Consider the following 72089-nt stretch of genomic DNA (forward strand, 5'->3'; position numbering starts at 1 on the left):
CCCTTTCAGCAACTCTTGCCACCATTTTAGTAAGGCCCTCCATGGAGAATCACCATGTTTTAACCCTCCTAAGCAAGGAAATTTGATTTTAGCTGGACCATTGATTAGCACGAAGGACCCAAGGGTGGAATTGCATTCCTTCATCCAATTTTGTCATTTTTCTTTGTCATAACTCCAAGCCTTTTCTTGGTCCACCTTATAAATAATGCCAAACTTGCTTGATCATTTCATTGGCTATAAGAGTACCATCCTTAATACGTAATGTTGTGAATAAATCAATGTTGTAAAAACCGACTTAGAGGCCGAGTCTTTTTTGCCGACCTCGTGGTTCACTAGTTCAATTGTCTGATCAAAATGGATTATATATATATAATGTATAATTATTTTATACATATAATATATGTATGTATATGTATTAATTTATGTTTAATATATTTTTATTTCAGTTTTAAATTTTTTATTTATAAAAAAGATATTCAATTTGACATTTGAGAGATTTGAGACAAAGAATGGGATTGTTTTTAGCAAAAATAGTGGGGAAAGGCACTTTGGCCATTTGGGATGCATATATCTTGAAAAATTAATTACCCCAAATCAATATAAAGGTCATCTTAATAAAAAAATCAAGTACAAATTTATGACCTGCAACGTTTAGTTCTGCAACCCATGACTCAATGATCAGGGTCGAATGAGTCAATCGATCAACCACCTAGGTTAGATGGGGTTTAACCAAACCTTGGTGATGTTGGGTGACCCAGCCCAGCCCATTTGAGGCTGGGAGGCCCAGCCCACGAGCACTAGAACGGGGAACGAGATCCGCTACAACAGAGGTTACTCTGCCCCCTTTGTGTGGAGACAACCGCGGAGTGCCCACGCGTCCCCTGAGGCCTCTCTCACTGCTCTCGTACGGCTCCCAACTCATGCGCTCATCTCCACCTACCTTCAGGCAGTTCAAGTATAAATAGGGGTGCCCCCCTCCAGGTAAGGGGAATCGAATATAATCGGCATCTGGGCTTAGAACTTATTTCAAGAGTTACATTCTAACTCCCCTCTGTGGACCCCAAACTAACTTGACCGTCGGAGACTGCCTCGGGTTCTCACCCGGGGCCTCTGACGTGTTCTACCTTGTAGTACCTCAACCACCTGCCTTCGGCTTATACAGTATTCGGAGCCCTCTCTGTCTCGGCCTGTACACCTCAACTTCAGCAAAATTACTTTGTTGTCCTCAGCCATCCCGAGCATCAACAATTGGCACCGTCTGTGGGAACACGTCGTTGGGACGCTCCCTATAAGAACTTTAACAAGCTAACAAGCCGCCAAGCTCCAACCAATCAACATGGTACGAAGAACAAGAAACACGCAAAATCTCATCACCAGTGAACAGTCCAGGTCGTGCTCGACTGCCTAGAATACTTGACGCAGTGAGTCGAGCAGAGATACCCCCAAGCAGGAGGCTGCCCCCAGGGTGGCCACCCCGCCGGGGAGTCCACACAGCCGGGCCGGCATGGGTCCACCAACCAATCGGTTCCCTGCCTTGGCCACGCACAGCGAACCTTGCCCTCAGACTCTAGTAGCAATCGCCTAACTGACCCGCTCTCCCAAACCACCAGACCTCCCAGCCGAAGGGAGGAGGAGTCGGAACGATCGGAGAACAACCGTCAGCCCTCTAAGCAGCATCACTGATGCCGAAGGGCCAATCTGAGAGACGAAGACGGAAGACGCGATCGCCCCAGCACCCATTCCAGGGTCGAGGGCCAGCATCGGGCCTCTTCCCCTCACGTCTCGGACCTCTGGGACATCCTGAATGACCGTCGTGCTAAGTGCGAGGCACATGGTCTCAACTCTGAGCACTCCGGAGTCCGCATCGAGCACCACCATGTTCGTCAAGTCAGGGATGGCGCGCAGGCCATGCCCGACCCCATGTTTGCCAAGCTCGGTGCTGTCAAAGCCTAGCTCCGAAAGGTTAAGGAAGGCCGAACTAACACCTCAGCTAGGCAAAGCAACTGCCCAGGGAGAATAGATGCCTTCTCCCCTGATATCGTCGCCAAACTTCTGCTCCCGAACTTCAAGGCTCCCGCCTTGGAGATGTGCGACGGGAATACAGGCCCAGATGACCACTTGGAGAGCTTCAGGGAACTCATGATCCTGTACGAATACTCCGACGCCTTGACATGCTAGACTTTCCAGGCGACCTTTAAGGGAGTCGCTCGGCGGTGGTTCTCTAGCCTCCCTCCTTGATCCATCACCTCATGGGAGCAGTTTTTCAGCATGTTCCTTGCCCGCTTCATCAGCAGTCGGCGCCCCCAAAAAAGCGTTGTCTTGTTGATGACTGTCAAATAGATGCGAGGAGAGAGCCTGCGGTCACACATCGACTACTTCAAGAATGAAGAACTCGAAGTCCGTGACCTCAACCCCCTGGTCTCCATGCATGCTGCTATCAACAGGCTCCTCCCCAACTCGGCCCTCAAGTGCTCTGTTGCCAAAAGTTATTCAAAGACGAAGCTGAAATTCCTAGAAAGGGCTCAGAAATACATTACCGTCGAAGAGGCTTTGGCTATGGATGCCCATGAGAGATCCACAGAGCACCAGGATGGAGCCCCTGAGAAGAAGAGGAAGAATGGAGACCAGGGCCGCAACAACAGCAACAACAACAGGAAGAAATTTATGGAGACCAGGCGACCTACAACTAGTACACGCCACTCAACTCCACCCGCACACAGATTCTGATGCAGATAGGGCAGGAGAAATTTATGAAGTGGCCTGAGAAATTGAAGAAGAACCCTCGCAGGGGGAACCCCAAAAAATACTACAAGTTCCACCGAGGGACCGACCACGACATCGAGGACTGTTATGATCTCAAAAATGAGATAGACACCCTCATTTATTGGGGCCACCTCAAGCATTACGTCGGAGGCGAGGATGACGCCTCATCCTCTCATTAGCAGCAGCACCACCACCAACAAGCAGCAGGCGTCATTGACATCATAGTGAGAGGCACGGCCTCAAGCAGAGCCTCGGCCTCAACTCGCAAAGCCTATGCCAGGTAGTTGAACATCCAGGGGCCGGCCCCCAAGAAGTAGAAGCAAGAACCCCTCTCCTTCACGGATGAGGACTTGAAGGGGGTAGTAGTCCCCCATGACGATGCATTGGTGATCTCAGCCACCATTGCAAACTTCGTAGTCAAAAGGATCCTTGTTGACAGTGGCTCCTCAGCTGACATCCTTTTCTACGAAGCTTTCGAAAAGATGAAGATAGCTCCAGCGCGCCTCCAATCGGTAGATGCCCCACTAGTCGGCTTCTCTAGCAGCATTGTCAAGCCAGAGGGCAAGATTCCCTACCAGTCATAGTAGGGGTGGAGCCCTAGCAGGTGACAAGGATGACAGAGTTCCTGGTTGTGAGGATTGGCTCACCCTACAATGCCATCATGGGGAGACCAACCCTTCATGCAATCCGGGCAGCCATCTCCTCCTACCACCTCGCATTGAAGTTCCCCACCGAACACGGCATCGGAGTTGTTCATGGGGACCAACATGCCACCCGCTAGTGCTATGTGGCAACACTGAAGGGCAAGAATAAAGAAGCTCTGCCACTAGAAGGACTCGACATCAGGGAGGAGCCAGTAAGTCGAGGCCAGCCGACTGAGGACCTCGTCACGGTCCCCTAGATGAGGACGAGCCCGACAAAATAGTCGCGCCGGTCCAACCTTCCCCCCAAGAGCCTATCCGAGTTGGTAAGTTTCCTTAGACATAATGCCAACGTCTTTGCTTGATCCGCCATTGACATGCCCGGAATTGACCCATCGGTCATTATACACAGGCTGAGCGTGGACCCGAGCTCTAGGACAGTTGGGCAGAACAAGAAGAACTTTGCACCAGAACGGTGGAAGGCCATGGAGGAGGAAGCTGAAAATCTACTCGACGTCGGCTTTATCCGAGAGGTACACTACCCTGACTGTTTGTCAAACGTTGTTATGGTAAAGAAAGCTAATGGTAAATGGCGGATCTGCATTGATTTCACAGACCTTAACCGAGCCTGCCCCAAGGACATTTTTCCTTTGCCAAGGATAGACCACCTCGTTGACGCCATTGTAGGGTACGAACTACTCAGCTTCATGGATGCCTTCTTTGGATATAATCAGATAAAGATGCATCTAGATGATGAAAAGAAAACCTCATTCATCACCAAACATGGCACATACTGCTACCGTGTGATGCCCTTTGGCCTCAAGAATGTGGGGGCCACCTACCAGTGCCTTTTTAACAAGGTGTTTAAAGAACAGATGGGGAGGAACGTCAAAGCCTATGTGGATGACATGGTAGTGAAGAGCCTGAAATCTGAGACCCACGTCTCGGATCTAGCCAAAACCTTCGACACCTTGCGGAAGTATCACATGAAACTCAATCCCAGCAAATCTGCCTTCGGCGTCACATCAGGCAAGTTCTTAGGTTTCGTAGTCACTCAGAGGGGCATTGAGGCCAATCCTAAGAAAATACAGGCCATACTAGACATGGCACCCCCGCGGACGGTGAAGGAGATCTAAAAACTCCTCGGCCGAATAGCGGTCCCCAATCGCTTTATGTCAAAATCAGTTGACCGCTACCTACCCTTCTTCAGTTTCATCAAGAAGTTGAAAGAGTTTCAATGGACGAAGGAGTGCCAATGCGCCTTTGACGAGCTCAAGGTGTACCTCACTTCACCTCCCCTCCTCACTCGGTCGGTCGAAGGGGAAACCCTATACCTGTACCTCTTGGCCGGGGATGAAGCAGTTAGTTCAGCCCTCGTCAAGGAAGATGGCGTGCAGAAGTCAGTGTACTATGCTAGCAAGGTCCTCTGCGACGCCGAGACTAGGTACCCTGAGATAGAAAAGTTGGATTTCGCCCTCGTGATTTTGGCAAGGAAACTTCGGCCGTATTTCCAGGCCCACGTTGTACTGGTCCTAACGAACTAGCCCCTCAAGGCCGTCCTTGTCAAACCTGAGACCTCGGGATGCCTGACGAAGTGGGTCATCGAGCTGTTTGAGTTTGACATTCAGTACCAGACGAGGCCCGCAAACAAAGCACAAGCCCTGACAGATTTCATAGTAGAATGCACCTTTAGTTGAGCCCTTCGCCAGTCCCCAGAGAATGTTGAGGGGGATAATGTGGATGACGAGGCTCAACTTCGATGGAAGCTCTTTGTTGACGGTTCCTCCAATGCTAAAGGAAGCGGAGCGGGCCTCATCCTTCTCACCCTAGATGATGTTTCCCTGGAGTACGCGCTAAGGTTCGACTTCCTAGCATCAAATAACGAAGCCGAGTACGAGGCCCTCCTCGCTGGTCTACACCTTGATAGGGACCTCAACTCCTCACACGTCAAAGCCTTTAGCGACTCTCAGTTGGTGGTGAATCAAATGAACGACGAGTACGAAGCCAGGGAACAAAGTATGTCCAAGTACCTCGCCAAAGTTCAAAATCTAGCCCGTCACTTTCAACGCTTCTCCTTGTAGTGGGTCCCGTGAGCTGAAAACACACGAGCCGACGCCCTTTCCAAACTGGCAAGTACCTCAAGCGGATTCCCTGGCCATATCGTGCACGTCGAGAAGATACTTCAGCCCTCCATTGAAGAGGTCCAAGTACTCCCCATAGGGATCGAACCTTCATGGATGGATCCCATCGTCAACTTCCTATCCACTGGATGGTTACCCGAAGACAGAAATGAGGCAAAATGACTCAGATGACAGATAACCCACTATAACCTGGTGGAGGGAAAGCTCTACCGAAGATCCTTCACCTTGCCTTACCTTCGATGCCTTCGCCCGAAAGAGGTCAACTATGTGCTACTAGAAATTCACAAAGGCATCTGTGGTAACCACCTCGATGGGAGAGCCCTAACCCAAAAAGCCCTAAGGTAGGCTACTTCTGGCTACCCTCAACAAGGACGCAGCTAGATTGGTGCAGAAGTGTGATCCATGCTAGAGGCACGCCAACTTTTGCCACAGACCGGCCACCACTCTCTCGGCCCTCAGTAGCCCATGGCCCTTTGCTAAATAGGGCATGGACCTCCTTGGCCCCTTTACTCTGGAAGTACCTCGTTGTTGCAGTGGACTACTTCACCAAGTGGGTGAAAGCCGAGCCATCCAAAATTTCTTTTGGGAAAACATCATTTGCCGCTTCGGCCTACCCTACATGTTGGTCACCGACAACGGGTAGCAATTTGATGACGCTAAGTTCCGTGAGTGGTGTGTCTCCTTCGACATTAGGCAACAGTACACCTCGGTAGGCTATCATCAAACTAACGGCCTAGCCGAGGTCACTAATAGGACAATACTAGACAGACTAAAAACTAGATTGGACCGCGTTAAAAGCTTGTGTGCTGAAGAGCTGAACAATGTACTATGGGCTTACCGAACTATACCTCAGACAGCTATGGGAGAAACCCCCTTTAGCTTAACCTACGACATTGAAGCAGTAATCCTAGCAGAAATCATCCAGCCAACACTCCGAGTCGAGGTATACAATGAAGACGATGATGATGAAGCCCTCAGAGCAAACTTGGACCTCCTGGAAGAAGCTCGAAAGAAAGCACAGATAAGGATAGCCGCTTACCAGCAGCGAGTGGACTATTACTACAGCTACAGGGTAAAAGAAAGACACTATAAAGAGTGAGACATTGTCCTTAGAAAAGTCATGGTCCCCGAACCTGGAGTAGGGAAGTTGGGCCCCAACTGGGAAGGCCCCTATAGAATTAAGCAAGTCGTTAGACCCGAGACTTTTTGCCTGGAACACCTGAATGAAAGACCTATACCTCAGACATGGAATTCGAAGAACCTCCAGATGTACTACAAATGATTGTAAAATCTCTTCAAAATTATGAAATGAATGAAGCAAAGTTCCTCTTCGGTTCAATGCTCAGCGCGTGTACCTACTAAGTTCTTATAACTCTTCGGCCTCGCGACTGGTAGGGACGCATGGCCTCCTCTGAGTGTTATACCCCCTCGCTAGACCGACGCCAAGACTTAACGAATAAGTAGCGAACACCCTATCTATGACTTAACGCGTCACAATACACCAGGACGGCCGATGGCTCCATGTGCCCCGACGCCCCACCTTGGCGGCGATTAGCCTCCTGAACTTTCACACTTAGTGCTACCAGCAAAGGAAGCCAGCCTCCTCGGAGCGTTGCACTCGACCTCGTCAAAACAAGTATGCGGGGATATGGGAGCTAAGCGAATCTCAGCTCTTCCGAGGCCCCATTGGGCCAGACGAGCCTCAACCCTGTATCGGCCACCCCCCCCCCCAACATGACAGGTCACTTCGGCCTCGCCAAAGCTAATGCACAGGGTTACGAGAGCCAGGCGAGCCTCAGCATGGCCTAGGCCCCGTGGAGCTAGACGGGCCTCTGCTCTGTCTCGGTCGTCCCTCAACACGACATGCCTTTTCGGCCTCACCGAATTTAACACTCAAAAGAATGGGAGGCAGGCGAGACTCAACTCAGCCTCGGTCCCCACTCATGTTGACAGGTCATCTTGCTATTTACCCAAGCATAAGCAAAGGGGGAGAGGGCCAGACGATCCCTACGCTCTGCTTCGGCCTCCCTCCATCACAGGCCTCTTTGGCCTTGCCTAAGTGAACACTTAAAAAAGGCGTCAGGCCAGGCAAGCCTCGAACTAACCACAGAAGCTTCGCCTCGGCTATCTCTTTGCCAGGCCTCTTATGCATAAACTAAACTAAAGAGAACTACGCTTGTCTCACGCTATTTCTTTTCTTTTGGAGGGGCAAGGACCCTTCGTCAGCAAAAGCTAAGTGTGAAAAATACAAGAAAAAATAACACAGCAAAGCACAAGTGCAACAGTTGAAGAAAAAAAATCAAAAAATGTCACTGATTTTCATTATGCACAAAAATTCCTTTGGCTTTACAAATCTGTTCCATGACCCCTCAAGCTGAATACATGTACATTGTCAAAAAGAAGAAAAAGAAAGAAGAAGAAATAGAAAAAATCCCAGCTTAGCCCTTGCCTCCTACAGGAGGGGGAAGAGCAGAATTGGTAGCCTCCTCGGGAGAATTAAGGATCACCTTCAAAGATTCAACGTCAAAGTCAGGTAGATCCATTGCGAGCGCCTTCTTAGTATCCTTGATCCCGTCCAAGTAAGCCCCGGAGGCAAGATCGACCAGCTCCTCGACCTATTTTTATGCCTCCTGGCCCCTCTTCTCAGCCTCAATGGCCTTCTGTTCGGCCTCCGCAGCATGCTTCGCTGCTCCCTCAGCCCTCTTCACCGCCTTGGCCACCCTCTTTTTCACCTCGACCGCATTTCCCTCGGCCCAGGTGAGGAGTCGCTCTGCCTCGGAGAGAAGGCTTGCGATGTGAGCCCTCTCCATTTGCTCCTTGGAGAGGTTCTCCTGCGCCTCCTTCAGCTGCGTCTGAGCCTCCATACGGAACTTTTGTTCGTTGATGAGGATCTGCCGGAATTTGTGGTACTTCTCCTCAGCAGCGGCGACAGCTTGTTGGAGCTTCCCCTTCTCCTCCTCTAACTTGTCCATCTGGGCCAAGGTTAGCTTCAGCCGGTCCCGGAGACCAACATAGTGAATTACAACAAAGAAACAGATAGATAGTGCGCGCTCCACAGAAAAACAAGAAGGCACGGAGAAGAAGGAAGAAGCGTTACCTCGGCCAGGCTTTCCAGGCCCTGAGTGTAGACCCTCTTGGGCACGCTCTCCAGCATCTAAAAGCGGTCCCTCGGGAGGAGGGCCCCACTCACCAGGGCCTAACCAACCCCCTCCTCCCGGATGGAGTCCCCCTCGAGAATGTTCCACTGGGGACGAAAGATTTGGTTGGACCGCTTAGCGAGCTCATCTAAGGGTGTGGGGACAGAAAATGGCCCCATTTGCTCTCTCTGGGATCCCCTCAAGGCATCCCCCATCGAGCCCCCAAAACGGGTCACCTTTTGTGGGGGCTGACCCCTTGCGGCATCCTCGGGCGACCTCTTCTGCCCCGTCTCTGTCTCTTGGGTAGGCTTTTGCGACCCAATGGTCGGCTTCGGTGGCACAAGCTGTTCCCGCCTCAGTAGGCTTCTTCCCCTTGGCAGGGACTTGTGAAGTTGCTCCCTTCACAGGAGCTGCTGGAGTAGTCCCTTTTACCAGGGACCTGATGAGAGGAGCCCCCCTTTGCAGGGGTAGAGTCCTTCTCCTTCTGCCCGTCATAAGGCCTTTGAGGCGTTTTAGCCCGCTCCTTCTGCATGGCGTGAGCACGATACAGAACAGCCTTGTGGGCATCCATCGACACCTTTGCAAACAAAGTAAAGCCATCAGTAATGCAGCAAAAAAAAAAGGGAAGAACAAGGGGGAAAATGACGTGTTAAGGGACCGTAGGGCCTCTCCTATCGAGGGGAGCAGGGCTGAGCCCCGAAAAAATTAGTGGGACCTCCTCCTCCACCAAGGGCTAGGCTCGGACTATCCCTAGGTCAAGCAACTGCTCAAGATCATCGTTCTCCTCACTCGTGAGCACGGGGACACTTTTCTCCGCAGCCTGGCTACCCTCTCCCCACCCCAACTTGAAGGACTAACCCTCAGGACATGACAGAAAAAAGAATTTTCCCTTCCAATTATGCATGGAAGAAGGGTTGTCTGTCGGCTTGGTCTTACGGGGTTAGAGGTAGTACGTGCCATTCTCGGAAGAATGCCTCATTGGCACAAACAATGCTCGGAAGAGCCTTGGCGTCAGTTCCACCCCCTGGAACCGAGCCACCACCAGCATGGCCTCTATGGCCCTAACGACATTGGACACCAGCTGGCTAAGAGTAATCCCATACGCCCTCAACAGTTCGGAAATCAGCGGATGAAGGGGAAACTGGAGACCAAACTGGAGAAAAATGTTGGTAGACGCAGTTCTCCCCCTCCTTAGGAGTCCACGGCCGTTCGCCTACTTCGGGCACCCTCATACCATAGGACGAGAGAATGAAGTACTGCCTTGCTAGAGCTTTGACCCGGTCCCCATCCAGAGAGTTCTTGAAACCCAGGCGGAGGACATTAGTCTCAGCTACTACCTAGGCAACCCTCGTCCCGGGAACATGGTCTAGGGTTCCCTCCCCCTCGGCTGGGCATGACCCTTCAGCCTCCCTCGGTGTCACAGAAGCAACACTCTCACAGGGAGGGTCCTCGCCTCGATGGCTGCCTTCGGCACCTACCGAAGGGGGGCAAGAGTAGGACTCAAGGGGGAAGGGGAGAAGGAGTATGGGGAGAGCTCCCATCTGACTCATGTAGAAGATCATAGCACTCAGGACCATAATCTAAGAAAGACATTGCTTAAAGTTACCTAAGAAATGTAGAGGAAGAAAGAGTGAGAGTAAAGTGTTGAAGGTTGGAGAGTCTGGAAGTTGAGTTCACTCGAAAGCAAAGGCGCTTAGAGGCAAACAACAAGAATGTTGCCGCTAGGGGCCCTATTTAAAGGGGAACAAACGACCCAGATTTCTCGAGATCCAATGGCTGAGAAGCCACCGCCTCCGCAGCCCAATCACGGCGCACCGCGTGACGCTCACCCTCGGAAGGCGAAACGACGCGCTAGCGATGGCATAGGTCGTCCCTGATCCAATAGACACAAAACTTTTCCGCAGCTGCGATCTAGCCGCATTGCACCCCCGAGTGCCTGTCCTTGGAAGGTGAAACAACGCCCGCCCTCGGAAGGCGAAACGATACTCCGGGTGAACCGACGTGTCCGTCCGCTATGAACCACCGGCTTATGCAACTCGATCGTGTGAATGCATGCATCGGTCTGATTAGAAAGCTGACCCGTGCATGGATCCTTGGACCTTACAGGCCCTCAGCTTGAGCAGCCTTCGGCTTCGCAGGTCCTCTGCTTAGACAGCCTTCGGCTTCACAGGTCCTTGGCCAAAATGGCGGCACTAGAGCGTCTACACTAAGCACACCCCTGGGTCACTTGACCGTTGGAGACTCTGCCTTGGGTTCTCACCCGAGGCCTCTGACGTGTTCTGCCTTGCAGTACCTCGGCCACTTACCTTCGGCTTATACAGTATTCGGAGCCCTCTCTGTCTCGACTTGTGTACCTCGGCTTTGACAACAAGCTCCCTGAACCCTTGAAGCCTTCGAGTGACCCTTTGGAGTCTAGGGGCGAAACTACTTTGTTGTCCTTGGCTATCCCGAGCATCAACACTTGGGTTTTAGGAAATCAAATCTAGAATCATGGCTGAATCAATTTTGATAGATTGAAAACATTGGAACAAACACAACTTTGTGCTCCAACACAATTAAATCCATAGCCTTCCTCAATTTAAAATATCTTTTTTTTTTTTGCAATAATTTTGTAGAAACTAACAATAAGACAAGAGTATGGAATCCAAATTTAACAGCTCAGTAGTTAGAATGCATTGGTGCATGCAGTTGGATCACATAGTCAAATGAGATTTTTCATCTCCAAGGCTACAAAATAAGGAGAAGGGTAGTTTTGGGATTTAAAATTGTTTAATAATTACGTGACAGTCACATCAGATTTTTCTTAATGAAAGGGCAAAATTAGGGATGCAAACAGATCGGATTTGAATCCTATTGATAAGTCAGATCTTTGGATATGATCCAATCTGACTTGTTTTCTTTAAAAATTAATAAATTATTAAAAGAAAACTAAAATATACTAATTTAAATAAAGTAAAAACAAAAAATATAAATATTTTTTAATTATTTTTATTATACATATACATGTTTTTATAAAAATGTATATACATGTTTTTATAAAAATGTATATACATGTTTTTATAAATAAAATAAAAACAAAATTTATAAAAATATAATATAAAAAATATATTTTTGATTGAATCATAATATTTGATCCAAACATCCGAACAAAGGTTATCCGAATTCAACCAAATAAGATCGGGGTCGGATGATGATCCGATCCATTTGCACCCGCAAAATTGTTGGAATAAAAAAAATTCAGCGGGCTTGTCACTACGCAAAGTACAGGGTGGAGGGTGGATGGTAGTATGTAATTTACCCATTCTTGTGATTTCCGTATGCTGGTTCGACCCTTCTGCATATTTTTGCTTCGTCCTCTGTTTTACCGCTAAAATATTTTCATAGCCTTCTCAGTTCTCTTCGAAATCCCGGTTCTTCTTCGATGTTGATGTTAAATAGATAATCATGAAGCTTTAATTGTTGAAGAAAAGAGGCTTCGTTCCGTTTTTGGCACAACGAAGAAGAAGTTACAGACCAGAATACTGAGAAGAAGAAGGGGCTATGGAAACATGGAACATGACGGGAGGAAGAAAAATTCTGGGTCTCCACATGAATTCGGAAACCCGGGATTGTCGACTTTCTAATATCTGAGAATCTGCCTTACTATTGTTTCTAAAGTTAGAGCTATTATTGGGTTGATTTCTGGAACCGGTTCTACATAACATAATCCAATCCAAACACTCGTGAATCATGCAAACTATCCGAACGGCCTTTTAGGGTTTTATTCTTTTATCAGTCTCTCTAACTCTCTCAGTAGCCGAAAAAGAAAAGCGGAATTGCAGAGTTCTTACTTCGTAGGTATCTCTTTTCGTTCTTTATATTTGATTGGGTCTTGTTCGATGAGTTGTATTTATTTCTGCTGGGATTGGTCTCTCAGTTCTCTATCTCTTGTCTAGGCTTTTTTCTTATTTGGATTTTTGTTGGTATGGATTATTGTATGTGGGTGTAATTGTTCGGATATTCTGCCTATGTTTTTCTTTGATTGTTTTGTTGAAGTGATGAACTTGTTTGTGGGTATTATGCATGCTGAGTTCTTCTGGTTAAATAGATGAATGGGAAACGAGAAACAGAAAAGGAGTAAGCAATATTATGGAGTTTTTGAGGGATCAAAGCCATTTCCGCTTGAAGTGGGACTTACCCTCTTGTCTTGGTTTTTTCTGGTCGGTCTTATTCAATCTTGGTACTTCTTTACATTCTTATTATCAAGTAGTCAAGCTGGTTTAGCCGATTTGTCATTTTGGGTCATAGTCTGAGCAATGAGCATTATGTTGGGGCTTTCCAATGTAGTCAATTCAGTTAGGCAAGGGCTAGTTGTTTGGGCCTCCCTAAGTGATTTCGCAACCAGTCAATGATGCAATCTCATATGTAGAAGATTACAAGCATGCGATAAGTATAAAACATTTAGTATATAATCATTGTTTTGCAAGCATAAAGGGGAAGGTTGGATATGCTGAGATAGACAGTGATGGCATTTTTTTTAGAGATAAAGTAGTTGTGTGTGTACCTTGGTACTGATAAAAAAAGAGTTACAAGATTTCCACTATTTCCCTTTATTTTCAGGCTCTGATTTTATTTTAAATATCTTCAATCAACTACACGTTTGAAATAATTGTTGTAATAATAACGACATATCTAATACTATTTTAAAAGTTAAGAGATAAACAGAAAAAAAGGTTTATGATAACTTTGTGGTGAACTGACTGCTTTTTATTTATTTAATAAGTGGTGTATGTATTTGTATTACTATTGTAGCAGCTGAACCCCCCACTCCACCCTTCTCCCCCCAATCATGTATAGAGGAGTATTGAGATGTTGAAATCCTGAAACTTTTTATCCATCCTCATCCAGCTAATCAGGTGCCTTTTAATTCTATTGACAACAGCATTGGAGGTAGATGTCTTCAATTCAAAAATCTGTTGATTGCCCTCTTTCCATACCGCCCAGCAAAGGGCCTGTAGCAATGAACTCCATAGGACTTTTTTTTTTTTTTCTTTTGGGCTGAATCCTGGTGCCCACCAATTTGACAGTGCCAAACTCAGATCCCACGTTACTACCCACTTTCTAATAAAGAGCTAGAAGAAGCAGGATCATACTTGGGTAGTAAAGGCACAATGGATGAAGATATGGTTGACTGACTCTTCAGATGCTCCACACAGGTTTATTCTTACTCTTTCATTTTTCTTGTATCTTTAATTGTACTAGTTGGACTCTAGAACTTGGACCTCGACCCCCACGGGCTCTTTTTCCTGTGCTTTCTTCTTCAAAGTCTTATGTCAGTCCACCAGTCCTGCAGTCTCCCTTTCCCGGTTAATGAGGTTTGGTGCAGACCAATTCCTCCTAGGGTTGGTAGTTTTTGTTGGGAAACCTATTTGGAAAGATTCAATACTGGTGATTTGCTTCAAAAGAAGAGACCCAATACATGCTTGTCACCTCATTGGTGTGTTCTCTGCAAATCGGATGGGGAAATTGGTTTTCACTTACTGGTGTCGTGCCAATTTGCAAAGTCAATTTGGGAATGGGATTTTTCTCTTTTTGGGCAGGTGGAACCCTCCATCAGATTTGTAGAGCCTATTTTCCCCTTCTTTTTTCAGGTGGCGCATGAAAAGGGGAAGGACTATGTGGAGAGGACTGAGGGCTGCAGTATGCTGGTCTTTATGGGAAGAAAGAAATCTTAGAATCTTCTCGGAAGAAGAGAGAGGGGCTGAAGAATTGAGGGCTGTGATCCATGTCAGGGCTGTACAGTGGCTGAAATCTTTAGAGCTATTCACAGACTACACAGTGGATGACATGTTGAGGAAGTGGGGTGAGATTTTAAACTGCATGAAGTCCAAATCAGTTGTGAAGGTGTCTTGGACCCCCCCACCTGCTGGATTCCTAAAATTGAACTTTGAAAGGAGCTGTAGGGGGAATCCTGGACAATCAGGGATTGGGGGTGTTTTTAAGGATGAGAACGGGGGTCATTTCTGCCATGTTTTCAGGTCCAATTGGAGTGGGGGATTCTCTTGGAGCTGAGATCTTGGCAGTTATGGAAGGAGTTCAGAAAGCTAAGGAGATGGGTGTCAGAAAACTCATAATTGAAGGGGACTCGGAGGTGGTGATAGGGAGGCTGAGGAAAGACAACTGTGGATTATGGAAATACAGCAATGAGAGGAGAAAATTCAAGTGGCTGGTGCGGGAAATGGAAATCAGGATGAGTTGGGTTAAAAGAACAACTAACTCTATAGTTGATGGGCTAGCTAAACAGGGGATAGAAAGGGATGTAATGTTTTGGGCTAAGTTGTAACTAAATTGCTTCTTCTTTTGCTCTTCTTTCTTTGATGACTTAAGTTGTTTTTGGAAGATAAGAGTGTTTGTCTTCCTTGCTGTAACTATTCTTGTGATATTTTAATAAAATTCCTGAAGTTGTTATTGATCAAAAAAAAATTATTTAGGTTGGTATGATTTGCATATTAGAAATGGATTTAGATGACATGTAAGGCTTCCATCAACCTTAAAAGACATGGGGAATGCTGAGACTGATGATACTGAGGTAAAGAAACCAAAGTCATCTGCAGCACAGGTCTGCATGAGTTAACACACTTTATTTGTTAAAAAAATTATGTGGTTGAGTTTTCTCATATTGTTGTTGTTTACTACCATGATACCATCATTATAATTATTGTTGTTTTTTTTGTTCTTCAGGAGCAGCCCCCTGCTAGCAGCCCTGCCACAGTTTTTCCTGATTGGACTTCATTTCAGGTGCCAAGTATCCTAACCTTTCTTGTATCGCCATTTACTGATTTACTCTTTAGTTTTCTACTTTATCTTTTTTTTTTTTTTTCTAGTTTGAATTTCCCTCAATATTCTATACTTGCCTGTAGGCTTATTATAATTCTGCTGGAGCCTCTCCAGTACCCCCGCCTGGGTTCTTTCATTCTCCTGTTGCATCCAGTCCTCAAGCTCATCCATACATGTGGGGGCAGGTATCTTGTATGTACTTATACTTTGTTTTGATAATGGAACTTGGTTCTGCATAGAAATGATGGCACACAGTCATGGGCTTTCAGTTTGATCGAACCTTGACTTTGTGTTGGAGTCATTTTGGATGTCCCGGGTTGGATATATTATGCTTTGATTCTGGAGCACTTGTAACATTTCTTCTGCCTGCAGCACATAATCCCTCCATATGGCACACCACCACCACCATATGTTACCATGTATACGCATGGAGTCTATGCCCATCCTTCTATCCCTCTGGTACTTCTTTTGCTGCTTTTTTAATTTTAAATTTTTTTAGGAATTATTTCTTCTAATGGCATTTCTATTAGGCTTGTCTACCATCTAATCTTTTCCCCCGTTCTTGGTCATCTCTTTTCCATACCCTAATCTGTTTTACATTCCTTGCAGGGATCCCATCCATATAGCCCCTATACAGTGCCCTCTTCAAATGGAATGGCTGAAGCTTCTGTGAGTACTGCCACCTTTTCTGGATAGTGTGAGGCATACCATCAATGCCCAGTTGTCCGTTGTTGTAATGCTTGTAAAATTCTCAATGAAGATTTTGAATTATTCATTTGATAAATTTCATGAGTACTGAAGACCATTGTTTTAAAATGCGGATGCTGACACGAAGTTTTCCACTATCCTTAGTTGTGAGGTGTAAATCAGGATGCAAGAGGCATAAGCTTCCATGGATATATTTTTAATTAATAAATAGCTAAAAATAATAACAAATAAACAGAAAAATAATTATAGGAAGCCTCCCCCCAATAAAAAAGGAAAGTTAGGCTCTGTTTGAGAAGAGTGCAAATACAAGTATGTTAAGTGCAAATTTAAATGCTGTCATTTTTATGAACCTTGCATTATTGGTATTTGCACTCTTCCCAAATGGTGGTGCCTTAGGCTCAGTTTGGAAGGAGTACAAATGCAAATATGTACAGTACAGATACATACAAAATAATACAAAATACAAGGTTTTGCACTCTACATATTTGTATTTGTACTCCTTCCAAATGGAGCCTTACTGGAAAAATTTGTAGTTGTAATTTCTAATAAGTGTTAGGTTGAAGGGTTTTATGTATTGATGGTTCGGCTGATAAGTGTTCTTATTAGCCTGTATTTGTGTTTAAGTTGTTATGTACTGGGCCTGCGTTAATGGGCCTAAGTTTATTTGGTGTTTTAAGTAGTCTGGGTGTCCCATCACTAATCAGGGGCATTCTAGACATTTCCTGTAACATTGTATTGTAATCTAATATAAATGATAGTACTGTCGACTGGGTTAAGCAGTTCGACATTCTCAACACCTCTTGGTCTCCTCCTCTCTTCTACTACTTCGGCTACAACATTTCAGCTTACATGGTATCATAGCATTAAGCAATTTCCTGGTTACAGCCGATGCCATCTCCTCTCTCTTGTTGTCTTTCTTTCTTTTTTTTTTTTTTATCTTGGTTGCTGCGGTGAAACCCTAGGGTTGCAGGAGAACAATACAAGGTTCGAACCTAGGGTTTCCCTTAGTTGTAGGGCGCAAGGGAAGTAAGACCCAGAAGTTGATGTCCTACTAGACTGTTTCTAGTAGTGAGTAGCCATTCGGCTGCTAAGAGAGGTTTGTATAGGACAAACCTAGATTGAGGGCTGATTTCAGCAGTCCTAGTATTGGTCGTAGGGGGGGAACACTCTCTACAGTTGCAGTAATCGAAGCCCAAGAGAAGTCTGCATAGTGTAGTGGTGGAGAGCTCTCATCTTCAGGTCGGTTACCAACTCACAAAACACCTTATTTGCTGCTGTAACTGAACTACTTCAGAACTGTGACAGTCTCGGCAAGTCTGAACTAGTGTTGTGAGCTGTCAGAACCTTCTTCAATACTGCAACTAGTCTTTTTTCAGCATTGTGAACACTTCGGCTAGTCTGAAACAGTGCTATCTACATAGAGTCTGCAGCCAGATGTCTTCAATATCCGGAGAGGTCTCTTCTAGGGATATCAGACCTGGTGGGAGGTCTTCAAATCTGGAAAACCCGAATCTGCACAACTTGCAGATTACAAGTGTGCTGCTGGATGAATACAACTTCAGGGAGTGGTCCGTTTCTGCAATGCTTTTTATTACTTCCCGTGATCTCACAGGCTACTTAGATGGGAGTAAGAAGGAACTTGAAGTTGGCAATGCGGAGTATGCAGTGTGGCGCAAGGAGAATGCCACAGTTATGTCCTGGCTGCTTGCCTCTATGACTCTACGAGTTGCCAGGACTGTTCAACACTTTCCCATAGCAGCCAAGATTTGGGAAAAAGTGTCTAAAACCTATGGACAGAAGAAAAATAATGTTAGAATCTACTGATTGAATCAAGACATTGCTGCCTTAAGGCAAGGGGATATGACAGTTGCAACATATTTTGCAACTTTGGAAGGACTTTGGGAAGAACTTGACCATCACTTGATTTTGGACTAGGAAAATGCCAGGGACAAGGAGAGACATGATAAGCAGATTGAAGAGAGCAAAGCCTTTAAGTTCTTGGCTGGCCTGGACCCAGTGTATGAGGGCATAAGGTTACAAATTCTAGGAAGAGATGAATTGCCTGAGTTACATCATGTTTATTATCTGGTAAGGAATGAAGAAGTCAGGAGAAAGGAGATGCAAGTTGACTCTCAGATTCAACCAGCTGAACAATTTGGTGAACACTCAGCCCTGATTTCCACTAAGGGAAACAAACATCTAGACAAGAAGCATCTTAAGTGCACTCATTGTGGAGGTGAAAGACATGTAAAAGAAGAGTGTTGGGTCCTGTATCCTCACCTGAAGCCAACTGCATTGAAAAAAGACAAGAAGCAACAAAAGGGTCAAGTGGCAAGTGGGAACCTTGTCACTAGTAACAATGGTGATAGCTCACAGAGTACATCAACAGTGGCTTCTTCTTCCATGGGGCAGGTTGCTAATTCCTTCGGAACCGGTACCTTGGGCTTCATTGCTGATGAGGTAGAGGTCTTTAGCCGGGCTTTAGCCCGTTTAAGGAATAACTCTTTTGCTTCCACCTCTCTTGCCAGATCAGGTATAGTCTCTGCCTTTAGTGCAACTAGTCTTATTGACTCTCCTACTTGGGTTATTGATTCCGGTGCAACTGACCACATGACACATATGTCCTCCTTATTCTCTTCATATCACTTGTTGTCTAGTCAGGATAAGATGAGAGTTGCTGACGGGTCTTTCTCCACCATCTCTGCATGTTCCTAGTCTTACCTCAAATCTTTTGCCTGTTTCAAAACTTACCAAAAATTTGAATTGCAGCATAACCTTTTTTCCCACTCATTGTGTCTTTCAGGACAGATTGACGAGGAGAACGATTGGGAGCGGTCATGAGTGTGGAGGCTTCTACTATTTTGATGTAGACATTGGTTCAGCCTTACAAGCATCTACTGCTAGTGGTCTGGAGAGTGTGGAGTCAATAGCTAGGTTGCATCTGTGGCATGCTAGGTTAGGTCATTTACCTTTCTCTTCATTAGAAATGTTGTTTCCCGAATTGTTTAAGGGCATTTCAAGTAAGAGTTTAGTCTGTGAAGTATGTCAAATGTCAAAACAATGTAGAACTGTTTATCCAATTTCCAGTAATGAAATTCGAGCTCCTTTTGATTTGGTTCATTTTGACGTTTGGGGCCCTTCGCCTATTGTTTCTATTGATGACTTTCGTTACTTTATCAGTTTTATTGACCACTACTCTCGATGCACATGGATCTACCTGTTAAAAGGAAGAGATGAAGTTCCACGGATAACTGGCATTTTGCAAGATGATTGAAACACAATTTGATAAGCGGATTAAGCAATTCCGATCAGATAATGCTGACATGTTACATCAATCATGGAAGATGCTGACATGTTACATCAATCATCCTGTGCTAATACCCCTCAACAGAATGGGGTTGCTGAGCGCAAGAATAGACATCTGTTGGAGACAGCTCGAGCCTTACTATTCTAGCACAAGGTTCCCAAGCAATACTGGTCTCAAGCTGTACTTACTGCATCATATCTGATAAATTGGATGCCATCTAAAGTGTTGGGTATGAAAACCCCTTTCTCTGTTCTATGTCCTACTCTTCCTGACTTTCCTCTTCCTCCACGGGTCTTTGGCTGTATATGTTTTATACATGTGAATGATCCAAAGAAGACCAAGTTGGATCCTAGGGCTACGAAAGGAATATTTTTGGGGTATTCTCCTACACAAAAGGGTTACAAGTGTTATGATCCTGCCTCCAAGAGAAAGTATGTCACCAGAGATGTGGTCTTTTTTGAGTCTCAACCCTATTTTCAGTCTTCTCAAAATCCTCTTCAAGGGGAGACTAGTGGGATGGAAGAGGATTCTCATTCTCCCTCATTTTTTGTTCCCCTGTCTGCCTCGAGCCTTCCATCCTCTTCTTCTACTCCTAGTTGTGGCATCCCGGGTCAACCTAGTGAGGCTCCCACTGTGCCGGTTACCTCTCCTGATATTGCAGATATCCCTGAAGGCTCCAGTAGGGAACAAAAAGAGATACGAATCACTTACAACAGAAGGAAAAAGGGCCCTCAAACTTATGACAGCAAACAGTTGGACTCGGATCAATCTGTCTCTGCAATCCAAGGTAATTCCAACACACATACTTCTGATTTGGATCTTCCTATTGCTCTCCGTAAGCCTATCCGTTCTTGCACCACTCGACATCCCATTGCTGATTTTGTTTCTTACTCACATTTATGTCCAGCCTATCACTCCTTTGTGTCTGTTCTTTCCTCTGTACATGTTCCTTCTAGGTACTCAGAGGCCATGTCTGATCCAAGGTGGAAAGAAGCTATGAATGAAGAGATGAAAGCCCTAATGAAAGCGAGAACTTGGGAATTAGTGGATCTGCCAGAGGGGAAGAGCACTGTCGGGTGCAAGTGGGTGTTTACTGTAAAGCATAGGGAGGACGGGTCCATTGAGAGGTACAAGGCCAGGCTTGTGGCAAAGGGGTTTACTCAAAAAGAAGGGATTGACTACAAAGAAACCTTTGCCCCAGTAGCAAAGCTCAACACAATTCGAGTTCTATTGTCATTGGTAGCAAATTTTTCATGGGAACTTCATCAGTTGGATGTGAAAAATGCCTTCCTAAATGGTGACCTTCATGAAGAGGTATTTATGGAACCTCCACCAGGCTATAACTTTGATAGAAAGGTGTGCAAACTAAGGAAAGCATTATATGGTTTAAAGCAGTCCCCTGTGCATGGTTTGAGAGGCTTTGTGGGGCCATGAAGAAAGTGGGGTACACTCAGAGTGGTGCAGACCATACCTTGTTCATAAGGAGACAGGATAGCAAACTTACAGCTCTCATTGTTTATGTGGATGATATGGTGATTACCGGGAATGACTTGGAAGAGGTCAAAAGACTGAAGGAGTTTTTAGCTTCTAAATTTGAGATCAAAGACTTGGGCCATTTGAGATATTTTCTTGGGATTGAAGTTGCTAGGTCAAGAGAAGGGATCTACATATGTCAGTGGAAGTATGTTCTTGACCTCCTAGAGGAGACAGGCATGATAGGGTGTAGACTAGCAGATATACTCCAATAGAACAAAATCATGGCCTACAGGAATCAGTAGGGGAGGACTACTGTGATAGAGAGAGATACCAAAAATTGGTAGGGAAGCTGATATATTTATCTCTCATTCGATCAGATATTGCTTATGCTGTGCATGTTGTCAGTCAGTTCATGCACTCTCCAAAGATCCCTCATATGAAAGCAGTTGAAAGGATTTTCAGGTACTTGAAGACTTGCCCAGGAAAGGGAATTCTGTTCAGAAAAAACAATAAAATTGAAATTGAAGCTTATAATAATGCAGATTGGGCCGGTTCTATTGGGGACAAAAAATCAACTTCAAGATATTGTACATTTGTGGGAGGGAACCTGGTTACATGGCGCAGTAAGAAGCAGAATGTAGTTGCTAGATCAAGTGCCGAAGCTGAATATCGAGCTATGGCTCACGGGGTTGTTGAACTCCTATGGCTCAGGACTCTTCTTAATGAGCTTGGCATTAAAGCTGAGGGCCCTCTCAGACTGTATTGTGACAACAAGGCTGCCATCAACATTGCAAATAACCCTGTGCAACATGACAGGACAAAACATATTGAGATCGATCGACATTTTGTTAGAGAGAGAATAGTCTCGGGAGAACTCTGCATTCCTTAGAACTCTGCATTCCTTATACTCCATCTGAGATGCAAATTGCAGATGTACTGACTAAAGGGTTGGCTGCAGCAAAATTCGTGGACCTTCTTGGCAAGCTAAACATGATTGACATCCATGCTTAGCTTGAGGGGGAGTGTTAGGTTGAAGGGTTTTATGTATTGATGGTTCGACTGATAAGTGTTCTTATTAGCCTGTATTTGTGTTTAAGTTGTTATGTACTGGGCCTGTGTTAATGGGCCTAAGTTTATTTGGTGTTTTAAGTAGTCTGGGTGTCCCATCACTAATCAGGGGCATTCTAGACATTTCTTGTAACATTGTATTGTAATCTAATATAAATGATAGTACTATCGACTGGGTTAAGCAGTTCGACATTCTCAGCACCTCTTGGTCTCCTCCTCTCTTTTACTACTTCAGCTACAACATTTCAGCTTACAATAAGAACCCACAATGGACTTCCAAAGTCTGAAACCTGACCCTACATCTGATCTGCTTGTTTCAGGTTTGAATGATCTGTTTACATAATCGGATTGGGTTCAAATTTTATAACCTCGTCTAATTAATAATAGGATTGTATGTGCATTTAATCCCTTTAACCAACATTTTATCTGATTAATATCTAAGCCTAATTAAATTTTATAATATATATGTATAAAATTTATACGAATTAATTCAATTTTTCTTATTTATATAAATTTAAAAAGAGATGAACTTTTTAAATATTTTATTTTTTTCCTTTATTTTAAGCGGCCATTGCTTGGTATAATGGTAAAATGTTGGGCTGGCAAGCATGAGAATGTGGGTTCAAGTCTGACTGTGGCTATTTTGTGCAAAAAAAAAATGTCAAAGGTTATAACCATTTATGATCTACCCCTCCCAGGGACCTAAATAGTTGGGACCAACATTTGTAAAGGCTGTTTAGTTTTTATGTTATTTTAAAGAAATATGAAGGACTTGTTTTAAATCCGAATCTGATCTAAGATCCCTAGATAATCGAATTGGATTCAGATGTTGCTGGATCCAATCCGAGTCTGACCTGATTACAGCTCTAACCATCAAATTCAAATAAAAAAAATGATATTAGGCATGATACCGTTCGTAAAGCTTAGGCCATGTTTGGTTGCAGTGCAAATTTTGTCTGGGTGCAAAATTTATACCAGGTAAAGTTTTGCTTTTGTTTGTTTGTAATTATGATTTACATTCCTACCTGATACAATATTTGTACCTTTTGTCTCTTTTATATTCACTAGCAATGCAAATTTCACATCCCAAAAAATGATGCAAAATTTGTACCACCTTCCTCCTACCTCAATTCTTTCTCATATAAAGTGGTGACTACATCATATTGCATCCTACCTTACTCCTAGACAGATAATCCTCCACCTACCTCCACTCTCTTTCATTTAAAGTGGAGGTCACTTCATTTTTCTTCCTATTTTACTTCTTGCAACGAACAAGAGTCAAATCTGAAGCAAAAGTAAACCGGAATTTACACTTAGCCCTTTTCCATCCCATACATTTAAACCGGTGCAAATGAAATTTGTACTGCAACCAAATGCAGCTTTAATGTCAAATTTTCAAATTCAAATAGACAAATGGTTTATGGGCCTGTGCAAGCGATTGAGTTAAAAAAAGGAAAAACAAATAATAAAATGGAAAATAATCAAGGTAGACTGAGATCATTTGAAGTTGCAGGGACTGTTGATGAAGAGGTTGATGAGCTGTTTTCCAGTCAGATTGCAAGACGAATGCAATCTTAGGAGTTAGAAAGGATCTTTGTGATTTTTCAGGAGTTGCAGGTGATTGAGAAGATTCCTAATGCAGTTAGATGTTTTCTAAATGGAAAAACCCATCGTTCTGTTGAGGTATCAGAGGTTTTGCCAGGTTGAAGGGGGGAGTTTATTTGGTGTTGCCCCTAGTAAGAAGGTGAAGGAAACAAACAAACAAAAAAGGTTTGCAAAAGGAACAAAGAAATTCCTAATCAAGGCTCTGAAGCAGAAGAGTATTTGAGCAAATTATGAAAGGTGTCAAATTGGTGTTTAGTGTTCTTTTTTGCTATTTGTTTGTCTTGTTGGTTGTTGGAGGTGTGGCAGTGGGTTTGTGGCGTTCTTATTTATGTTAGCTTGTTTCTTTCTCTTGTTGGAGGTTGGATGTGTGTTTCCATTTTTGTTTGGGTTGCTGTATTTGATGTTCTTAGTTATGGATGGTGAAAGGTTGTTTTCTTTCTTCTCTTAGGTGATTTCTGGTCACCTTTCTTGTACTCTCTTTTTTTTTCTTAATAAATTTTATTTTACTACCAAAGACAAGGAGGGTTTTAACTCCTTTTTACAATGCTAATATATAATGAGGAGCATGTTAATATTTGCCCACTGGCCCCCCTCCCCAATATTTATAATCTTTTTAGTATTAAAAAGTTGTTTAAAAGGGAAAACAAGTGAAGCGTATGCTTACTGTATAAAGTACAAAGTTGGCATATTGCCTCTTTGCATCTCTGTACTAGAGGTGTATGTGGTTCTGCACCTCTATATTATGCCTCAAGGCATTTTCCTAGTGCCTTCACCCCTCCAGCGCCTTTTAAAAACTGGTCAAGACTGGCTGATAAAATTTTCTCAAAATCTTTATATCAGATCCCTTTAAGAAAAGTTGCTACTTGATTTCCATTTTGTGATCTTGAAATGATCTAGAAATAAAAGAATTAAATCATATTTCAGGTTCCTGGAGCTAATGGTAAGCAAGGTGAACAAAAGAGCAAGATTCCTGTAAGGAGATCCAAGGGAAGTTCAGCAAACTTGGATATGCTTGCAGGCAAGGATAATGAGACAGGGAAAGCATCTGGTGCATCTGCTAATGGTGGCTTGTCACATAGGTAACGGAGCTCCAAGTTCTGCAAGTATTCTGGAATGTTTGAAATATGCTGTAATAATATTTATTATTTCTGTACTGATTATATGCAGTTGTAGTGGGAATGATGGCTCATGTGAAGGAAGTGATGTCAATTCTCAAGATGTAGGTGTTGTGAAATCTGTTATTTTTTTCCCTGCATATATTAGTTATATCTATTGGATACATATGTAGTTTTGTACATGCTCTTCCAAGAAAATTTAGCATGATTTCCAACTCTCCATGCATGTTTGGTATAATAAATTGGGACAGAAAGAGAATTATGGGCAAGTTATTCTATATTGTATGTTTCCCCTTTCCTCATTTTTTTTTTAAATTTAAATTTCTAACATGATTTTAGTACATGATACTAATAAAACAAGATTTAATACTGTTTTCATTCAAGACTTGATTGAACAGTGAAAGAAGAAGAAGAAGAGAAGAGAAGAGAAAGGGAAGAGAGGAGAAGATAAAACAGATTTTATAATGCCAAAAAAATTCTGGGCTGGGGCACCCCAATCTCTATTTATACTAGTCTGATAAAAATAAAAGCGTTACAATTACAGGCTTGTCCTTGGTGGTCCACACTATTAAAAGAATATAAAAACTTAAGAAAAGAACATTCTAACAGCACTGTTACTCTTTTAACAGGCTGACAACACTCCCCCTCAAGCATAGTTGTCAAGGCGACAAGGCGCTTTGTGAGGCTCGCCTCGCCTCGCCCAATCGCCAAGCAGTTTTGTACTATCTATTGTAAAATACTTTTTTATTCTTTATTTTTTGACACTATAATTATAAAATAGGCACTATTAAACTAAAATATTCATTTTGTTTTTTTATATACTAATTTGTTTTTATTATTTTCTTATTTGTTAGGACTTAATCAATACAAACATTGCTAAATGCTGTATTGAACCCTCAAAGACTTAATCAATACAAACCAAATGCTGTATTGAACATTGCTACTACTACTACTATAACAAAAATAAGGGTTCAGCCCCTATATTTTTTGAATTTTCTTTTCCTTTTTTTTTTCTTTCTTCTCATGAATATGTTGATTTTCTATACTTTAACATGAACTCTATACTTTTCTTATGAAAATTATGAATAATTATTAAGTGTGGCTATGGTACCTAGGGAACTACCCTAGGATCTATGTTTTCTATATAAAAAATCCATCGCCTAGACTCTGGGCGACAAGGCGCCCCCCTGATGCCCAGCCTCACCTTGGAGCCTTGAAAACTATGCCCTCAAGTTGGGCTATACATGTCAATCATGCCCAACTTGTCACAGAGTTCATTGTGCTGCAAACAAGGATGGCCTTTTGTGAGAACATCGGTCAGTTGCTCTTTAGAGTTAACATTAGGTATGCAGATTTCACCCTTGTCAAGCTTTTCTCTTATGAAATGCTTATCTACCTACCTCAATGTGCTTTGTCATATTGTGAAGTACAAGATTAGTTGCAATGTTTGTGGCTACTTTGTTATCACAATAGAGAGGCATGGGACTGTCAACATTAAGCCCAAGCTCTCCTAGCATATTCTTCTAGCACCTTGGCCACCCCATGTGCCATATCTCTATACTCAAGCTTCAGTACTTGACCTTGTAACCACACTTTGTTTTTTATTTCGCCATTTCACCAAGTTTCCACCCACAAAAGTATAATACCCAATTGTGGGTTTTTTTGTCATCCATAGCACCTACCCAATCGGCATCTGTATAAGCTTTCACTTTCAAATGATTGTGTTTGCTGAATAGCAAACCGGTTCCTGGATATTTCTTTAAATACCTAAGAATCCTCTTAGCAGCCTCCAAGTGTGGTCCCTTAGGTGAATACATGAACTGGCTCGGAACCCCAACAACATAAGCAATGTGTAGGTGTGTCATAGATTGATAAAACAATCTTCCCACTAATTTTTGAAACAGTTTTACATCTTTAAGAGGTTCACTATCACAATCACCTAGCAGTTTGGCATCGAAGCACTTTTTCAAGTGAATTGTTTTTTCTGATGTGGCACCAATGCCACATCAGAAAAAAGCGGAACACTTAAACAGGATTATTCTTTGCCTGTTTATTTGAAAAGCACTGTAGCAATGTTTTATCCTTGCGGAAGTGTCATTTTGACGTTTCTTGAATCGCTTCCCAATTCAATATTGGCCTATCCGACATGGCTATAGCTGTCATTTAGTGTGTCAAGTTACCATGCTAGACAAAGAACAATATGGTGTATCCAGTATTTTAAAAGGCATGCCTAGTCACAGAGGCGAGGTGCTTTCCAGACTGGATGCCTCGCCCAGGCTAAGGCGCACAACCATTAGACAGGTGCTCGCCTTTGCACCTAGGTGTGTGCCTCAGGCCAGGCGATAGGTGGCGCAGACAAGCGCCTGGATGATGTCTTTAACCAATTTCGAAAATACATTAAAATATAAAAAACACAAAATAGGAAACATGGGAGAAAAGGAAGCTGAATTGATAGGGGTCTTTGCCAAAACAGCCAAAGGAAGCCTATATATATATATATATTTCTTCTTCTTCATACAGAAACTTGCACAAAAACAGGGGCGGAACTCCATTCTTCTTCTTCTTCATTCTTTTTTTTTTTTTCCACAGTTTTTAGTTGAAAAACAGAGATCTGCCCTTCTTCTTTTTTCTACAAAGACTTGCAGACTTGCAGTCTTGCTTCTTGCATAAAAACAGGGGCTTTGCCTCATTTTTTTTTTCAATTTTTCTCATTAAACTGGGGATCTGCAATCTGCCCCATTTTTTATCAGTTATTTTCAATAAAAACAGGGGCTTTGCCCCATTGTTTTTCGGTTTTTCTCATCAAAACTGCCCATTCTTCTTCTTCTTACAAAGACTTGCAGAGTTGCAGTCTTGCTTCTTGCACAAAAACAGGGGCTATGCCTAGGGGTGTCAACGGTATTCGAAAATCCGATTTCGAATTCGATATTCGACATAATCAAATCGAATTCGGATAATTCGAATATATAATTGATCGAATTTGGATATCTTATTCATACCGAATAGTTAATCGGATTCGAACTCGGATATGACCTGATTCGATTTGATAAATATCCAAATTTGACCGATTATTTAATTCTTATATATAATATATAAAATATTTTATATAATTTATATATACAATAATTAAGTTATATAAATAATTTATATATTTATATACTTTTTATCAATAAATATTTATTTTATATATTTATTAATTATCTAAAACAATTAATTAATCGAATTGAATATTCGAATATTTAATCGGATTCAAATTCGGATATTGCCTGATCTGATTTGAATTTGATCCATTTACACCCCTAGCTATGCCCCATTTTTTTTCCAGTTTTTCTCATTAGAACAGTTCAGTTTGTCTCAGTAAAACTGTCCATTCTTCTTCTTCAGTAACTTTTTTTTATTGTAAACAGTAGCGTAGAATATTTATTTATTTGTGTTATTATCAAGTAGAATAGTTTATTTATTTTCGAAGTCTGATAGGTTCACAAATATGAGTATTGATAGTTGCAAATTGCAACTTGTTATTTGCCAATAGGAAATTTTACCAACCAAGAAGAATAAAGAGATGGGAGACAAGTCCGACAATACTCAAGAAAGCAATAGGAAAGACCCGCACTGGAAATATTGTTATTTGCAAGATCCAAAGAATACAAATTTTGTCACTTGTAAATTTTGTGGCAAAGTGACATATGAAAGTCTGTCCTAAATGCCTGAAAGAGGTGAAAGAAGAGATATTAGTGTACATGCAGAGAAAAAAATCAATGAAAGAGGACATGGTTGGAGGGATTTTGAAAATACAATTGAAGATGAAGATGAGATGGGGGACAAGGTGGAAGTGCTTGGTGGTGATCACATTCCTAGTGTTGGTGGGAATGTAAATTTTGCTTCAGGTTCAAGAAGTTCTAAACAGCCCCCCATGAGAAGGCAAAAGGGGCCTTTGGATAAATTCTTTCCTACTCCAAGCTCAGAAGAAATTGTGAATTTGAGAAGAGAACAAAAAAAGATGAAGTAAACCACTATTAATGATGCGCATAATAAAGAAGGGAGAGAGCAAGTATGCATACACATAGCTAAATGGTTTTATCAAGCTGGTATTCCCTTGAATACTGTATGCTTGAAAGGTTTTGAAGCAATGGTAGAGGCAATAGGGCAATTTGGTTTAGGATTAAAAATCCCAAGTTACTATGAGTTGCGAGTTCCTTTCTTGAAGGAGGTTGATTATACGAAAACATTGCTTCAACACCATAAGGAGTCTTGGGAAAAATGGGGCTGCTCTCTTATGTCTTATGAGTGAATGGATAGAAAGGATAGGACCCTTATAAATTTTTTGGTCCATAGCCGTGCTGGGACAATGTTTATAGAGAGCATTGATGCTTCAATGCCTTAATTCCTCTTTCTTAATTTCCTTCTTCTACCTATTGCCATCTCTGCCTTCTACTCATTCATCGCCGTTACTCCCTTCTTCCACTTATTGCCATTATTGTTTTAAGAATACTTCCTTCCAGTCGTTGCTGTCGCTTGCATATATGGTTGTTAGATTGGAAAATAACATGCACATTGTGTGCATGTGTTGCATGGGATAATTATAATAACAAAAATGCAGCACAAAAACTCCATGGCACCAAATACATTTTTAGGTGCTTGGTTTTTTTCCTGCTGATGTTTAATGCAACGGAACCAAATACAGTTTTACACGAGATGGTTGAAGAATGATTTTTGACCATTATCTTTTTTTTTTTAGCAACGCATAACTAGTGAAACGCTTCGCTGCCAAAACCTACCTAGTTATGATTAACATCTATAGGTTATTAGCTGGCATTGCACCTAGTTTGCCTGTGTCTTATAAAAGATCCAAGACGTATTTTCTTTGAGAAATTAAGATATTTCTTTGTGAGCAGGCAACTTCAATCTGAAGGAAATACTTTAGGGGTCCTTTCACTTCAAAATGGGAAGTTAAGAACTCCTTCAACTTTTGTATCTTAGATCCCTAGTTCCCTATAATGATGATGTCATCCACATACACTATCAACATTACAATTTTGCCCCTGACATCTCTTGACAAAGAGAGTGTGATCAGATTGGCATTGTTTGAACCCTACTTGCTGAATTGTCATGTGAAATCCACTAAGCCATTTTCTCGGAGATTGTTTTAAGCCATAGAGAGACTGAACCATATACACTGGGTTCCTTTGGCATAGAAACCTTGTGGCTGAACCATATATACCTCTTCTAGATCACCATTCAAGAAGGCATCTTTTACATCAAGTTGGTGCAATTCCTAGTCAAGATTTGCAACCAATAATAGAAGAGCCCGAATTGAATTCATCTTTTACATTGGAGCAAATGTCTCATCATAATCAACACCATAGACTTGAGTGTACGTACCCCATTTGCTACCAGTCTTGCTTTGTACCTTTCTACTGTGCTATCCGCCTTGTGTTCACTATGAACACCTATTTACACCCCATTGTGTCTTTTGCTTTTGGAAGATCCACCAACTCCCAAGTATGATTCTTATGGAGGGCATCAATTTCCTCCTTCATAGCATTTGTCCATTTAGGGTAGGTCAAAGCCTTTGCCACACTTTTGGGTATGGGAATATTGTCAACGATAGGTAGGAAGGCACAATAAGAGGGAAAAATATGGTCATAGGAAGGATAATGGGTAATGGGGTGTTTGGTAATGCATGACTTGACCCCTTTTCTTTGGACAATAGGAATGCCAAGATCATTGACAATTGAAATGGGAGTAGGGGAATGAACAGGAACAAGGGTACCTAGCTCTGTTGGACTTTCTCGGGAGTATGATGGTGTCGGTTGTTTGGTATCTGGTACCTCCACATCTTTAGAGCATGCTGATCTCTACAGCACTCATGCAGTAAGACATGCAAAAGAAGCAAGATCCAGAATAAAAGACATACATGACAAGCCTGCTTCTCCTCCTCCATATTACTATCCCCCTAAGGAAAAGTAGGGTAGAATGGTTCAGACTCAAAAAGAAAACATATATAGAGACAAAGTACTTATGACCGATGGGATCAAAGCACCGGTAACCCTTTTGAGAAGAGGGGTACTTAAGGAAGATACACGGAATAGATCGAGGGTCCAACTTACCATGGGAAGGAGACAAATCATGAACAAAGGCATGACAAACAAACACCCTCATAGGAATGGGAAATAAAGGGGACTGAAGGAATAATAACTAATGAGGGGCCTTATAGTTCAATACTCTAGAGGGCATATGATTGATGACATATGCATCAACAAGTACAACATCTATCCAAAACTGTTTAGGTACATTCATATGTAGCATCATACCTTGTGCTACTTCAAGAAGGCTTTTGTTCTTTGTTTTTGCAACACCATTTTGTTGTGGTGTTTTTGCACATGAACTCCAATGAAGTGATTCATGGGAAGCAAAAAATTCATTAAGATTATCATGGAAATATTCTTTTGCATTATCTTATTAAAAAATTTGGATCTCAACATGAAATTGCGTAAACACCATCATTTGGAAGTCTCTTATAAATTTTCAAACTTTGTCTCTAGTACACATGGGAAATACCCATGTATAGTGGGACAAGTCATCATTTAGTGTGATAAAGTACTTATAACTGACCTATGATATTATAGTGGTAGGTCCCCAAACATTAGAATACACAATATGAAAAGGGAAATTTGATTTTTGATTTTTTATTACTTGAATGAAAAATTGTTCTACATTGTTTCCTTAATTGATACGTTTGACACTGGAAATCTGACACTAATAACAAAGACTTCAATATTTCAAAGGACACATGACCCAAATGATTATGCCATAACAGTACTTGACTCTTATTTTGATTGACTCAACTGACTTTGTGACTCCGAAGTTGACACTGAGAAACCAGCCTTGTTGTCAAGAGTGTAGAGACCATCTACTAAGCTTTCTCTACCAATCGTCCTTCTAGAAGTTAGATCCTGAAAAACACATGAACTAGGAAACAGGTTACATTACATTTTAAGGAGTTTGTGATACTACTAATGGAAAGTAAATCGATAGGAAGTTTAGGTACATGCAATACATTATTAAGGCTGTAAGACTGAAAAAGACTTGGCTTGCAATGGAGGAGAATGATCCATCTCCAAGCCTCACTTTCTCTCTCCTAGATAAAAAGCTTTAAGATTGAAAAAGATTTGGCTTACCGATCATGTGGTTGGAGGCTTGTGAGTCAATGATCTAGGGGGAATCAGTGGCAATCGAGACATGGAAGGCAGAGGCAACATTACCTGATGTAGACGCAAATGAAGTAGAGGGAGTACCAATAGTTGTGCTATTCATCTAATGTAAAGCCTTACCATAAGATTCTAGATGATCATGAATGGAATTGATGATATCCTCCTTGGGGTCAGAACAAGTGTGATGCTTTTGAGTAGTACCATTGGAATCACCACCATGCTGAGTATCTTGAGTTGCCACATTAGCTATACTATACTTCTTTTGGCCCTTCACTTGGTATTTTTCTGCCCAATTTAGCTTCCCTACAAGATCCCAACAAGTTTCACGTGTATGTCTGAGCGTCGACAATACACCACAACTCTTTTTTTTTTTTGATAAATGAGAGTAGTTTTATTAGTTCAAATAACGAAAATACAATCAGCCTAGGAGGAGGCACGAGATGTTACCTCCCCCGAGGACTGATCCAAATACACTAAACATGCCCAAGCCCGAGACACAATTACAAAGTAGCCCAAAACAGATCTCCCCTTGACACCCCTTGCTTGGCTAAACAATCAGCCATTGCATTTGCTGATCTACTGACCGACTGAAACCTGACAGTCATATCCTTGTCATCCATTTAACTTTCTTTAACAGATCCCTGTAGCCCCAACAAGTTGTTTTTGGCTAATCAGCCAGCCTACTACTACCTTGGAATCCCCTTCTACTAACAGATTGTTCACTCCAATTTGACCAGCCATCTGTATACCTTGTACTGCTGCTAGTGTCTCTGCCCTTACAGAATCACCTTTACCCACTGGTCCTAAAAATAGAGACAACATATTGCTGTCTTTGTCTCTTAGAATCCCACCAATTCCGGATGGCCCTGGGTTACCTTGGCAACTTCCATCAAAATTCAATTTTACCACTCCATCTGGTGGGGGTTTCTGTTCAACTTGTGAAGATTTTAACCATGAGATAGTCCTTGTCAATATGCATTCCTTGATTTCAGCAAGACTTCTTTCCTGTTCTTGAAATATTCTAGCATTTCTCTCCTCCCATAAAGTCCACAAGGTAGCAACTCTGATACATTTCCACATTAGCTTCCCTCTTTTTGTCAATCTCCCAAAAGCAGTCGGAGTGAACAACAACTTTACTTCGGAGGGCAAGTTCCACCTGCACCCAAATAAGGAAACAACCCAGTTCCAAATATTGGCAGCAAAGGAGCACAATATCAGCAAATGGTTACAGTCCTCACCCTTCACTTTACACAGAAAGCACTAATTAGGGGACAAACACATAAAAGGTTTCTTCTTTTGCAAGTTTTCCACAATATTGATCTTACCATAATAGGCTTCCCAACAGAACACTGCTATTTTGGGGGGAATTGGTCTTGACCAAACCTCTTTAATAAGGAAGACCTAAGAGGAGGGGTTAGAGCAAAGGGCTTTAAAGAAAGAAGCACAAGTGAATGAGCCAACCGGGGTTAGGGACTAGATTCTTTTATCCGGGTTAGGGGGGTCCAAACACACAGAATCTAGAAGCAACAACAGTTCTGAAACACAAAGAAACTCTTCATCTCTTAGCCCTCTTCGAAACCCAAAATCCCAGTTTAAAGCCAAAGGGAAAAACCGGGGGGAAAGGAACCATGAAATGGGTTTCTCTTTAAAGAGGGAGATGGAATAGAGAGAAGGGAAACGGTCTTTTAGGGGTTGAGTGCTCACCCAAGTATCTTCCCAAAAAAGAATGGAGTTTCCAGAACAAGCATCGTACTTACAGAACTAAGGAATTTAGGGAGAATGCCAGAGATAGCCTTCCAAGGTGTTGTGAGCAAAGCCCTTCGGGATACCCCCGCATCCCAACTTGATTCAGAACATCCATGGATACTTTTCACTACTTCATGCCACAACCTCTCCCTCTCCAGGGGCCACCTCCAAAGCCACTTACCTAAAAGAGCCTCGTTCTTACTCACCACATTCCCTAAGCCTAGGCCCCCTTCTTCTTTGCTCCGACACCCCACCTCCCACCTAATCAAGTGATCTTTTTTCTCTTCTCCAAGTTCCCATAAGAAATCCCTCATCAAATTTTCCAACCTCTTTGCCTCCCTTTTAGGAATTCTAAAGACTGACAAGAAATACAAAGGCAAGTTGGCTAAAGTTGCTTTAATCAAAGTAACTCTGCCCCCCACAGAAATATAGTTTCTCTTTCAAGCTGCCAATCTTTTTTCGAATTTTTCCACCATTGGGTTCTAGAACCTACTTTCCTTTGGATTTGCACCTAATGGAAGTCCTAGGTAGGATAGAGGCCACTGAGAGTAGGTGCATTCTAGCAAAGCTGCTATAGACTCCATCTCCTCTTTGTTCAAATGAACTCCCACAACACAACTCTTCTCAAAATTTACCTTTAAGTTTGATGCCCTCTCAAAGTGAATTATTAAATCCTTCATATTCCTTACCTCCGTCAAATCACAACCTTCAGAAAAGATTATTATGTCATCTGCAAATTGGAGATGGGTTACTGAAACTCTATCTCTACCTATTCTCCACCCTCTTAAAGATCCAACTTTGTCTGCTTCTGAGAGGAGTTTACTAAAAGCATTGGCGACTAAAGTGAAAAGGAAAGGTGACATGGGATCACCTTGTCTTAGACCCCTACTAGCTGGGAGAAATCATTAACTACCCTGTTGACTAGGATGGAATAATGGCAATTGGAAAGGCAACCATTTATCCATTTGCACCATTTATCCCCAAGCCCACACTTCCTTAGCACGAGTAGTAAGAATCCCCAATCCACCAAGTCATAGGCCTTTTCAAGATCTAGTTTACAAATATAACCTTGATGCCCTGATCTCCTCATCTCCTCCACACATTCATTTGCTATTAGAATCTAATCTACAATCTGTCTCCCCTGAACAAAATCTCCTTGCACTTGGCTGATAAGACAAGGAAGCACCTTTTTTATCCTCAATGATAAGACCTTGTAGCCACAATCTTGTATACACTAGTCACCAAACTAATAGGTCTAAAATCCTTTGGATGCTTGGCATCTTTCTTCTTGGGAATTAAGGCTAAAAAAGTAGCATTAATTCCACGACTCATCACTGGATTATCCTCAAATTCCTTAAAAACTTCAATTAAATCTTCTTTGACTACGTCCCAACAATCTTGAAAGAAAGCCATTATAAACCCATCTGGCCCTGGTGCTTTAAATCTGTCCATGAAAAAAAACGACTTTTCTAATTTCTTCCTCCTCAAAATTCCTTTCCAGCAAGCTTTTACAACTTGTCCTTATCATTATTCTTCTTAGACTCACTCTTCTTTATCACATTAGTGATGCCTTTTGTAGCTAAAGCCATCTTCTGCTCCTCCTCAGTTGTAACCATCACACTTCATCTACTTTCCTTGGACTGGTTCAAGGCATACACTTCTTGAGTTGAAGGCAACTCACTCCTTCCTAAGGTCTAAACTCTGAGGGGCTCATACACAGAATTTAGCCCCAACAAGAAGGTAAAGATCCCTGCTGAGAGACTAGCTTCTTATAAGCCTTGGCATCATCATGCATCCACTCTATACTCTGGTAATGATTTAACTCCTTCCATACTGAAGTAAGAGCTGAATAGTATGCTAACAAACTATGACCACCCTATTTACAAGTCGTGGGTTCAGCTTGTAACTGATAAATTTTGCATAATGTATTTGCTCAGAATATGTTGTTCTAGCTTGTTCCCAAATTTCACTAGCAGTTTCTGCTCACATAAAGTCCTTCCTTACATCAGGTTCCATGGTTATAAGAAGCCAAGACATCACCATATTATTCTCCTGGTCCCACCTATGATGTTTAGCAGTCCCATTCTTAGGCTCTTTTATCTTCCCATTAATCTTTCCCTCTTGCAGTTATGTAGAGTTTCACACCCTTAGAGCACTCTAGATAATTCAGGCCATTTAAGGGAGTAATTGGCATTATCATCCCCTACAGTGGCTGTTTCCCATGATGTTGTGATCCCAGAAGAAGTAGAATCCTCAAAAGCCATAAGGATACCACTCTCTAACATCCAGGACTTTAAAGAAGGTAGAAACACTGATTTAACTGTCCAGAAATCAATTCGGACTGCTGAGATTCAAAAACCACCTGTTCTCCTTGGTGTCATGATCAAGGAAGAACACAAAGACAGGAAAAAGACACTTATCTGATAAGCCAATTAGAGTTCTCTACTCCACAGTCCAAAAAGAGTAGAATTCTGGGGGACAAAAACAGATCTGAATGCTCTTAGTACCCCATGGTCAGTTCTGATACCATGTTTTCATTCAAGACTTGATTGAACAGTGAAAGAAGAAGAGGAGAGAAAGAGGAGAGAAGAGAAAACAGATTTTAGAATGCCAAAAAAATTCTGGGCTGGCTGCATCCCAATCTCTATTTATATTAGGCTGATAAAAATAAAAGCATTACACTTACAGATTTGTCCTTGGTGGTGGCCCACACTATTAAAAGAATATAAAAACTTAAGAAAAGAACATTTGAACATCATGTATGTTCAATCTTTAAGGTCTGCACTTTTTGTTAAAAGAACTTGTAAGTTATACTTTTCATTTCTGTGGATACAGGGTACAATATACTTGTCTTTTGTTGTTTTGTTCTATGAAACACACAATGATAATCTGGTTGAACTCCTACAGGGTTCTCAGCACAAGCCATTGGGTGAACAAAGTTCTGTAGAGGGTAAATCTTCAGCTGGACTAACCTGCTGATATGTTCTCTACATAATTTTGTGCTGCTATAATTAATTGTTCTGGGCACTGTCTGCATTGATTGCAGCTGGGACCCTGAATGGAAGCTCTGCATGTAGTGTATCAAGCAGGACTATGTGGACACCTCCAGCACAAGCCATGTTGAACCAAGGTATGGTTATGGCTGTTCCACCAATATCTGTTTCTGGTCCAACAACAAATCTGAATATTGGCATGGACTACTGGGGAGGATCTGCACACTCTTCTAGTGCTACGACCAGAACAAAACTGCCTGTCATTCCTGCTTCAGCAGCGTTACTTTCCTCTAGTGAAATGGTATCTAAAGATGGCATTCCTTCAGAAGCTTGGTTGCAGGCTTTCCCTCTCTTGTTTCATTGCTTCTCTGTATTCATGTTTCTGACACTTCTCCACTTTGAATTAGGATGAAAGGGAGCTTAAAAGGCAAAGGAGGAAACAGTCAAACAGGGAATCAGCACGACGTTCAAGGTTGAGGAAACAGGTAAAGATAATTGTGTTCTTCACACTTAATTTAAATGTGTTATGTACTGTTAGCATGGGGTCATCTCCTGATGGTATAAACTGCCAATTGACCATGTATTTTACATTTAATTTTTTCTTAAATTACCATTAGACAATGGCTTTAATTAATCCACTATAGTTAACCGTTGTACGATATAACTGGCTTAGTTTTAGTTTACTCTTTTTATTCCTTTTGGTCAATATTAGCAAATTTCTTCCTCTCTTCTATTAATAATGATTCTCTGGATCTACGGAATGACAGATTCTTTGGCCAAACAAGGGGCTCTAAGACAGAAAATGTTTTGGGAAAATCTGTAATCTTTTGCTGTTTTGGGATGGAATTTACACCCAAGCTCTTGTAACTTATAAATTTACATCAATAAAATTCTTTTCCTGCTGATAAAAAAAAAGAAAATAATTATTCTCTGGATCCAGGCTGAATGTGAAGAACTTGCCCAGCGCGTGGAAACATTGAAGGAGGAAAATAGTTCATTCAGAAAAGAATTGGAACATTTACGGGAGGAATGCGAGAAACTAGCATCAGAGAATGCTTCTCTTACTGTGAGTTTTCTTTTTTTTTTCTACTCTGTGGTCTTTATTTTTGTTTTTTGTTTGTGTTCTGTATATTAGAGTGGATTTTTTTGAAAGGTAAGGTAATATTAGAGTGGATAAATCTCAAATCACCCTTTACTTGCTCGTCAATATGTCTGTCTCAAGTGTGGGATCATTTTCTATCTCTTTTTGGCTAGTTGGGAACAGCTCTACAAAGCATCACAGACCTATTCATGTATAATACATTGATTGTCACTCAGAAAGAACATAACTGTTATGACATGGTGCAAAGACTGCTATTATGTCGAAAATTTGGGGGCAGAGAAACTTAGAATGTTTGGAAACACAGAACAATATCGAGGAAAAAAACAAAGAACAATGTATGGAGTCCTTAATTAATCTGACTAAATAGAGAACAACTCATTGGTGCTGGTATATGAGGGATTCAAAGGAGTCATGATGGATGATCTCATGAGAGGATAGCATTATGGTAACTATTTGAGTGCCGAGGGGTGAGGGGTGAAGGAGGTGGAATATTTCTTAGCTTCTTTGGGTCTGTTGGATATGGTAACTATTTGAGAGCTGAAATCATGGCTGTGATCCAAGACCAAAAACTGGTAGCACTGCAGAACTAGAGAAATTTGGTTATCGAGGGAGGTTGCTGGAATGCTGGGTAGTTGTATCGTGGTTATGTTCAGATGAGGAACCTCCTTGGTTGTTTTAGTTTTTTATTAGAGGAGCTAAAGCTGTAGGAAAAAGCCTGAGCTGCTTGTTTAGGTCTATTCCTATGTCTGCAAATGTGTTAGTAGATAGTCTAGCAAAAGCCTGGGGTTGCAAGGCAAGGTTACCTATGGGTGCTGGGAGCTGGGAATGAATTGTAAGCTGTTGTTATTGACAGTTGAAATCTGTTTTTGTACTGCCCCTGCTGTCTACTTTTGGATAGCATGGTTTCTGATTTTTATATTGATTGCAATACATTTCTGTTGATTATCAAGAAAAACTGTTTAAAACAAGAAAGTCTGTGTGGAAAAGCACATGAGTGTGGCAGAAATACAAATGTTGAGATGGGTGAATGGGAAATCCAGAAAGGATAGGATCACAAATGAACTTATTTGAATGAACCTAGCAGCAGCTCCAATGGGTGATAAAATGAGGGAATGTAGACTAAGATGGTTGGTCAAGTGCAGGTAAGAGCATCTACAGTATCAGGAAGAAAAAGTGATCTTAACAAGTTGAAGGGGACTAGAAGAGCTGGGGACAATCCATAAAGACGTGGGTTGTATTAGTGAGAAATGATTTAGGGGCTCACTATTTAACAGTTGATATGGCACTGAACAGATTAGAATGACGGGACAGGATTCATATAGCTGATCTCATATAGTTGGGACAAGGCTTAGATGATGGTGATATGGGAAGGCACTTGTAATAGAAATGGATAATAAAAGCATATGAATTAAAAGTGATTCATTTGCTAGGGGGGCCATAGAAAAGTGACTTAGATTAAGTCATGAAATATAGTGAACAAGTCGTCAATATTGGACAACATTGTAGTGTATTGTTTTACCTATAGAAAGGAAGAAACTGGTCCTTTGAATGAGGCAGAGAATGAACTTAAATAAAGATGTAGAGGAAACCTTGTTGAGGGAAGAAATAAGTTGGAGGTAGAAGTCAAGGGTTAGATGGATTAAGGAGGGTGATGGAAATACAAGGTTTTTTACATGCCATTGCTAATGGTAGGAGGAAGAACATTATTTTAATGTTGGATTTGGAGGGTAGAGTAATTAAACAACAAGAGCATATTGCAGAAGCCTTTGTGGATCATAATTGATATATAAAAGGCCTTTAAATGGAAGATGGAGTATAGAAGGTTTAGATTGGCTTGTTGTAGAAAGTTATTGTAGTGGTTTTCTGGAGAAGAGGTTTGAGCTGAAAGAAATTAAGGAGGTAGTGGTTTCCATTGATAGACCTAGGCACCAGGCTGGCTGGTAATGACTTTACCATGGTATTTTACCAAAATTGCTGGAATATTATAAAGGATGATCTTTTTAAATTTTTTAGGGAGATCCACAAATGTAGGATTGTCAATTTGGGTATTAATGCTACATTCATTGCTTTGATCTTGAAAATGGTTGATGCTAGTCACCCAAAAGATTTTAAGCCAATCAATTTGGTTACTAGCATTTATAAAATAATTGCAAAGGTGCTGCCATTGATGATCATGAAAGTACTCCCCTCCATAATCACTCAATTTCAAAGCCTTTATTCAAGAAAGGCAAGTTATGGGCTAAATTCTCATAGCTAGTGAATGTGTAGAGGAATAAAGATCAGGAAGAAGGGTGCTGTGATAAAGATAGATTTGGAGAAAGCCTATGAGCTTGTGGATTGGGAGTAGTGATTTAAAAGGCATGCCTAGGCACATAGGCGAGGTGCATTTTAAGGTATGTGGCTCACCTAGGTGTGTGCCTGGTGTGCCTTGTGCTTCAGCCCAGGTGTGCACCTTTTCAAAATTTGCATATTTTGCTCTTTTTTAAGCCTAGTTGTTGGGCTAGGGGCTTCCCCTTGAACCCCTAACCAAGCCCTTTGAGGCAAGCCCAATGAAGCTTTGAGAACCCCCTATTTGCTAATGTTGTTCATTCATTCATCTTAATAAAACATATTTTTAGAAGACAATTAAAATTATAAAATCATTTCTTTGGTAGGGATTAAGAATTTAAGACCCTAACATGGACTTGTTTGGATTTTGCCTCAAGGGGCTTGGTACAAAGGTGGCTCATTGATTGAAGAATGCAAAATTTTTAACCTCACATTAGCTATTTGAAGTAATGCAATTGGGGAAAAAATAAAGAGATTGAAAATTTCACATGCTTGAATATGTTTTATATGTTATGTTTGATTGTATTTTTAAATTTTCATTTTGAATAAGTTTTACGTGTTATGTTTATGTATTTTAATTTTAGATATTAGGTTTTTTAAAACATTTATTTTAAAATTTAACTTTATATTTTTAATTAATATTTTGTTTTATATTTTTAATATTTTTTAGTTTTTGGCTTTTTTGCACATTTGCTTCGAAAAAGCCACATGCCTTGCCTTGTGCCTTGCACCTTGGGTGCTAAATTCCCCTTATGCTTTTTATTTATTTATTGTGTCTTGCGCTTTTAAAACACTGGTTGGGAGTTTCTTCTTGATATAATTAGAAATTGTGGTATTGGGGATATGGGTGGAGTAAATGGATTAGGGGGTATCTGCAAACTTGCCATTTCTTTGGGTTTATAAGGGGTCTCAGGGAAGGTGATCCTTTATAATTTGTTGACTAGGCTGATTTCAAGGGTTTGATAGATTGCAATTGATTAAGGGGTGGAGTGTGGGAAGAGATAGGGTTGTGGTAACCCATCTATAATTTGTTGATCATATAATAATTTTCTTTTTTGTTATGTGGAGAATAGACAAAGGTTCGAGAATTTGAAGTTGCCGGTGAGATTGTTTGAAAAATTTCTAATTTGAAGGTTAATTGCGGCAAGAGTATGATAGTGTGTTTGAATTTAGAGGAAGAGGAGCTTGGATCTATGGTGGCAATATTCGGTTGTGAGTGTGATGACTATCCAATGAAATATTTAGGTTTAGCCTTAGGTGCCAACCCTAGAACCAGTAACTTTTGGACTCTAGTGGTAGAGAAGATGGGGTGGAGATTGGCGGTTTGGAAGAGGAATTACATATCCCTTGGGGGTAGGTTAACTGAGATCAAGTCTACCTTAGATAATTTTTCTATGTATTATTTGTCTGTGTTCAAGATGTCAAGTGATAGTGAGAAAAATTGAGAAATTGATGAAGGATTTCTTGTGGGAACCAATGGAGGAGAAGAAAGACCACTTGGTTAGATACTTAGATGGGAAAAAGTGAGTAGAAGAAAGGAGGGAAGCCTGGAAATAGAAAATATTAGTAAGAAGAACCTACCCTTTCTTGGGAAATGGTTGTGGAGGTTATATTATTTGCTTTGTGTTGTTCTAGGGGAATTAGTCTTTTTGCTTTTATTAGTTTGATACAAATTATGAATAGAGGTCCAAAAGCCCTACATTTTGTCGTTCAATTGTAAAGTTGTCTCTTCTCACACAATGTTCTGAAATAGCATGTGCTTAGTGATTTAAAAGGCATTCCTGAGGCATGCCTAGGTGCACAAGCAAGGTGCATTTTAGGGTATGTGTGTGCCTCACCTTGGTCCTAGGTGCAGCACTTTCAAAAGGCATGCACTTGGTGCATCTTGTGCTTCAGCCCAAGCACGCATCTTTTTAAAATTCGTGCATTTTTTCTTTTTTTTTTTTTATGCCTAGTAGCTTGGTACTGAAGCTCCGAAAACCTCATATTTGCTAATGTTGCTCATTCATTCATCCTAATAAAAGATTTTTTAAATGGCACTTGAAGTTCTAAAACCTTTTTTTATAGGGATTAAGAATTTAAGACCCTGATATGGACTTGTTTGGGCTTGCCTCAAGGGGCTTGGTACAAAGGTGGTTCGTAGAATCAAGAATGCATAATGTTTAATATTACATTAACTACATTCATAAAAAAAAAAACATCACATTAACTATTTGAAGTAATGCAATTGGGGGAAAACATAAAGATATTGAGAGTTTTACATGCTTGAATATGTTTTATATGTCATGCTTGATTTTATTTTAAACTTTTCATTTTAAATATGTTTTACATGTTATGTTTATGTATTTTAATTTGAGATAATAGGTTTTTTAAACATTTATTAATATTGTATTTAATATTTTGGATTTTTTGGTTTTTTTTGAATTTTTAGTTTTTTTTTTTTCATTTTTGAGCCCTACTTCAAAAAGGTGCGTGCCTCATGCTCAGGCGTAAAATGACCCTAGTTTTTTTTTTTTTTTTCCGCCTAGTGATTCTAAAACACTGGGTCATGCAGAAATGCAACCACTGCACTTGATCTTGTGGCGACAAACTATTTGTGCTTCCTTTAACTTGTTAGGTTTCCATTGACCATAGTAAAATCTTGCTTCAACCATTGATTTGTATTAAAACCTCATCATCATTATCTAAGGCCCTGTTTGGTAGTACTTTTCAAAGTACTGCCTGTAACCATTGATTTGTAACAGGATTCATGAATGCTGTTTCGCCATTCTGTTTTATTTAGTACTGTATCCATTGTGAAATCATAAGCTTTAATTCACTTCTTACTACTTCAACCCATGTTCTTTTTGGTCTCCCCCTAGCCCTTCTATCCCCTTTAAATGCAAATGCTTGTATTTTCAGATGTTAATTCTTAGAAAGTGGTAGTTCTCTCTCAGTGGACTTTTGGAACTGAAGAATGTTTTTTAAGCAACATCAAGATGTTTCATCCTGGGGCAGTGTATAAATTAACTGGTAACACACACAGCTTATGCAGATTCAGGTCTGTGAGGATTCTTTGGCTGTGGAAAGAACTGCACAGGGTGGTGATAGGTCTAGTAGTTCACAAGACTGTCTCAAGCTTGTCCTATTGTGCTTCAAAGGAAGTGGGAATGACTCCCCAGGTTATGCCTATTGAAGTTGGCCCACAGAAACAGAAACACAAATCTTATTTGTCTGAAAACTTATTTGATGTTATAGTAATAGACTATGTAAGAGAAGGTATAAGTGTCTTAGATATTTCGGATTAATCTCTCAAGGTAGACAAGGCACTTGATTTTAAGATGATGGTTGACATAAAAGAAGTTGGGAAAGATTTTTGGTTTCTTTTCTTAGGTTTGCTTACATTTTGGGTTGTGGGGTGAGTGATTGGCCTATGAGTTATTTGGGTCTACTATGGGGGGGGGGGGGGAACACAAACTCTAAGGCTTTCTAGTACCCACCCAGTTCTAGAAAGGTTGATGAAGAAGTTAGCGGGTTGGAAAAGGAATTATGTTTCACTTGGGGGAAGAATCACCTTAATCAAGTGTGTGTTTGGAACTGTGGGCATTTATTCACTAAATGCTTGTACTTGATTTGCTTGCAAAACCAAGAAAAGCAATAATGAATCCATTTATTGACACTTAGGCACCATTAGGCACCACATCAGCAAAACAGTGAATAAATGCCTACCCGTTGGGGGAAGCGCTAAAGTGAAGCTTCCCCAAACAGTAGGTGCACACATAAATCAATGCTTGCTTTTGTAAGTCTCTATCCGTACGGATCCACATAATGAGGGAAATGCTGAAGTGGTGCCTATGTGGCAGCATTTATTCAATAAGCGCCCACGGTTCCAAACACCGCCCAAGTCTACTCTTGCAAATCTGCCGGTATACTCCATCTCCAACTTTCACATTCCTGCAAAGGATACAAACAAGTTAGAAAAAAATAATGAGGGATTTTTTGTAGGAACTTGATGAAATAAAAAAAGGATCACTTGGTGAAGTGGGAGGTGGTTTCTAGGAGTAAACAAAGGGGGCTAGGGATTGGAAACATTAGAAAAAGAAATCTAGCACTTTAAGGGAAGTGGCTCTGGAGTCTGGAGATTATCCCTTGAGCAGGAGAGGTTATGTCACAAGGGGATAGTGAGTAACCATGGTTTGGTAGAAAATGGCTGGGATATTGGACTTGACCCTAGGCTTCACATGCTTCTCTGTGGAAAGCTATTCATGGCACTCTACCCTCTTTCGTTCCTTTCATAAGGTATGATGCTTGTTCTGGACCTCTGGTACTAAAGTGCACTTTTGAGCTTTTGAGAAGACATTTGGATTGGGGATACTCAAGGTTCAAAGTATCAATACGATACGCTCCTTAGTGGACATATTGTATTGTATCTTTTGGTCCCCGGTACACCTGTTTATGGGTGTTTTTGGGGAAACCATTTTTTTTTAAAGTTATATATATATATATATATATATAATGCTTAAAGCTAAAGCTTGAAAAAAAACTAAAATCAAATGAAAGGAGTATGGTTTAAAGTACCGATACACATAGGTGTATCGATACTTTGAACCATGGGGATACTTCCCTTTAGGATAGATTCCCCTATCTTTACTCTCTTTTACTGCATAAGTTGAAAACAATTTCTTCATTTTGTGGGGATAGGGATTCTTGGGATTTGGTCTAAGGAGAGGCCTTAGGGAAGCCAAAATGGGGGCTGTTGATGAGATCCTTTGGCTCTTTCTCCCGTGCTTCTTTTCTCTCTGCCCTCCTCCTTCGCCCCCACCCTCCCACCCAAGTTAGGCTGTGCCTTTTCTAGCTAATGTGATCATTCTAGTGCCTAAAAAGATAAGGGCCTTTTGCTTGGAAGCAGCTTTTAATAAAGTTAACACTTGTTATGTGCTTTAGAAAAGCATGCTAAACTAGTGCCTGTCTCATGTCTGTATCCTTTATTGTGCCTGTGGTGAGACAGTAACACACTTGCTAATCTCTTGTCCGTTTATATCTTGTATTTGGGATTGATCTTCCTCTCTCTTTGGTTGCAAGTGGCTGTCTCCTCTTTCTATGGAAGCTGTGTTTGATGCAAATTTCCTTAGACAACTCAAGAAGAGGGGAAGGGTTGTTTGGAGAGCCACTAGAGCAACAATTTTCTGGACGGTTTGGGAATAAAGGAAAATTGTATCTTTCAAAACTCAACAAAATCCAAGGAGGAACTAATTGGAAACTTCACCATCAAGGTAGCACACCAGGTAAAAGCAAGTGAACTGTTCAAGGAGTTCTCAGTACAGGATATAATCAGGGGGTGGAAAATATAATTGCAAATCCACCATCTTTCAAAGCTGTGGTTCTGAGAGTTGGGGGGAGTTTTCAGAGATGAGGAAGTGTACTGGTTCTCTATGTTGGCCCAATAGGTGTGGTAGACTTGCTTAGGGTAGAGATTTTGGCCCTCCTCCAAGGACTGAAATTGGCCAAACAATTGGGTTTCTAACAGATAGAAGTGGAAGGTAGACTCTAAGCTTGTGGGTGGATCAAGGAATTTGGGGATGTGGACTCACAGGCAGATCATGAGGGAGATAAATTGTCTAGCAAGGGAGATTGGTGTCCGCTTCAGATGGATTAGAAGATCAGCTAATGGGATGGTCAACTCTTTAGCTAAATACGGGACAAATAGAGGGGGGGGGATCTCTTTTGGGCTGCATTGTAAATTTGTTTTCAGCTTTCTTTTTGTTGGGTCTCTTGATTGTTTTAAAGTTTTAACTATTAATTGAAAGTTACCGTTTCCAATAAAAAAACTTGAAGAAAAGGACAGAACGAAAAGCCATTAGTTTGTACCTTTGAAGCTCTGTTTGTATTGTTGAGGTGATTTTTATTTGGAGGATATAGGATGTGAGGTCGGTATTTTAGTGATTCCAACATGGTTTCTTCTAATTATGAAAGAATCTGGACTTGGGCGCCGGGGGGGGGTGGGCGCGTGCTACTGATGTGTAATGGTAGGAAGTTGAGAAAGAATCAGAATACATTTGAGAAGCTTTGGAGTGTTATGGTTTGTTATTTCTTGGTCTGGGTAATTCAGTGGAAATATATGTAGCTGAGTGTTTATTTTTTTTTCTTAATTGGGATGCTTTGTTTCTTTTGCAGTTGATGTTAGGTTTTGTTATGTGTTTGAGTTAGGTGGGATGATATTATGTTTGTTTACTATTTGCTGGTCTCATATCATCATTTCTTGTTATTTCTTTTTTAACAAATTTTATTTTACTATCCAAAAAAGATTTTGTTTTCCAATGAGGTACGTAGATCAAATGACCAGCACTAAAACCATATAATGGGGCATCAATCTTCATCATGCAACTTGTAAATATATTAGACTGGAGAGCCAACAAGTTTTTTCGAGTTTTCTGATGATCTAGTATATAATTTCTTTGGGAACTGATGCTCCATTCTTTTAAGATGGGTTCAATCCAGATAAAATCTTTGAACAGCCCTAGATCCTTATTTTCAAGTGCTCTTGAAGTTGTTGAATTTCTGATGAGCTTGTTCATTGGACTGCTACTGATGAGCTTAGTTAACTTTCTGTAGAATCTAGCACTGTTTTTGGTTTTCCTCTTTCCTGAATAGAATATTAGACCACTTGGATGTCCACAAGTTGCTTGTTAAGAGTTTGAAGTGCATTCAAACCAATAGTGGTCTTTTCAACCTCAAGTGATTATCATAAAGTGTACAGGCATCTTGTGAATACCTCCTGGGAATATCATATGGAATGGATTTCTAATCAGGCCACTTGGGCTTTGCTAGACAAATCCAGTTTCCGCCATCAGAGATATGGTTTGGCCAAGCAGTCTATCTATTAGATAGGGGATCTATTGGATCTGTCATTTGCTTGCATCCCCGCTCAATGTTAGCTCCACCTGTGAAAATTTGAGAGAAAAAATGAATTGATTGTATTGTCTTGGAAGGAGCATATACACAACTTTATATAGAATTATAGAGTTAACTTACAGGGTGATAAAATAGGAAACTAACTTTTCCTAAAAAACTAATTTCTATATCAGTGGGATTCTCCAATTAATATCCCATGATTCTAGGAAATTAAGTTTCCTAAACTGATGGACCTAAAATTATGGAGGATCAATCAGAGAGTCAATCTTCTACTTTCCAACACTCCCCCTCAAGCTGGTGAATATGCATCTTTCATTCCCAGCTTGGAGATAAGTCCTTGGAATGCCACACTACAAAGCCCTTTTGTCAGCACATTTGCCAGTTGACCATTCGTTGAGACGTATGGAGTGCAAATTAATCCGCTATCCAGCTTTTCCTTTATGAAATGCCTATCTATCTCAATGTGCTTTGTCCTATCATGTTGGACGGGATTGTGAGCAATGTTAATAGCTGACTTGTTGTCACAGAATAATCTCATTGGACCTTCCCATCTGATCTTTAGGTCTTCCAAAATTATCTTGAGCCATAGTAATTCACATACTCCCTGAGCCATTGCCCTGAATTCTGCCTCCGCACTTGATCTAGCTACCACATTTTGCTTCTTACTCCTCCATGTCACAAGATTTCCTCCAAGGAACGTACAGTAACCTGTAGTGGACCGCCTATCCATGGGAGAGCCTGCATAATCTGCATCGGTGTATGCCTCTAGGGTTAATCCAGTATTTCTTTTAAACAAGATTCCTTTGCCAGGATTAGCCTTTAGGTAATGTAGTATCCTATAGACCGCCTGTAGGTGAACCTCTTTCGGGTTGTGCATAAACTGGCTAGCCACGCTCACGGCATATGCTATGTCTGGCCTTGTGTGGGCAAGATATATAAGTTTTCCTACTAATCTTTGGTACATTTCCCTATTCACGGCTGGATCTTCATTTGCTTCTCCCAATTTGTGATTTGGCTCAATCGGTGTGGAGGATGGTTTGCATGCTAACTTTCCTGTCTCTCTTAAAAGATCTGTTACATATTTCTATTGTGAGATAAAGGTGCCTTCTCTGGAATGAGCTACTTCAATCCCTAGAAAATACTTCAATCTCCCAAGTTCTTTTATTTCGAATTCTCTGACTAGGCATCTTCTCAAGGCTTCCTTCTCCTTTTCATCATTTCCTGTCACAATTATGTCATCGACATATACCAGAAGAGCCGTGACTCCCCCTACATCCGAATGCTTTATAAAGAGTGTATGATCTCCCTGACTTTGTTTGTATCCGATGGCAAGCATAACTTTAGTAAATCTTCCAAACCACGCCCTAGGTGATTGCTTGAGACCATATAGTGCTTTCTTCAACCTGCAAACTTTATTTCCTTTGAAGCCCGGAGGAATATCCATGTATATCTCCTCCTCTAAATTACCGTGAAGAAAAGCATTCTTTACATCAAATTGCTCCAAGTACCAGTCGAAGTTAGCTGCTAGTGACAACAAAATTCTTACTGTATTCATCTTAGCCACTGGAGCAAATGTCTCCTGATAGTCAACACCATAGGTTTGTGTATATCCCTTTGCCACGAGTCTTGCCTTGTATCTTTCTAGAGAGCCGTCTGACTTGTACTTTACTGTGAAAACCCACTTGCAGCCCACGGGTTTCTTTCCTGGTGGTAGGTCAACAATTTCCCATGCTTGATTCTTATCTAGAGCCTGCATCTCTTCTCTCATAGCATCTTTCCATTTTTCATCAGATAATGCCTCAGATAAAGTATTAGGAATATGAATGGTGTTTAGACTAACTAGGAAACTCCTATGTGATGGTGAGATTTTTTTAAAGGACACAAAATTTGCTAAGGGATATAAGGGATGTTTAGTGCATTCTCTTGTGCCTTTCCTAAGGGCAATAGGAAGATCTTGGTCAAATGCTAATTCAGAAGAAATTTCTGGAACTGTATTTACCTCATTCTTAGGATTAGGAGTTGAATCTTGAACCTGCACAAGATTAGGATCCTGGTTTCTTCTTCTTGAATATACCTACAATCTCATAGAGTCACAAAGTTCATCATTCTCTTTCATGGGTATGGTATGAATGGGTGAAGAAGTTGGTTTGGTTTGAGGTGGTTCGATAGGTGCAGATACAGATTGAACTGGTATAGATGCTGAGTTTGGGTGTTGAGAAACTGTAGGTAGACCAAGCGGGAACAAATCTCTGTCCTTATCTTCAATGAATGACAAGGACTCCCCTTGAAGATAAGGTTGAGTGAAATATGGTGTTTTTTCTTCAAAAGTGACATCAATAGAGACAAAGAATTTTTTAGTAGGTGGGTGGTAACACTTATAACCCTTTTGGGTGGACGAATAACCCACAAAAATACACTTGACGGCTCTTGGATCTAACTTCCCTCTATTATGGGTATGAACATGGACAAAAGCAGTGTATCCAAAGATTCTTGGGGTGAGATTATTTGTTGTACGTAGATCGGGATAAAATTGAGAAAGTGTTTCCATTGGTGTTTTAAATCCCAACACCCTCGAAGGTAATCGATTTATAATGTATGCGGCTGTAAGCACAACTTCCCCCCAATAGGTTTTTGGAACATGCTGGTGGAAAAGTAAGGCTCGGGTTGCAGCTAGTAGATGACCATTCTTCCTTTCTGCTACTCCGTTTTGTTGTGGAGTATTAATGCAGGAGGATTCATGGATAATCCCTTCTTTTTGAAAATATGGGGATAAAGTTTGGTTGAAATAGTCCCGTGCATTATCCGATCTAAATCTTTTGATTCTGACCCCAAATTGATTTTGGATCATGTTATGGAAATTTGGGAGTACACTACTTACATCTGATTTAGATTTAAGAAGAAAGATCCAAGAGATCCTAGTGCAATCATCAATAAAAGAGACGAACCATCGTGAGCCAGACACATTTGGAATTGTGGAGGGTCCCCATATATCACTATGGATCAAAAAGAATGGGGCTGAACTTCTCTTGTTACTGATTGGAAAGGGCACACGCTTGTGTTTTGCAAATTCACACACATCACAATGAAAATATTCAACACTCAATCCTTTAAACAAGGAGGGAAACATAGTTTTCAGAATTCCAAAAGATGGATGTCCTAGTCTAAAGTGATGAAGCCAAATGGTGTCTTTGTTGGATGATGAAAGGAATGACAGAGATAACTTATCCTGGACAATATTTGATTTGCATGATTCTTCAAGATAGTAGAGTCCATTATTCTCCTTAGCAAGTTCAATCCTCTTCCCCGAATCCTGGTCCTGAAATATACAGTAAGAAGGATAGAAAAGCACATTACAGTTCATGTCATGGGTGAGTTTTTGGATGGATATCAGGTTAGTGGACAATTTTGGAACATGAAGGACACTTTTTAGTGTAAGTGATGGATTAATATGGATATCCCCAAGGCCAGCTACGGTAGTAAGGGAACTGTCTGCAATGGCTATTTTTTGATTGCTTGGGCAGGGGGTATAAGAGCTAAAATGTAGTGAGGAGTGAGTCATGTGATCTGTGGCTCCTGAGTCAATAACCCATAAATCCCTAATAGGTTCATCTAAGACATTTAGTCCGTGAGGAATAGAAAACTTACCTGAGATTGCAAGAGAGCCTGTACCACTAGGTTTCTCCAACGATCCCAGAAGCCCCCTTAACTTTTCGATCTCCTCCTTATTGAACTCGGTCTTGTCTGGAGGCTTTTCTTGGCTCGGCTGATTCGTGGTGAAGTTAGCTTGACTTCGACTCTTCTGTTGTCCTCCTCGGTAGCCCCATTCCCTATTCGATGGTTTACCATTCAGCTTCCAACACTTCTCTTTGGTGTGCCTTGGTTTCTTGCAATAGGTACACCAAAGAAACTCCTTGTTGTCCCGTGCAGAGGACAAATCTGTCTTCATTCCTTCCAGTATTTTCGGTTGTTCCATCCTTGTAGTTATGGCTGAACCTTCTAGTACTTGGGGTTCAAGCATAACCCCCCTACGACTTTCTTCAGCACGAATCAGAGAAATAGTTTCATTTAGAGATGGTACCTCTTCTTTGCCGAGAATCTGGACCCTAACTTGATCAAATTCTGCGTTGAGTCCTGGAAGAAAGTCATAAACGCGATCTTTTTCGATAAAACTCTTTAGGATTGCTGCATCCGCTGCACATTTAGTCTCAATGCACCGATAATGATCGAGTTCTTGCCACAGGTTCTGCAGTAAATTTGCATACTCGGTAACTGTCTTGCTGCCTTGTTTAGTTGCTCCAGTCTTGACTTTGATTTCGTACATTTGTGCTGCATCATGTGCTTTTGAATATGTTTGTCGGACGGCATCCCAGATCTCTTTAGCCGTGGATAAAAACATACACGTGTCGCTGATTTCAGGATTCATTGAATTCCATAACCATGACATGATCAAGAAGTCAGATTCGTCCCATGCATCAAATCTTGGATCTCCTTCTTTCGGTCCCATCCCTAAGAGATGGCTAAGCTTTCCTTTTCCCTTTAAATATGTTCGAACAAACTGAGACCACTTCAAATAATTTTTCCCGTTCAACCTATATGCTGCCTGAATGTCTTGCAGGTCGCCAGATGCTTGGTGTGAGGAAACTTCTTCCGATTGTGCAGTGGTATTTGATACGGTGGCTTCTGACATATTGGGCGGGCCGATCTCGAAGAAGAATCAAGGACACTCAAGAACCTCCCAAATACTGTTAGAGTGTTCTTGAACCAGCAGCAGAGATGACCAAAGAGATACTATGTGTAGATTAAGTCGTGACCAGCTCTGATACCATGTGAAAATTTAAGAGAAAAAATGAATTGATTGTATTGTCTTGGAAGGAGCATATACACAGCTTTATATAGAATTACAGAGCTAACTTACAGGGTGATAAAATAGGAAACTAACTTTTCCTAAAAAACTAATTTCTATATCAATGGGATTCTCCAATTAATATCCCATGATTCTAGGAAATTAAGTTTCCTAAACTGATGGACCTAAAATTATGGAGGATCAATCAGAGAGTCAATCTTCTACTTTCCAACACCCCCATTTATTATTATAAACACTTGCAAAGCGATGATAATTTCTGAAAGCTTCAAATTTTGCCATATAGGAGGGGCTGCTTGGTTAAAACTTAATGGATATAGGATGGATAGGAACTAGTGCATACCCCAAAAGGGGTGTAAACCATGTTGCTACATATAAAATTTGTGGGTTATATAGATCTCTTTCTTATTGGTTCATCTAGCAAAATTATGCCCTGTGTATTTAATGGGTGTATGCATGTCAGTTGAACTTTCGAAGGTTGCTTTTTCTATGCACATTTTAGCAGATAAATACTGTGAAATTAAACATTGTGATATCCATGCAGGAGAAACTTAAAAAGTATAAAGCACAAGATTCTGGAGGTCTTAATAGTAACCTGGAGCAGAACCCCTAAAGGCATCTAATGCAGTTAAAACTGATGGATGAGAGCTGGTAATTTGCTGTTTTGATTACCTAAAAGCAAACAGATTAGTTTTCAGAAGCTGACCAATAATGATATTTGTATGCCCTCTGTTGGCCTTTCTTTTTCGTGTGTGAGAGAGCTGCCTCAGTAGGTTTAGATTAAGGGGTAGAAGTGATAACTATTATAATAGCCACCAAAGGAAGGCCAATGAAGATGATTTACTATTAGAAGAGTCTAGATGTAGACAGGAAGTGGTTCATATTTAGATTCTTTTTTCTTCTTTGGCTGGCTAGGAAAATTCTAATAGATTGTTGATGTATTTATTAGCCAGGACTTTTAAACTATAACTACAGTTACACCATGCATTCAATTATCATGCATGTATTTTCTAGATGGGCAAGGTAAAGGTGTTTGGATAGTTCTTCATTGTCACTTTTGACTTGTACGGGTAATCCTTACTGATTCAAGTTGTACAGTTGAGAATATTACATGCAAGATTTCTTTTACATAAACTAGCTAGGTATTATTAAGCTACACGGCAATTGATCAAGCTATCGAGGTGCTTGTTGACTATAAATAATTCTCCATTCAGAGTACCTTTGGAGAAAGTCACAGAAGTCTGCAAGAATGGTCCATGGCCAAATGTCTCCTCAATTTGTTCTCAGCCACGACTCCTGATGTGCTTTTTTGTGACTTCAGAATCAACTATGGATGCACCTCCATTGGAAATCCTTGTCATTTGCATTCTTACAAGATGCTAATGATCATATTGTTCCAGTTTTGGCCTACTGCTTTTTTTTTGAGCAGATTGGCTCTCTCTATGGAATATTCCATTACTGAAAAAAAGATGCTAACGGTTTTCATTTCTAGGGTTCCACTTGTATCTAAGTTGATTCAGCTTGATTTGCACTTGAACTACTCGTGCAGGAATTGGTTCCAATCAAATCGTCCAAAACACTTACGACTTAACCCATGATTCTATAATTTGTCCGCTTGCCATCCAGTATTTTTTGACAGACATGGTCCATTATAGGTGCGCCCCTCTTTCAAATGGCAAAGACTGCAGAAGGTATTGTTTCCCTGATAGCATGTAAATTCTTTATTGGCAAATTATTACTTTTTCTACTTTTACTTGACATTCCCAATAGAAAACATTAATTCTGATTGAATAATAAAGAAAAACGATGGAACTACTTTTGAATCATAATTTCCATCATCATCCAAGCCTTATCCCAACTATATGTGGTTGGCTCCATGAATCCTATTTTGCCTTTCTGTTGAAAATACAAATCAGGGCCCTTGTCATGAGAATTTGGCAAGTTTTAGTGCCAATTGCCAGCCTGGTGCAATCCTCTTTTATCTGGGCTTGGGACCAGCCGTGCAAGGCAAGTTTACACTCGTGGAGTGAGAGATATTTCTTAAATTTCTAGTTGATGCCTTGCTTCCCAACAGATGTAGAGAGCCCTCCAATGGTTAAAGTAAAATAACCAGTTACTATCAACTGAGATTGGTATTTACATCATTAATCCAGCTAGTTTTAATGTGGGCAACAAAAGGTCTTAAAACATGTCGTTAAACCATTCATCTCTTGACTGATCTTCCATGGGTGTGGCGTGGGGTACAACTGTACAAGAGTGGTGGCCCTCAATATTCTTTTGACCGAAAAAGACAGACAGGAGACTGAATGGGTTGACATCTCACTCATGCTCAAGAACGTTTTCAACAGCTAAAGTTCTTTTTTTTCAATCTTTTTTGTAATCTTTATTTTGACACCTCTCTTGAGCTTTCTGCTCACCTGACCTGGATAACTGTAGCACCGATTCAAACGAATCCTCTTTCACATACCAACCAAATTTCCCTTGTCGGCATTTGCGGTGGAGAGAGAGAGAGAGCTGAAGCCTTCAGAAGCTCTGGTTTATTTTTTTAGTTGAATGGTTGCATGACATTCAGTTCATTTCAGGGACAAGCTCGTGAAAAATAACCTATGCCTTCCAGTTTTAGTAAGTTTATTTTGGTATTGCAGTAGATGAAGCCATGAATTCTTCTTTTGTTTTTGCAAGTTGAAATTTGGAGGAAGCCACACTGGTATAAAACTCATCATGTTTCTCGCTTCTAAAGGGTCTCCAGAATTTGGCCTGATAATCAAAGTTTGCAGAGAAAACAAATGGTCCAGGTTGGACCGTCATTTGTTATGCCACATGTATGTAAGATTACCAGGTCACCAAGATCTCTCCGAACAGCTGGATATTTTCTAGGTAAATCAATCAAATATTATGCTTTACTCCTTTTGATCAACCTGTGCTGTTCGTTAGATGGGAAACTTTGAGATTGGCCACATGTATGATTTGCCATACCATATCAGCTTTATGGCCCACAATGTAGGGGGCCTTTCCATCATAACATCATTTGCTAGAAGTTGAGTGACATGGTCAGCATCCGGAACCCTTTCTGTTCACCTAACAGATTTGTTTGGTAATTGAGTCAGTTATCAAATTTCTTCCTATATATGGTCTTCATAATGATCATAACAATCTATAGCAATAGTAAAATATTTGTAGTCCCTTGCTAGCACTGGAAGCTTATTTCTGGGGAAGCTTGTCCGAGGCCTAAAATTAGCAGCAAGGGACTAGAACTAGATTAGGTGCTAGTTGAGGCCTTGAGGATGATTCTTTTAAGGCTTAAAATAACTCCAACAGATCCACCAAGATCTTATTATTCTTATTTTTTGAATTGCTTTGAGTTGCTAATGGGAAGTGGGGAATGTAACCTTGACACTGTAGTTCATTTCCTTTATTTTTCTTTTCTCATGTCTTGAATCACATCTCGGTGGTCAATGGAATGGATTTGCTAGGATGCATGAAATTGGGTTCCTTTACCTGTTAAATGGGCCTAGTCTGACTTTAGAGTCTCAACTTGTCATTGGAAAGAAAATCAATGCATGGTTGATCTGGTTTTGAGGTGAAGATTGAATCTTCATATCTTTACTAATAGACAAATGATATCTGGGTTGAATATGTGAGGACAACAATTTAAGGGGCTCTAGAAATCTTCCTGGAGGCAAAAAAGAGAGTCTAGGATGCTAAGGATAACTCTGTTTTAATTTATAGATCTTTTTCTAGACTTTGCTAGCTCTAGAATGGACTGGCCTCGATTACATCCTATAAATGTAGGCATTCAAAGTTTATTTCATCTTTCAACTTTGACTTTCTTTTACCTAATTACCCTCCCTCCCCTCTCTCGACATGGGAGACCTTTGGGTGGCCATAATATTTTTTACTCACATAACCCAATCAAGTTTATTACTCTGTTAAACCCATCTTAACTACACAGTTCCAAGTCTAGGGGCTTTCATATTCAGCTTTTGTTCCTGATTGCCCATTGAAATTGTTCTAGAAAAAGGTTCTGATGTTTATGGAAATGGACAACTGGGTTGTGAATGGATTCTGTCTGATGCCCAACTGGCATTCAATTTGACTATTTCGTTTTTGAATTTTATAGCTTGTATCTATTTAACAACCTGACAGGATGTGCAGATTTGATCACATCCAAACTAATTAAGATTTGAGTTTGATTGAATTATATAATATAATATCATGATTATAATATAATATATGGGATTCATAAAAGGGATTATAGTTGATAAGGGCAACTTTTGGGTCTCATTATCAATGAAAATAATCTTTTTTAATATAATTTCTAGAATAGAGTAACTTTTTTTTTTTTTTAAATATAAAAAAAGGGTAGAAACATTGTTCATCTCCTTCCTTCTTCGAACAAATCTCCCCACCTCCGGTCTCTATCTTTCTCTTTCCTCCTTTCGATGGCCATGAAAGAGCTTCATCGTTGCTTCCTGAACCCTTGGCCCTCCTTTCGGATCCACCTCCATGCCCAAGATTGTTGGAACCCTCTGCTTTAGATCATTGAAAGAATTGTTGGCCATGAATTCGGAATAGCAATGAGTGATTGCTGGTTACTTGGTGGAGCTTCTGTTACGAGCCAAAACACCGTTAGAACTGAGATTGGCGATAGGTGCAGTTCCACGAGTCTCGACAACCTCTATGTAGAAGAGGCTGGGGAGAAAGCGTGGTGTTTTTAGGAGTTCAAAGTTCAAATTGTAAAAAGAGAGAAAAAGCTTTGGAGGTTAGGAGGTTCTATAAAAGAAGTACACACACACACACACACACACACAGAGATTTGGTAGCTTCCATGCCTGTTGTTGCATGAAGTCATGAAGACCGACAGAAAGAAAAAAAGAAAAAAATAATTCAAATAGAAGAAAGAAGAAGAAGAAGAAGAAGAAGAAGAAGAAGAAGACGAAAGAAGAGGAAGGAGGAGGAAAGAGAAAGATAGAGACCGGAGGTAGGGAGATTTGTTCAGTGGTCTGAAGGAGGAAGGAGATGAACAATGTTTATACCCTTTTTTGATATTTTTTTTTTAAAAGTTACCCTATTCTAAAAATTATGTTAAAAGATTATTTTTATTGATAATAAGACCCAAAAGTTGCCCTTATCAGTCATAATCCCTTTCGTAAAACATACCCCATATAGTTGGGACAAGACTTGGGGCTTGTTTGTCTGTATTGATTTGTGACCTTTGGAAAGCAATTCACCTCTGAAAAGAGGAAAAGTTGTAATAATTTGCCTTTTCTGACATCTAAATGTAGAGAATATTGTTTTCTCAGTTAACAATTTTACCCCAACAATATAATGACATGTAATGATTACTTTGAAAAGATGAAATGATTGGAAAAGAATAGAAAATGAATTAATTCGTAGAAGAATTGAAGAAAAGGTGAAATTGATTAAACAAAATTACCAAAATGTCCAAATCAGCGATAACTAGTCAATAATAATATATAGTTAATAAATAATTTTAATTAATTAATAATTTAAAAATGCTAGTAATATTAAGTACTTAATTTTTAAATAATTAATTAATATTAAATAGTTATTTAAATAATATTATATAATTTATAATAGTATCAAATAATAATAAATAATATTAATTATAAAATAATAATTAAATATCTAAATATCATTAATTAAATAATAGTAATTACATAATCACATAAGGTTAATTAAATAACTATTTAAATAATTGTTGCTTAATATTAATTAAAAATGTTAAATAATTAAATAAATATGAATCAATATTATTAATTAAGTAATTATTAGTGAGTATTATTTAAATAAATAATATTATTTCGATAATTATTTAATTAATTTTATAATAATATTTATTTAAATATTTGATTATACAATTATTTTATACTGGGTCTTCTCGTAATAAAATACATTTGAAAAATGTAGGAAGGAATTAATTTTGGTGCTTAATAAGTGGTCGAATGGGATAATTTGTTAATAAAATACATATTTTCAACTAATGTACATCAAATGACCATTGATGGATGTCAGCTCGTATGGTTTGAAAGTGAAGGTAAAAGAATATTTTACAGTGCCATTTTTGGTAATTTGTTTGTACTATGGGCATAATGTCATGGTATATTCCATTATTTTCACTACCAAACAAAGGATAGTATGATAGTTTTATATATCTGATTTGGAGGTCAAAATTAGAGGCTCTTAAAGGAATTATAGCGCAATCTACCGAATGGACTAAATAGCGGTTGCTTTTTTACTTTTAAGAGGTTAGATTTCTTTAGCGCAAACAAACAACACCTTAGCTGATGTTTGGTAAAAATAATATTTGAAATGACATTTATTCCTATAAATTTATGAGTTTTTTATTTTAGATAAGGAGAAAAAAGAAAATAAAGGGGGTAGGGAAGAAAATGGTCTCCTACTAGTACTAGCTCCACCATATAAAGAGAAACAAGATAGAAATGATAGTGTGTGATAGAGATAAGGTTATAGGTAAGAGTAAAAGTCACGGGCATTTCTGTCATAGAGTGAGGTTATTTTTCAAACAAAAACTTCTAAAACACCACCTCTTGGCTCAGTAAGGGGCGGATCCGAGCCACTATTTTAGATTTAAGTTTTAAATAGTCAGATCGAATTCGGGTGTGGCTGAGTCCAAATAGAACCGAACCTAACCTGACTATAGTCCGATAAATAGCTAATTGCAATTTTCTAATGGGCCTTAAAGCCAGTCCATGATGTTCTATGTAAACCCTAAGCCCGATTCAATATAGACAAGACAGCCATATTTTAGGTTTTGAATTGATTAGGATATATACTTTGTCAGTCATTTCAGATAGAATGATTAGACTTTACCTTGTTTCACCAAACAGCTTTCCCTACATATAAAACAATCTCAAATAATAGTTGTATGTGAATGTGAATCTATATTGATGATTCACACTACTAACAAGCAGATACTGTTGTAGGTGGGATCCATCATCCATCCCGTACCAAAGCCTAACCTCTGAACCATACAGTATATGCCAACTTGGAGGGCCCCAAAGACACTCACCCCCCTTTAGTTTGGCTTTTTTTCTCTTTATGAGAGAAAAAAATAAGAAACAAGTAGAGAGAAATGGGACCGAATTTGAATTTAGTGAAGTTATAACTCCAATTATGAGCCACCTAGAGTTCCACAAGTGGGATGATTATGGAATGTTTTGGACAGTTTCGTACATTATTTTTCTGTCAATGGCTGGTTCATGTCCGTAGTAGCCTTTTTATGGTCACATCCATCACTTCGGCCATCTCTAGGTGGCCACTTGCAAGTTCGCCGAAGTATGACATGATTGAGGTATCCATCTATATTAAGTTAGGGAAACCATTTACTTAAAACACTTTCCCTCCCTGGTAATTACTAAAACTTCATTCTTTGAATATTATTTCTTTTTGTCGGCATTCCTTGAATTTCCGACATTAGAACTCAAAAACCTTTCTTCGACTGACTTGGCATTATTTGGTTAGATTTTTTATAACGAAAAAAACAGAAAAGACTGATTACTTTTTAAGTCGACAAATATTTGGTCTACCCACTTGCACCCTAAGGATACTTTTGGTTTGCGGGATGGGAATGGGAAAAAAGTGGAATATTATTAAATGATTTATTTTTCTCATATTTTATTATTGGGATACAATGGTTTGGAACGAGAAAAGAGTGAAAAATGAGATCTCAAAAACAACTGAGCAGCGCAACCCCAGTGAGATGAGAAAGGAAAACAGTGAGACACGTCTGAGAAAGATTATCGAGCTGATCAACCACTCAGAAGACATTGAATCCAGATGAAAAGAGAACGCAGGCTAATAAACCACTTTAGCGATTGAGTTTTAAAATATTTATGGGAAATGACATAAAGAAGGTGCTAACATTGCCATGTAATCATGTATATAAGGTTTTCTATCAATGTTTTTGAACTATTGTTGATTCGAACGGTTTAGACCGTTCAGCCTGAAAACTTTCCAGCAGTTTCATTTTAAATTAAAGCCGGTCTCTGATGAAAAATTATTGAATTGGTCAATGATTCGTTGATCTAAGTGGTCGCTCGTTCAATAGTTTTGGCTATTTTTTATTTTAATTATTAAATTTTTTCATCAGAACGAACCATCTGCTTGAACTGGATGGTCGAACCACCGACCCAGAAATTAATAGCCAATTCCGGTTCCGGGTCGGTTTTTAAAACATTATTTTCTATTGAATTATAAGATAGATTAGGGAAACCATTGAATTATACTTTAATTCATATATGAAAGGATTAACCATCCATCCATCAATCCTTTTAATTCATTCTTAGACTGTCTGGCTGAGGCTGAGGGCGACCTTCTCTTTTCCTAGTTGCCTTGATCTTTAACATGGTGATTTTGAAGGGCCAAGAAAATGTAAAAGGCAATATATCCTTGCCTTCCCTTTTCACACCCACATTATGAAAGCAGCACTGCCCAAACAAATTGTTTACAGCTTACAAAGTTCTATGGCTTGTTTATGGCTTATTTCTCCTTCCTCATGAAAGTGTTAGCTTTAAGTTCATGAGACGGGTATGATAATCTCCTTATTTGACTATATTTATTTACTTTAGGAGTTGCTGCACTCACTTGTTGATGATCAAATTTACCTTGCTTGTCATCTTGTTGTTAGGGCCCATTGAGGTGGCTCAGAAATTAGCTATGCCCGCTGGAGTAGCCCCGGGCTAAAACCATGAATCATGCATGGACGATGGACCTCAACGAATTGCTGTGGGTCCCACCTTGAATTGGATGAAACGAAAAGTAAAATAGGGCCACAACAACGTATAACTAGTGGAGGGATACTCCCATGCGAGTAGCTGATAACCTTGAATGAATTCCATCATTGAATTGATGTAATGGAAACGTGCATTGATTATAGAGTTATTGGAGTTCGCATCTCCGCCCCACAATATATCCCCTCCGTGTATTGAAAACATCTCCCATGATAATACCAGTCCCAGTGATATTACCATCGAAAAAAGTTTTCAATATACGACGGAGATGTGTAGTGGGGCATTATGGGGCGGCCTCTTATGAAGCGGAGATGTAATCTTGAATTATTGAGAATTTTTAAATAAAGGACATTGAAATGGTTAAAAATGAGCTTGGATTTTCTACCCACAAACTCTTTCTACGTCGCTACCCACAAGACATTCTGTCACTTTGTGGGTAGGGATGTGGAAAGAATTCCTGAGTAGGAGATCCAAGTAGTGGTTTATAAAAATGTGGTAACATGAGAACTATAATGGTTAATTGTTATATATGGTAATTAAAAGGTATATTTTATTGATCACTTCTATCTATGTGTAATAAAAAAATTTTCCTTTTCTCTGAGGATGTCTTTTGTTTCATGGACAGGATTTGTGGTTCTTCTTACTAACCACCTAATAGGACTGATTCCTTATCTTAATTTATTTTATTTATTTACGTGTGGTAGATGTGACTGATACCAAGTCAGATGCAATCAATCACATTGATGATTAAGTTCAACTATTAACAAGTGACACTATCCAAACAGTACTCATCCAAGTGCAAACGAGTTGTCAAACATCACACTTTATCCCACTTGACAATCAGAGCAGGCAGGAATGACTTGGAATCCATTCAAAGGGTTAAGAAATTGTTGGAAGTTTGTATACAAGTCCTTGCTCAATCATTTCCCACATGTTGATTTTCAAGCTTGGGTTGTCTGCAGAAGCACTAATTTGTTAGGCCTACCAGAATTCACCCTATATATTGAGTCTCACAAGCCATGGACAAAACTTAATTGGGCTGTCTGCAGAATCCTCATTTGATAGACCCACCAGCTTTTTAATTTAGGTACTCCATTTGTCTCTCTAGCTCTCACTACCACTAGACAACACATATCTGAGAAGAGTGGTTTTCTCATAGAAGAGGTGTGCTTTTGAGACTCAGTAATGACATAGGTTCTATAAAGGTGTCCCCATCAACATCCTTAATTAGTTTCTAACAGACCCTGAGGCTCACCATCTTTTGAGTTTTGAAGGATACTAAACATCTAGCTAAATATATAACAATTTTACAGAATTTGAGTTCACTTTATATGGTGGATTGACCCTAAATAATCATGTTCATAGATCTTAGTTATTTAACATGTATTTAGTAATAATATGCGTATAGACCTACACACTTGAATTTCCCCTTAATTTTTAGTTACAGTAATTAATTAATATAAAATAATATAGATACATTTTTGACACAAAGACAAAGGCAGTTTAATTAGTGGGTATTTGGACTGCATGCTACTTGCATTTGTAATAATAGTTATTGTCGTTGTTGTTCTAATTAACAAGAAAAGGTAGTACTCCACCGGTGGAGCTTCAAGAATAAAGCAGATGGATAAAACCAACCAAATATAAACAATAAAGAACCAATATGAGTGCATATAGACATATTATAATCAACAACAAAAAACAATGAAATAAAGATATAAACTCAAAGCAGAAGTAGCTGTGCATTCCTTTCTCTATTATATACAATGTATTACGCAATAAAATTAACAATCTTGACCAGACAAAGCCAAAAGAAGAACAAAAAACTGATAATAAACAGTAAAAGAAAGAAAAAAAAAGAAGTTCTGCTCAGTGGAAATCAATATTAACTCCATCATAACTTGTATTATTGTCTGCACCAGCTTAACTTCCTAGTTATGCTGATATATACCTGGTATAGTATGGTGTAGCGTGGTGTGGTTATAGCATGGTTGATTTGGTGAAGAGGGGACCAATAACTGGACATACGACTCATGGACGAAATTTGCAATGTTTTGTGTTCATTAATGGACCTGAGATTGACAATTCAGGTATTGTTCAGGCGGCACAAACGTGAAACTGTCGGATGTTACCCTAAAGATCAGTGGATGCATGGTTCAGTGCATTTCTATGCCACTTGCATGTGATGGGTCAGGGATGATATATGTGTATATATATAAAACCTAACTGTGCAAAGAAGAGAAGCAAGAGAGAAAGAGATACAGACAAGATAAGAGTAGTTTTATTTCAAGAGACAAGAAGAAGAATGGGTGGTCTTTATTTCTATAAAACTTGACTGTTTCTCTGTCGTTTTCCTTAGTTTCGTTTACTGCTTTGTTAGTGGTTTATCTTTGGCCAGCTCTTCTTCATGAGTTTGGGGCTACCTGCCTCAACCATACTTGCTTTGGTTCGTACGTCACCATCCCAAAATTTTGGTCCATTCATTTTCCTCTCTCTCTCTCTCTAATACATACACTTAGGGGGTGTTTTCCAATGTGTATACTTTTTGTTTTTCAAAACAAAATTTACTGCACATCAGCAAAAACTTTGTGATTTTGCTGATTGGATACTTGTTTTTTTACTTTGAAAAGCAGAATCATTTGCCTTGCCAAATACCCCCCTAAATGTATCCTATGGAGCTCTCATAACTTGCCACTAGTGTGTCAATTGGACTGGATTTGATCCAATCCGACCTTGTCCAATGTGAGTCCATTACAAATGGATCAGGTCCGATTCAATCCAATAAATATTTTGAACCATTTTGCATGGGCTGCGCTAGTCCAATTCAATGTCTGGACCGTCCAATCTGTTCAAATTTGTTTTAATTTAGATTGGTTCCAAACCAAACCTGGTCCATCGACACTTATATTCTTATCTTCTACCAATGGATCAGATATTGGCTCAATCCAACCCAATCCAATATAAATTTATTACAGATGAACCAGGTTCAACCCAATCCAATAAATACTTTAGAACATTAAGTCTGGACTGGTCCAATTCAATATGCCTTATTGATCCATCTAACTTGTTTTTGGCTTGGACGGAGTCCAACCCAAAACCAATCCATTGACACCCCTACTTGTCACGTTGCATATTTAGAAAATCAGAAACCTCAATTGAATGTGGATGGCTACAGGCTTACAGCCTACATCAAAAATATGTTGAGTTGTTTCTGGTAATAATCAGAAGAAAAAAGTTGTTTCTTAATTACAAAAAACACATCTTAATTATATTAATTCTGAGCTGATTTTTTTGCTAAAATATATTCTAGCAGGTTGAGATTAGAATAGTTGTCAAATTAAGAGTTCCCTTAACCCATTTAGGTCTTCACATATTTATTTTATATCAGAGATGATGTATGGTTTCTGTTTGATTTGATATAAAACAAGAGAGAAACAGAAAGTTGAGGGAAGCACAGCCTATAATTTGTCTAAATACTCGTTTGGGAGGGCTGAATTAGCTTTCTGAGGTAGACTTTATACATACAATTGATAAGTTATATTTGGTTAAAAATCTGGAGAGCCCAAATAAGCTGTAGTCAGTCATTTGAAAGGTTGTTCTCTTCAGTCTCTTTCAATAATTTATTCTCAACACATTCAAAACAGCTGAAACAGCTTAGTTGAATCTTCAGCTCAGCCCTTCCAAACGGACCACTAGGTAATTTATAAGTAAAAAGAGTGTTGGTGAAGGAGAGCTGGATTGATGGTCCTGGAGCCCTGGTCCATAATCCATAGGGTTGTACTATTGTCTAAGTGACTCTAAACATCTGTAAATTATTAAAATGGTTATAGAAGTCTAGCACTTCTGGTTTGATAGGGATTGCTTACCCTTAAAGAATTGTTTTTATATTTGGACCCGACCCGGCAATCAAATTGATAGTTATTTATAAAATTGGTCAATTGGATTATGAATCTTATTGACTAAGAAACTCGTTATTTTTTTTTCAGATTTGTGTAAATTTTCCCTAGATAAGTGATACCCATCTCCTAGGTGGGAAAATAATTTTCTCACTTAAGAAAAAGTTGTCAAGACTTGGATGGGATACAAATGTCCCTTTTAATAATGGATTTTTATGGCTAAAATGGTGATTGCCATACCCAAGTAGCCGAACTCTTACCCGGATAAATACGTTTACCTAAGTAAGTAATTTGTCAAAAAACAAAGGGGGCCTTGATGTAATGTGTTTAGTTGGAAGAACTGTTGTCTGAGACTGGAAGAATGTATACATACACTAAAACCCTAGATTTTGATGCATGTTTTCCTCAAAGACAAGAAGAGTAGCTACTTTAATAACCTGAACAAAGATTGCAAAAATCTGGTCTAACTAGTTAAGTGTCATGACCTGATTGCTCCCGTTAGTTAAGTTGTGTGGCACTCACTTAGCCCTCCAAGCAAGTTAGCCAAGCTACACGCCCAAGACCCTTCTTGCTAGGTTGCTTAAGTGCTAAGGACACTCACCAAGGCACACAAGAGCACACTAAGTAATGTAAGAGGAAAAGATTGTATTGCACTAGAAGAAAGCTTACAACTTGGATGTCTTCTACAACTTGGAAGCCTTGTTGCAAATGAGGGAGGGGACCCATATTTATACACTAACCCCCTCAAAGAATCCTCTAGAACTATGTACAATTGGCATCATTTAAAACCAATTATAGAACATTCTACCTTTTACACTCTTCTAGGGGATGCCTTCTTCATAAGATACAAGAATACTCTAGAGGAAGTTTGGATTGCTCCCAACCCCTCTAGGTTGTTCTACACAAACCCGGATTGTTTCACAAGGTTCTAGAAAGTTCCACCAACATCTAGACCCTTCTAGGCACATGGAGAACACTCTGGAACATTCCAGAACACTTCGAAACAACCCAGAAACCTCTACAGAATTGGCTAGAAGCCTCAAGAAACGTCTAGAAAACCTCTAGCCAAGCACCCCATTATGTCACTCCGTGACATTCTCCCTCACCTGATTGTGCAACGCCCTCATTGTACTTAGTTGTTTTGTGCCTCCCATTGCATGATCAAGTTTTCGTAGTTGGCTGCAATCAACTCGTCTGCTCGTACACACGATGCTTCCGATGCAGGCAACCCCTTTCATTGATTGTGTACTCTACCCATGGAATTACCTTGGGAAAAGTGGTCATGGTTTCACCAATAACCTCCTCAGGTTCTCTACCCTTTGGATATGTAGCCCTCATAGCTGCTATAGCCGCCCATTTGTTCCAATCTTTATCAATTGTCTAGCCCCTGCCAATATCCTTGCATTGGCCCCTACCTTGGCTTGTTCTCGCCTTGGACCTGCTTGCCGTGTTGTGCTGCCCTTGGTTGCTTGTCCACCCTTGGACTAGATTGGTCCCCATGGCCTTGCCCCATGCCTAGTTGTAGGGCTGATAAGTTCTTCATTGTTGCGCATGCCCCATCCACCAAAGGGACCATGCATGAGGCCCCTGCCTCCATGATGCACAACACCCCTGCATAAGGTATGGGCATAGCCCACACGTTGTTAAAGAAGTCCACACCTAATATCATTTGGTAGTCGTCCGTTGGCACCACGATCACATCTATGGTACCTTGCCAGCTCCCTAGCTAGATGCTCACCCCTTGAGCAACGCCCTCAATCTCACATGCTTGGGAGTTAACTGCCTTGATCATGCCCGTGCCCTTTGTGACCTTTAAGCCCAAGCACTTTGCCTCCCTAGTTGAGACAAAGTTGTGAGTTTCCCTCGTGTCGATCATGGCCTGGGTTTTCTCACAATTGATCAACGTTCCACATACATCAGCCTTGACCCAGTCGTGGTCTTGGTTTCCCCCTTAGCCAGCCCCTCCAGCTTCTTAACATTGCAAAGTAATTGTAGTGACCCAATCTTGGCCTCCTCATGGCCGTCTTCCTTTTGCCCCATTTGTGCCACTAGTGCACTAAGTTCCCTTCGCTGTGGACAATTACAAACATAGTGGTCCCCTTCACAAACGAAGCAACTCAACTTTGCCTTGCCCTTGTCCACTGACTTAGGTTGATTGGTCTTGCCATCCTGAGTTTTGGTTTGGGCCCCCTTGCCCTAGTAATCACTCTGCCTTCCCCGATTGTCGCTTATCTCCCCACCTACGCCGTGGCCACCCCTTGCAGATTTGGGCTCCATTGAGCTACGCATGTTGCTCTCCCCTAGCTTCTCTGCCTTGACCATGGTAGTGGCTAGATCCTACACGCCCCTGTGTTGCAGCTCCATTTCCGCCCACGGCTGGAGTCCATCCATGAAGTTGAACAACTCCTTGTTAGTCATGTCAAGTATCTCAAGCATGAGTGTGGAGAACTCTCGTACATAGTCCTTAATCGACCTAATATGCTTCAATTCCTCAAGTTGCGCTGCACCAAGTACTCTACGTTCTCCGAATAGAATTGGCACTTGATGTCCCATTTGAACTCATCCCAAGTGTTGATGTAACACTGCCCCTTCTCCATGTCTGCACAGTGTTGCCTCCACCATAAGACAGTTGTGTCGGTCAAGTACCTAGTGGCAACACATACCTTGGCCTGTTCATCTCTTATGTGCATGGCTTCAAAGTACTGCTCCATGTTCCATAGGAAGTTGTCCAACGTCCGTGCATCCTTGGCACCGTTGAAGTGAAGTGGCTCAGTTTCCCTTACCTTTGGCACGTCCCGTAGAGTTCCCACCTCGTCTCATACTAATAGCTTCTTGCAGAGTACCATGTCTGCCTTCAGCTCGTCCACATTAGCTTGGACCTTGGCCAGGCTTCCCATCATCTTGGCTTCCAACCCTTCTCGTTCTTTGTCTTCCCCAAGAATCCTCTAGAACTATGTACAATTGGCATAAAAACATTCTACCTTCTACACTCTTGTAGGGGATGCCCTCTCCATAAGATACAGGAATACTCTAGAGGAAGTCCGGATTGCTCCCAACCCCTCTAAGTTGTTCTACACAAACCCAGATTGTTCCACAAGGTTCTAGAGAGTTCCACCAACATCTAGACCCTTCTAAGCACATGGAGAACACTCCAGAACATCCCAGAATGCTTCGGAACAGCCCGAAAACCTACAAGATTGAATAGAAGCCTCAAGAAACATCTAGAAAACCTCTAACCAAGCACCCATTATGTCACTCCGTGACATAAGTCTATTAGTGGACTCTAAAAAATCTGAAGCCCAATTCAACATACTATCCAATTATTAAAGATTCGGATGTAACCTCCATCTGTTTAACAATTGGGTTGCATGTGAATTTTACTCTCATTTATATAAATTTATTATATATGTAAGAATTAAAAGTTTTTAATTATTTTAAAACTCTTTAAAAATTCCTTTATTATAAACAAAATAAAGTGGATTCAGATTAAAACTAAATCTATATATAGAATCTGGTGTGGTTGGATCCAATTCAATTACAGTCCTACCCTCTGGATAATCAACCTAATACCAACATTGGGTTTGGGTAATGGCTCTCAAATTGATGGACACCCTTTAGTGAGTGTGGGCTTGGTTTTGCTTAAGCCATTTTCATCGCATGTTAGGGCAATAACCACATCTCCGTGACAAGAATGAGAATGTATGTTCAAATCTTAGAGGGGTTAGTAGGGGCCGACTTCCTCAATTGGAAGGATCTCTGGCTAACAACAATTTGGCTGATGTTTATCAATGTTCAACAATATATGCTGTCTACAACTTGTGCTCAAGGCATGGCCAGAATGTGAAAAGAGCAAGCCTGTTGAGAGAAGAAGCTGTTAACATGGACAGCCAAGATTCTCCTCTAGCTGGTTGTAGGAGTTCTGATTTTTTCCTCACACTGACCTTAGTACCTTATATTGTCTTGGCCGCACATCAGGAACATTCCCCGTACTTGTATTTATTATTCATGGGGAGATGTTCCTAATACATGATGTGATGTGGCTGTGAGGTTAGTGTGAAGAGTGCTCTGTGAGGAGCAGATCCCAATTCAGTTGTAGTGGAAACTTGTATGTCCATACCCCTCCCAAGACCCCAGGTAGCCAAGACCAACAAATGTTTCAAGACTCGGCCCGGACTGGATGATTAATGGACCATGAAAATTAAGAACTGGTGGCCTTTGTGGGTCCCATTAAATGATGGTTTTGGTCCCGTTAAAACACCTAGTTTTTAGTCCGGTCTAAGTCTTAAAACACAAACACCTTAGTAATTAATTAATAGCTCTTAGGTTCATGGATATCCTCTGGGGGAGCAACTAATTATATATGATAATTTTAATTCTTCAAGTGAAGGTTCGAAACTTCGATATATATCGGGCCGTATTGGGGGCTTCCCGATGCACCCTTATAGGGAGTGTTTCGGGGTTTAACCCGGTTCAGGGGATAGACAGGCCTTAAACCGACCCCTCTAAACCATATTAAAAAAAACTAAAAAAAAGGAGAAATCAGCTTCAATACAGGCCGATATGCCTCGTATCGATATTTTGAACCTTGCTCTAAGTTAAGGTTTATGTTTTGCTAAGATCCATTAAACATACAACTAAAATTATGCATGTTTGGATAATTTGGAGGTGTTTGGCAATATGGTTGTTTATGCTTGTAATGGTTTTCAAAATTTCACCATTGTGAAACACAAATTTCTATTTTGGGACATTGTTTTGGTTTTCATTTTGATCAAACACACTAGATTTTGTTTTAAGAAATTCATGTATCAGTATTTTAAAATCCATTTTGGAGGTTGGACCACTTTTACTTCTTGGTTCATGCATGCATCAGCAGTTCAATCGTCTGGATCAACAATTCAACCATTTTGGAGGTTGGACCACTTTTACTACAAACCCATTAAATGGGTCAGATGGTCCAACAATTCAACCATTTACGTTGATGGTTTATTTTGTATAGTGGGTTAGAACTTGGAAGTTGGTCCATGCTGGGATTGTAACCACATCACTGGTCCGACCTGTTGGGTCAATGTAGATGTACGCGTAGAGGAGCCAGGGAAAAAGTTACTTCATAAAACAATGGGGGGCTTTTACCATTCAGCTTATCCTTAGAAATCTTAATTCCAGAGTACAGGTGGAATGAATCCTGACCATGGATCGATGCCAAATTTACAGATATGATGCGGTCTATAAGGGACTACTAATAGACTAGGAGGGGCTGTAATTTCAGATTTTTTAGGGGAAATGCAGTATACTTATCCCTAAAACAAATAAGAGAAAGGTTTTCTCTCTCAGATGCTGATGTTAATTAGCAAAAAGACAATATAAAAAACAAAGTTGCAACGAAATATCCAAGGACACTTTATAGGCTGTATTTGTTTCCAGAGAGAAATATTGATATGGAAAAATTGTGGGATAATTTCTAATGGATTCCGTAAAATGGCTTAGCAGTTTAGCTCTATTTGTTTGCAGTGGAAATCTGAATCAGATACAAAATTTGCAGCAAGTTCAGTTTTACATTTGTTTGTTTTATAATCACAATTATTTCTCAGATGCAAAATTTGTTTTTTTATTTTATTTTATTTGTGTTTATTAGCAGTGCAAATTTTGCTTCTCAAACACTGTTAAAAAATTTGCACCACCTTTCTCTTATCTCAATTCTCTCTCATATAAAATGGGGACCACACCATCTTTATTCCCACCTGATTCCCAAACAAATAGCCTTCCTACTTTCATTCTCTTGCATATAAGGTGGGACCACACCATTTTATTTCTCACAAACAAGTAACCATAATTTACACTCAGCCTACATTCATGCCAGTGCAAATAAAATTCAAACTGCAACCAAACACAGCCTTAATGATGTTTTCACAAGGGTTCGGATGTAGTAGGCACGTTAGGTAAGCACAATGAGTGAACACCTAATAGCTGTGTTACATCTGTCCCAGTTAATGTGCCTTTATTCTAAACGTTTTTGTTCCCTTAGAAATTATCTACTATTTTATTATTTGTGTCAAAATAATTAAAAATAAAAAAAACAATAAAAAAGAAAAACCTGTCCGAGTTAATGCGCCTTTCTCTCCAACCTTCTACCGTTTTGGGTTCTCCCACCTCTTTACCTTCAGCCGCTCTTTGAATTGCCCAAACATTGATGAAGACTCTGGTTTTAGCTGGGATATGGTAGCCATTAACATTGGTAGCTCTAATGGACTCTCTTGGAATCAAAAAGGGAGCAGGAGGATGTAATCTTAGAGTCTCTTTGATAACAGCTTTTAAATAAGCCATTTGAGGAATACCATCTTCTTCAAACTTGGATTTCTTACCCACAACACGTCTAACTTCTCCTTGCTGCTCGGCCATTGGAATGCTCCAAGTGGCAGGGGTTGGCAGGATGCAGGTCGACTGCTCAGTCATTGGAATGCCCCAACCAACCAGTTGCAGCGGCTGAAGGTCAAGAGGTGGGAGAACCCAAAAGGCAGAAGGTTGGAGAGAAAGGCACATTAGTTGTAATAGGTTTTTCTTTTTTCTTTTTAATTATTTTAACACAAATAATAAAATAATAGATAAACCCTAACGGAACAAAAACGTTTAGAAAAAAGGCACATTAACTGAGACAAGTATCACACAGCTACACAGCTATTAGGTGTTCACTCCGTGTGCTTACCTAACGTGTCTATTACATCCGGATCCTTTTCACAATTTTTGCAATTTCAATAATTATCTTTGAAGACAGCCTTACTGACATTTATTTGAGAAAATGACTCTTGCTTGAAACAACCTGCGGGACCAATTTTTTGGAATCAAACATTAAAATAAAACAAAACCCAATATTGCCACAGCCCACAGGCCTCCAAGTAATTAATATATATTCTCATCAATTGGAGTAGGAGAAAGAATAGTTGCATTCATCGGAAAACTCTAAATTGCTACACCAACACAAGCTATCAGTATTGCATCCAATTAATGAATCTTCCTACTTGAAAGCTAAACTTAGTAAAGATGAAGAAAACACAACGATGGAAGCAAAAGAATCATAGGAAGAAGAGCATCCCAAAAAGAAAACCTGAAATGGTTATTCTCCCAAGCATCCCAGTTCTAAGATAAGCTTTAATGCTGCAGGTGTAGGCACATTGGGGAGCAACCAAAGGATAAAGTTGCAAGAAACTGCTGTCTCAGTGGGGCCAAATTGATTGGTTGGCGTTAGATACAAGTGATTGAAGCATGTCACAGAGAGAGAGAGAGAGAGAGAGGGGGGGGGGGGGCTGATCTTAGCAAAAAAGAGTGGTACAGTAGAAAAAAGTTTTGGTGGACAGAAGCAGAATAAATGGTAAGATGCTCACCTTTACAAGTTTACTGACACTGGTTGATGATGAACAACAACTGAAGCTTTTAGTTGGTCAGATGACTTTTTTTTTTCCTTTTCTTTGGTGGGGACCCAAATTCCATAGTAAATTCTTTGAATAGATATTGG

General features: G+C 40.2%; 1 protein-coding gene across 5 annotated transcripts; it reads left to right on the forward strand.

Annotated features, from left to right (window-relative positions):
• The first annotated feature begins 11942 nt into the window (after window positions 1-11942).
• Window positions 11943-53741, forward strand: LOC104613254 (bZIP transcription factor 68-like). Of its 5 annotated transcripts, none has more exons than XM_010281023.3 (13): window positions 11943-12519; window positions 15153-15250; window positions 15403-15459; window positions 15582-15683; window positions 15871-15957; window positions 16108-16167; window positions 24587-24741; window positions 24830-24881; window positions 36645-36687; window positions 36784-37031; window positions 37138-37215; window positions 37671-37796; window positions 53127-53741. In XM_010281023.3, the coding sequence occupies exons 2-13, from the start codon at window positions 15221-15223 to the stop codon at window positions 53508-53510; spliced, it is 1422 nt and encodes a 473-aa protein (XP_010279325.1). In that variant the 5' UTR covers window positions 11943-12519; window positions 15153-15220; the 3' UTR covers window positions 53511-53741. The 5 variants fall into 5 exon arrangements, with proteins under 5 accessions (XP_010279325.1, XP_010279403.1, XP_088756846.1 ...); XM_010281101.3 differs by having other exon boundaries at window positions 11943-12515; XM_088900720.1 differs by lacking the exon at window positions 53127-53741 and adding an exon at window positions 51667-52435 and having other exon boundaries at window positions 11945-12519; window positions 15153-15280.
• The last annotated feature ends 18348 nt before the right edge of the window (window positions 53742-72089 follow it).

This window comes from Nelumbo nucifera, chromosome 3, assembly GCF_055504915.1.
Source record: "Nelumbo nucifera cultivar China Antique chromosome 3, China Antique-T2T, whole genome shotgun sequence".
Classification (NCBI taxonomy): Eukaryota; Viridiplantae; Streptophyta; class Magnoliopsida; order Proteales; family Nelumbonaceae; genus Nelumbo; species Nelumbo nucifera.

Excerpts from the sequence above, each read along its gene's own strand:
- LOC104613254 (XM_010281023.3), top strand. The coding sequence starts at position 15,221 with ATGGGGAATGCTGAGACTGATGATACTGAG. Across the intron at positions 15,460-15,581 it reads CTGATTGGACTTCATTTCAG|GCTTATTATAATTCTGCTGG; the intron begins GTGCCAAGTATC and ends ACTTGCCTGTAG. Across the intron at positions 24,882-36,644 it reads GTGATGTCAATTCTCAAGAT|GGTTCTCAGCACAAGCCATT; the intron begins GTAGGTGTTGTG and ends GAACTCCTACAG.